The sequence below is a fragment of the Sarcophilus harrisii genome, chromosome 4 (assembly GCF_902635505.1).
Source record: "Sarcophilus harrisii chromosome 4, mSarHar1.11, whole genome shotgun sequence".
Classification (NCBI taxonomy): domain Eukaryota; kingdom Metazoa; phylum Chordata; class Mammalia; order Dasyuromorphia; family Dasyuridae; genus Sarcophilus; species Sarcophilus harrisii.
In genome coordinates, this window is record NC_045429.1 from 331,073,231 (window position 1) to 331,129,090 (window position 55,860).

General features: G+C 42.5%; 3 protein-coding genes and 1 non-coding gene across 14 annotated transcripts; 2 read left to right on the forward strand and 2 right to left on the reverse strand.

Moving 5' to 3' along the window:
* The first annotated feature begins 729 nt into the window (after positions 1–729).
* PHOSPHO1 (phosphoethanolamine/phosphocholine phosphatase 1) lies at positions 730–9,602 on the forward strand. Of its 5 annotated transcripts, XM_031966089.1 has the most exons (4): positions 2,910–3,034; positions 4,707–4,826; positions 5,277–5,410; positions 7,140–9,602. In XM_031966089.1, the coding sequence occupies exon 4, from the start codon at positions 7,152–7,154 to the stop codon at positions 7,899–7,901; it is 750 nt and encodes a 249-aa protein (XP_031821949.1). In that variant the 5' UTR covers positions 2,910–3,034; positions 4,707–4,826; positions 5,277–5,410; positions 7,140–7,151; the 3' UTR covers positions 7,902–9,602. The 5 variants fall into 5 exon arrangements, with proteins under 5 accessions (XP_031821946.1, XP_031821948.1, XP_031821949.1 ...); XM_031966086.1 differs by lacking the exons at positions 2,910–3,034; positions 5,277–5,410 and adding an exon at positions 730–1,056; XM_031966088.1 differs by lacking the exons at positions 2,910–3,034; positions 5,277–5,410 and adding an exon at positions 2,369–2,894.
* A 178-nt stretch (positions 9,603–9,780) lies between these two features.
* Positions 9,781–21,977, reverse strand: ABI3 (ABI family member 3). 4 transcript variants are annotated; one of them, XM_012550280.3, is made up of 8 exons: positions 21,786–21,977; positions 17,320–17,487; positions 15,786–15,962; positions 13,969–14,054; positions 13,506–13,592; positions 13,160–13,293; positions 12,675–12,806; positions 9,781–9,973 (listed from the first exon to the last, which is right to left on the reverse strand). In XM_012550280.3, the coding sequence occupies exons 1-8, from the start codon at positions 21,900–21,902 to the stop codon at positions 9,810–9,812; spliced, it is 1,065 nt and encodes a 354-aa protein (XP_012405734.1). In that variant the 5' UTR covers positions 21,903–21,977; the 3' UTR covers positions 9,781–9,809. The 4 variants fall into 4 exon arrangements, with proteins under 4 accessions (XP_012405734.1, XP_023359863.1, XP_031821945.1 ...); XM_023504095.2 differs by having other exon boundaries at positions 13,160–13,296; XM_031966085.1 differs by lacking the exon at positions 21,786–21,977 and adding an exon at positions 18,221–18,603 and having other exon boundaries at positions 13,160–13,296.
* On the forward strand, positions 19,410–27,649 carry GNGT2 (G protein subunit gamma transducin 2). 4 transcript variants are annotated; one of them, XM_012550281.3, is made up of 5 exons: positions 22,049–22,138; positions 22,510–22,573; positions 25,852–25,982; positions 26,367–26,473; positions 27,240–27,649. In XM_012550281.3, the coding sequence occupies exons 4-5, from the start codon at positions 26,390–26,392 to the stop codon at positions 27,363–27,365; spliced, it is 210 nt and encodes a 69-aa protein (XP_012405735.1). In that variant the 5' UTR covers positions 22,049–22,138; positions 22,510–22,573; positions 25,852–25,982; positions 26,367–26,389; the 3' UTR covers positions 27,366–27,649. The 4 variants fall into 4 exon arrangements, with proteins under 4 accessions (XP_012405736.1, XP_012405735.1, XP_003770680.1 ...); XM_012550282.3 differs by lacking the exons at positions 22,049–22,138; positions 22,510–22,573 and adding an exon at positions 19,410–20,824; XM_003770632.4 differs by lacking the exon at positions 22,510–22,573 and having other exon boundaries at positions 22,054–22,138.
* A 13,666-nt stretch (positions 27,650–41,315) lies between these two features.
* TRNAQ-UUG lies at positions 41,316–41,387 on the reverse strand. Its single transcript has one exon. It is a non-coding gene; the product is annotated as a tRNA-Gln (tRNA).
* Positions 41,388–55,860: the final 14,473 nt, after the last annotated feature.

Sequence of the window (55,860 nt, forward strand, 5' to 3'; positions counted from 1 at the left end):
GTCCAATTCTGGCGTTCGCTTCCAGTTCTGACTCTTCCCCTCCACCCGGAGGAGCCAGGGCTTCTGGAGGCCGAAGCCCCTTTCCTTTGCACAAGGGGCTCGCCTCTATTAAAGGCGGTCATGGGTTTGGACTAGGAGCGGGCCCGGAGGGGCCATGGGCAGTCTCCTCCTACGGAGAAAACCGAGCTCCCGAAGGGGCTCACCCAGTGCGCGCCAAGTGGCGAGTCCGGATTCCAACCTGGGGCTTCCCGAGTCCCGAGGTAAAGGAGCTCCCAGACCCACGGGTCGGGGCTCGGCCTGCGGGGGCGCAGACAACGGGGGCAGCGACTGTCCGAGGGGAGGCTGGGAGGGGGCGCACATTTATGCAAAGTCTGGGCGCTGTGCTGTGGATGCACTCTGACAGTGATCAGCGGGGAGACGGGAACGGGACAGCTCCGAGGAACTGGGGTGGAGGGGGTGGCCCGGGAGCGGCGGCGGGCTAGGACTCCCACCTCCCCAAACTGAGGAGGCTCACTCTGGCACACTCTCGCTGTGCCCGCAGGGTTCTGGCTCCTAGCCCGCCGGTCCTTCTCTTGCTCACCTCCTCCCGCCCCGCCCCTAGGGCCCGGGGGGCGGAGCCACCCCGCGGCCCGCCCCTTTGATGTGCGCCGGCGCGACTGTGATTGGCCGGCCGCTTGTGACGTGCGGGGACTGCGGTGGGCTCTGGTGCAGCGGTAGCTGCAGCGCCGGCCGGGGCTCTGGCTCCGGCTCCGGGGCACTTAAAGGGGACGCGGCGGCGGCCCTGGGACCAAGCTGGGGGGTGGGTTTCGGGGAGGGCCTGGGGGGGCCCGCTGAGCCACACTCGATCCGCGGCCCCTCGGGGTGGGGACTTGTACCTCGGAGCCCGGGCACTGAGGGGAGCACAGGACACCGCGTCCCCTCCTGACCCTGCCCCCCTTATTCCATCCCGCACCCCAATATCTCATCCAAGCCCTCGTCCACCTCGCACGCATACTACAAAGCCCAGCCTGGACACACCGCCGCCGCTGTCGCCGCCGCCGCCGCCGCCGTGCCGCTGTGAGTCTCCCGAGAAGGGGTCTGGGGTCCGGGTCTGGCACGAGAGGGTCAGGAGGTGCCGGGGAGAGACGCTGCTCATCGCAGTGCGTGCCGGAGTTTGCAGCGAGTGCTTGGGGTCTAGGAAGGGGGCGGCGTGTGGGGTCCGATTCAGACCTTAACCCGGCGCAGGGATCTCCTGCACCCCCTACTCCCGGAGCCAAGACCCGCTTGGATTTGGACTCCCCGGCTTGCATGCCCCTTCCGTCCCTGGCACTCGCCTTGCAAACCTTCTGTGCACCCGCAGCTGCTGCTTCCCGACTCGCTCTCCCCGCCCTCGCTCTAACTCCAGCCCTGCCTCGTCCCCTCCTTACTTTGGTCCCCTTGGCCCGCTCAGAGCCTGTTCCACCTCCTGCCCTAACCTACCACTCTAAATCTCGGTTCTCTCCTGCCCCCGCCCTTCCCCCGCTCCTCCTCCCCAGGGAAGAGCCCGGGGCCAGCTGGGGATGTTCCAAAGTGTTCCCTTCGCTGCCATCTCTAAAAATATCCCATCCCACCCTCTGGCACCTTCCTGACCCCCACGAGGCGTCCGTTCTGGTCCAGTGAAGACCCCGATGGAGCTGCCCAAGAGGAGCTACTCTAACCTCCTTCGCCTTGTTCTTTTGCGTTGCCTTAGTCTTGGCTCCTATCGGCCCCTCCTTCTTCAGAGATTGCAGCTTAATAGGGATTTCCACATAGCTCGAAGAGTTCAGCACAGGGGACACTTAGAACGGGAGACAGAGGGGATGTTTACATTGTGTGTGTGTGTGTGTGTGTGTAGCAGCTATTGGTTAGGATTACTGGAACGAAGACCCAAGAGCTCTTTGTATCCTATTCGTGGCTGTGCTGTGTGCTAGAGGAAGGTAGCTCGGCCTCTCTGGACCTTTTACTTGTGCACCTCCAGTAGGTAATGAGCAATCCTTCTGTCTTCCAGAGGTAAGGAGAAAGACCCAATGAAGAGGGAGTCCAGTCCAAGAAAGGAGAATGATCTGGACTAGACTTTAATGTATTCAGTGGAGAACTGAATTGTGGTCTTGGACTGATTTTTTTTTTTCATTATTTCCTACACCTACAACCCCATTCACAAACAGCCCTTGAGCTTTCAAGCCTCCCTCATTATCCCCCTAAGGAGGATGGAGGCCAGATTTCAAATGTGGATGCTGGGGACAATTCATCATTTTCACCTGAAGAACAGACATGTGTGCAACACTTTTGACCCCATGGACCCTAGCATGGATATTGTCCATGGGATTTTCTTGGAAAAGAGCCTGGGGAGAGGTTTGCCATTTACTTTTCTAGGGGATTTAAAGTAAACAGGTTAAGTGACTTGCCCAGGGTCCCACAGACATTACTGAGGCAGAATTCCAACTGAGATCTTCCTGACTCCAAGCTCGCCTTTTTTTCCAATGAGTCATCCAGTTGCCTCCATCCTTTCCGATTTCAAATTCCAAGGGTCCACACACTCCTGAGATGGAAAAAAAAATGTATTTTAGGTGTATAGACAAGGATTTGAGATTTGAGGTTTTTACCCTCTCCTGGGCTGTCTTCCCCTCCTGAGAATGAGGGAGAACAAGAGAAAAGGAGGTGTTATGTGACTGGGGAGGTGACTACCTCCCCAGCAGTAGTCAGGAGAGGCTAGAGTCCTGCTGATTGGCTCCTTGGTAGGATTGGGTGGGGAAGAAGATAGAGCTTATGATTTCCTTTCCTATAAAAACCTACACACTCTCTACTTCTAAAGGATGGGAACGAATGTTTTAAGATTTAAGAGAGAGCTTCTTTTGATAAAGGCAGAAGGGTAGAGCTGGGCACTCATAGCAATTGAGGTGAGTTACTCATCTGAAATCTAGTTAGAGGAAAACAGATTTGAACTCGATTCTGATCCATCCACATACATCTCTACTGATATCAAGGAGAGTAAAAAGGAAGCCTCACCACCCTGTATCTCTGCCTGATCCTCATAGAGGTAGGGAGATGGGATGTGTTTGGGACTTGAGAGAGGGAGAATTGAAAGTGGTGTGGTAGAGAGAGTAAATTGGTTTGTGGAGATTCAAGAACAGGCAGAGATTTGGCAGTGGTGTTACTCTGTTAATAAGGACTCTGTCTTCAAGCTCGCATATTTGTTTCTGGCTCCTGTTAATGTTTGTTTGGATTACTTTTTTTCTCTACCAGAACATCTCCTGTCCTGTCCTTAACATGTGTTATCTGTGTTATGCTCTAGGGATAATATTCTATATTTTTCATTTTCCCCGTCTCTTATGGTTTCTTACCTTCTCTATTTCAATTTCCCAGTAGGCCTAACTTCACCACTTTTTGCAGTTGCCCCCTTATTGACATTGAACTTTGCCACTTTCTCCACTAGAATCTGAAACTCTTTGAGCCAGAACCCAAGTTCTGTTAGATGGAAAACTTTGGCACTGGGATTTCGGGCATGAGAAATTGGACAAGGTCATCTTTAGGGATGTGGGGGTTCTCTAAACTCTATTCTAAGTAGGATGTTTGACAAACGGCCATAAGGAATTTCCAATTTCTCCATTACCCCAGAAAGCAATGGGCAAGTCAACCTTAAGGAAACTGGAGAGGTCCTATGTCTTACTGGAAGTGACAGACAGAGGGCAGCAACCAACAGGGCATTCAAACCCCTCATAATCCTGATTCTGTGGGGGACATAAGATTCATGGAGTGGCCAAATGTTCTTTGTTTTGGATATGGCCTCCATGGGTACCTGTCTCATTCCACCCCAAGGATACTTGGTCACTTAAAAGTCCCATGTATTAACACTCCCTTAACAAGACTGCTGGCTTGTTAAGAAAGCTATTCACTTCCCACATCACTCTTAAGTGGAGGCCATGGAATCCAGGTGTTTGCTAATTTCTTAATGTTGCCTAAAACCAATACCTGGCATTCATATAGTACCGGGTTAGTGTGCAAATTACTTCACATCTTTTTAGGTAGTCATTTAAAGTTTGCTGGGTGCTTTACGTGCTTTACATGTATTCTGGGTGGCCCTACGGTCTAAAAATCCACCTTGTGTTACCAGATTTAATCCTCACAGCAATCCTGTAAAATATTGTGCTATTATTCCCATTTTGCAGGTGGGGAATTCTTGGGAAGGTAAAGGGATTTAGCAACATAACTCTAGTGAGTGTCTAAGGCAGCCTTTGAATTCAGGTCTCTCTGCCTCCATACCCAACATTCTATTGGCTGTGTCTCCATATCTGATTTGATCCCAAAGACCTGCTGAGGGGCAAGTATTTACAGATGAGAGGTTCAGAGAAATGAAATGATTAAAGTAAATTAAATGATACCCACAAGGCTAGAAGTGGCAGAATTGGGTTCTGAGCCCTTATTCTCACCCTAGCTCTTTACACTTCAGCAACAGTGCCTGGCATGTGGTAAATGCTTTAAAAACTTGTGGGCTGCGTGACTCACCTTCCATGGCCCTCCCTCAATGGAGTAGAAAGGATGATGAGCAGTATTTGGAACCTCCTAGCACTGAGCTGGAACCTCCTAGCACTGAGCTGATATGTTTGTTCTACTGGGTCCCTCTAAAAGGAAACAACAGCTCATTCTTCAATGGAGTGCCTAAGAAATCTGGATTCTGTGTTCTCCACTGACTTTTCTCATGTGATTATCAGGGAGATCAGAATACAGCTTGTGGGATCTACTGGTAAAAAGTTTCATCTGGCAGAGCCGTGGGTAATGTCCTGAGGATGAACGGGTGTTTTCCAGTTACAGGCTTGAGGTGCCTGTCTAGGGTAAGTAGCTCCCTCTAATGGCCATCTAAGTATTTGTGGAGGGGTATCGGGAGGGAAATGGCCACAGGGTGTCCAATGGGCTGCTCAAATATAAAAGGCATAAATAATGCTCCTAAGACTCTACCCTTTTTGCTCCTAATCATGAAGTTATATCTATCTCACTGGGAAGAATTGCCAGTACCTTGGAATCTGGTGTAAGGCTCTCCCTTGTGTCCAGCTCTCCAGTTTTGGGAAATAAGCTCTCCCTTGTGTCCAGCTCTCCAGTTTTGGGAAATAAGCTCTCCCTTGTGTCCAGCTCTCCAGTTTTGGGAAATAAGGTCTGGAAGACCATTGGTGAAGTAGGAAAGCCGGCTTCATATCCCAGCTCTGAAAAAGGAGATTAGTTTGTCCTTTTTGTGCCCTGGAGATAAAGACAATCACCTTGGTTCTATCCTTCCTCTTTCCCCTTAGGTGAAGATAGAGGAGATGGAAAAAGGGGAAATGCTATATAAATATGCTGCTTTCTCAGCTATCTACTTACAGACAAGAGTTTTTGTATAGAAAGGGATCTTAGAGATCATTCAATCTACCTCCTCATTTTACAGGTGAGGAAATTGAGGCACAATTAGGTGAATGGCTTGCCAAGACTGCATGACAAATGGAGTGATAGTCATGACCCAGTTCTGAGTCCATTCCCCCATGCATGGTGATTTGGGGTTAGGAAAATGGTGTGGAGGTATTCAGAACATTCTAAAATAGTACATAATATCGAAAAAACTGTTTCCAAGGCAGTGAAGTGAGGTGGATCTGCTGTACTCTACCTGTGTCTTGCCCTTTCCTCTAACTTCTTTCTGGTATTGTTTGGTTCACTTGCCCTCTCCCCTTCATCCTCCCTTCGAATCTTCATCTTGTCTCCCCATGCTGAATTCTTTGTCTCTCTCCATCTCTCTCCTTGGTGGGCCCTTTCCCTCCTGTTCCCCTCTTTGCTCATTCCCCTTCTGTTCAAATGCCACCTTCTATCTCCTGCTCATGGGGCCACCTCCCCTTTGTGATGAGCTTCCCTCCCTTCTTTCCTCTTTCCTATCCTGTCATTGTCCCCTGGTCCCACCTTCCCCAGCCCCAATTCTGCTGTCCAGCTGCTTCAATATCTGGCAGAAACCCCGCCTGCTGACTCCCCCTTCCTGGGGAACTGGCAAGGGATTAGCGATGAGCCAATAGTTGGGAGCCCTTGGCTTAGTTTAGCTACAGGAACCTTTTACCTCCACACTCGGGTCCCCCTAGGCGTCTCAGGAGAGATTTCTGGGGTGATGAACTTGGATGAGAAACATTTTTGTTTCACTACTAACTAAAATTTAGCATTCTGCTCAATTGTGAATATAGGCCACAACATGAAGGGGTGGTCTATAGGGTTCAGGACACAGTAGCTTTAAGAACCTCTGAACTAGAAGGACTAATATCCAGGTCTCTAGGATAGGCCCAGTAGATTCAAAGTCGACCGGGTCTCTCAAGCCTCCATTTTTGGCACTTGGCCTCATCCTAGAAATCTACAGATCTTGGAGAAGCAACCCTTGATGTTAGGCACTCTTCCCTTGGCTACAACCATCCTAGCCATTCCTTCTGCTTCGACAGCCCCGTGATTGCTTCTGGGAAGTAAGAAAGGAATGAGGAAATTCCTTTTGTGTGTGTATGGGTGTGGGGATATGGGTGTGGATGGGTGGGTATCCCTCCCTCCTCTGAGGCACTCCTTTGAGTGCCCCTGGAATTTGTTTGGCGTAGAGGAAGGAGACGTAAAGATGGTGATTGGGAGTTCAATACAAAAAGGGGCTTAAAAAAAGGCAGAAAAGATGGCCCTAGGAACCAACTGGCCAGAATTTGCTGTGCGTATTGAGAATATGGGGGGAGGGCGTCAGCTGCTCTCTTTGCGGGATCTAACGAAGAGCAAGGACACACATAATGAAAAGATGTTGATTTTAAAATACCTTTTTTCCTCTCCCCCCCCCCCCCCCCCATAAGTTACTTTTTATTTGGGGAGTATATCATTTCTCCAGGGAAGGGGCAATACATCCGATCCCCTCCTCGGTTTTTTTAGGGAGATGTAAAAATGACTTTGGGCCTTGAGCATTTCTGGGGTGAAGGAGTCGGGGCAGCCACTAAGTCGGTCTGGGCTGGGGGTTAGGGCGGGGTGTTGTGAGCCACGGATTATGGAGGCTGGCTGAGCCCTTGGGTCCCCCTCAGGTGGTGCATGTGCCAGCGCCGCTGGTCTGGGCGCCTCTCTAACCATCCTCTCCGCGGCGGGCTCCCGCCGCGCCCCTTCTCCTTGCTCCCCCCTCCCAGGACGGCACTACGATGGCGGAGCCGGGAGCGCCCCGCTTCCTGCTAACCTTCGATTTTGATGAGACCATCGTGAACGAGAACAGCGACGACTCGATCGTGCGCGCGGCCCCGGGCCAGAAGCTGCCCGACAGCTTGCGGGCCACGTTCCGCGAGGGCTTCTACAACGAGTACATGCAGCGGGTCTTCCAGTACCTGGGCGAGCAGGGCGTGAAGGCGCAAGACTTCCGCGAAGTCTACGAGGACATCCCGCTGTGTCCCGGCATGACCGACCTCTTCCAGTTCCTGACCAAACAGGGCAGCTGCTTTGAGATCATCCTCATCTCCGACGCCAACACGTTCGGCGTGGAGAGCTCCCTGCGCGCCTCCGGCTACCGCGGCCTCTTCCGAAAAATCTTCAGCAACCCGTCGGGCCCCGACGAGCGGGGCGTGGTGGTGTTGCAGCCCTTCCACAAGCACTCCTGCGCCCGCTGCCCCGCCAACATGTGCAAACACAAGGTGCTCGGCGACTACCTGCGCGAGAGGGCGCAGGAGGGGGTGCACTTCGAGCATCTCTTCTACGTGGGGGACGGCGCCAATGACTTCTGCCCCTTGGGGCTGCTGGCGGTCGGCGACGTGGCTTTTCCGCGCCGCGGCTACCCCATGCACCAGCTCATCCAGCAAGCCCAGAACACCGAGCCCTCCTCGTTCCGGGCCACCGTGGTGCCCTGGGAGTCGGCAGCCGAAGTCCGCCGCTACTTGCAGGAGATGGTGAAGAAATGCTAAGCCCGGAGGGGGACGGGAGCGAGGCCCGCCGGCTGGCTGCGGAAGCCGCAGCTCCCGGGATGCCCGGCCTCGCCCACCCCACCCGCTTCATCTTCGCCTCCGATTGGGGACCCAGGAAAGCGAAGCCGTGTTCGAATTACCAACACAAGAACTTTGTCCCCTCCCCTGCCCCGTCCCCCTTCGAATTCGCTTTGGTTTATCCCTCCCTCGGACCCAGTCCTTTCCAACTGCGCTACAAGAACTCTGGGCTCCATGCACTTGGGAGATGGGAGAGGGAGCAGAAATACACACATGCATGCATATATGCACACGGCACGTGTGTATATATGCATATATGTGTATTTATAGATATGTATGTGTATATTACATATATGAATGAGGAGGCAGTAACCATCTATGCATTTAAGCCCAGTCGGGCTGTCCAGAGTCGGGTCCTGACAGTCCAGCGGTGCACACCTGTTTGAGGGGAGCCACACCTGGCTCCGACCTGACGTCGGGCTTCCTAGATAATGCTGCCTACACCATTCCTATTTTTGTGGTGAAGCTCTTCTAGGGTGGGGGGAGGGGAGAGGTATTTAAAGAGTTACTTTCTGTCCCAATGTGCAACTAAGCCTCTCCCCAGCCGACGGGAAACATTCCCATCTTCAGGTCCCCAGGCCCCACTCACTTGCACCTCCCGGCTGGGGAGGGACCACGCACTCAGTGCCCTATTCACCTGCCTGCTTATAGTCGACTCAGCTTGCACTACGATGACACTTAATAGACCTCACTTCTCTACCCAGTTACAAAGAAAAGGGGGAGGCGGAAAGACCGGGAAGTTGAAGCTCTCTGGTGTCAGAACGAGATAGTGTCCAGTCCCAACTCTCCTGGCTGTCCCCACCCTCCACCCCATCTATGCAGCAAGAGGCCGGGGGAAAGGGGGGGGACCTTTCCAAAGCTTTCGGCAAAAGTTAAACCCCTCTTCCCCTATTTTTACCCCGGTTTCGTATTGTTTGGAACTCAAAGCCATGATGTTTCTAAGCAGAGCCAGCCCAAGCCCATGGTCCCCTTCCTTCCCTTTCTCCCTACTGTATCTCAGAGCTATAAAGGAAGTGAAGGGGGAAAAGGCATCTGAGTGAGGTCTCCTTTGTGTGGGGAGCAAGAGGGAGGACTTCAATTGTTCAGCCTTTCCCCCTGAGCCTTCTCTTGAAGGCTGAGTCCTCAAGTACAGGACACAGTCTCTGTTCTCAGGAACTCGCGGTGTAGTGGAACTAGGACAGACGCCAGCGAAGGAATACATCCAGCAGGAGCATATGGCCTTCCTTATAAGTCCCCCAAATCTAGAGACAGGAGGCACCATCTCATTCAACCACATAGGTGAAATGATTTGTCAAGAGTCACACATCTCTAGAAGAGGGATATTTTTGGGTGGTTCCCCTGAGTTTAGTGGAGTGGGGCCGGTCCCAGGTTGTTAAAATTTGTGATAGGAGAGGAGGATCAGAGCCAAGACGGGCAAGTCCAAGCAGGAAGTCAAGAGCTTTAACAGGGTTTTATTCGGAGGAGTGGGAAGGCAAATTTCCATTCTTGGAGAAATCAAATTTAAGACTACAGTTCTCCCCTATCAACAAAAAACATCTGTCCCCAACATCCTTTGTTATCTCTTTCCATGTACCCCCATTGCACCATCTCCCACAAATGGAAAAAAAAAGTTCAGTCTCAGGATCCTTTGGAGCTGATACCTCATTTCTGTTTTTGTCTCACTGCTGAGTTTCTCTTTCCCTTTATTTGCCCCCCACTTTGTCCCCAGGTACAGGGGAAAAGCTTGTCTGAAAGACTGGAGCTACTGGGAATGTTGGGGAAAGGTTAAAAAGGCATCACTTTGTCCCTTTTTTGGTACCAGAATTGCCAGGGGGCATGAAGGACGGCCTATTAGCAGCTTGGTTCCACGTAGTTTCCAGGGAAGAAGCCAGAACCCTCAGAGGTGACACCCTCGCACCATCCATCCGAGTATCGGCGGGTGACACAGATGGTAGTGCCCACATCAAAGGAGAGCTCATTGTCTTTTTGGCAGGTGTAAGGGTACAGCGTCACCACTGTGGGAGGAGGGGATACCACATTGAGACACCCTCATAGAGGAATTTAGACAGCTTGGGAGGTCACACAGGGGGTCCTGAATTTAAACTTGGCTGAAAATATGCTACAATCCTGGGCTTGATTTTTCTTGGCCTGTGAGGATGGTGCTCTTGCTGACTCCCCACAGCATTGATCTCGATCACACCATGGAAGAATGAGATAAGATGAGAATCCATTTGAGGGGCATGTGGTCAGGGTTCACATAGATCTCCCCTTATGCAGTTAGGTTTTTTTCCTTCCCCAGCTTATTTTGCAGATAAGGAAACTGAGGCAAATGGGGTAAGTGACTTCTCCAGAGTGGCACAGCTGAGGCCAGATTTGAGTCATCCTGCTTCTAGACCTGGCACTATCCACCTAGCTGCCCTCTTCTACCTCTTACCGTGTTGGAGTTGGAAAGGATCTGGGGGCTAAATGTAGTTAATATTAAGAATAGGTATCCCCTTCCACCTCCCCAGCCACTAATATGGTGGTTGACCAACTTCTTTTTCAAGACCTTCAGTTTAAGTCATTTTCTCTGGAAAGCCCCAATCTACCTCTCCAATTTTGCCTCATATAACCAAAGAGAACAAGTATGATCATTTCCCCTCATGATAGGCCTTCCAAGTCTACTATTGGGTCTTTAGTCTATTTGCTTATTCAGAACTGCCTCCCAGTTTGTCGATGTTCATCTTAAAAAAAAATAGTGCCCAGACGATGTGTGATTCAGTTAGACAACATGACCTGATTCAGCTCAGCATCCTCTACCTCTCATTGCAGCATATTAGGTTTTTTTTTTTTTTTTAGCTGTGATGTCATTGTTGATTCAAATTAAGCATAGTCTACCAAAAAAAGTTTTAGTTACCATATGGGTGATGTAGCCATATTTGCCTTGGCTTTTGTTCAGCTAATTGTGAAGGAGTTTGGATTTGCCCTTATGTTTTGCCTTTGAACTGGCCTTTCAAAAACTTTACGGCTCCTGATTGATTGTATTAACTATTTCTCGGTCCTGTGCCAATTGAAAATTTGATAAGCTTGTCAATTGTGCCTTTTAAGTTATTAATTAAAAAAGTTAAACCTTCAGTATAGAGACATCTATGGCACTCTACATATAATGCATGGAGTGTTGGGTTTACCTTAGGAAAAAGTGGGTTCAAATCTTGCCTTACACAGTTACAGTGTAACCCCAGACAACTTGATTAACCTCTTTGTTTCCTCTTGTGAGGATTTCCTCTTGTGCGATTGTGAGTGCTTGCTGAAGGGCAGCTAGGTGAGAAGCCCTAAAGTCAGGAGGACCCAAGTTCAAATGTAACCCCAAACAATTGACATTGTCATTTAACCCCAATCTCCTTGGCCAAAAAAAAAAAATTACTGGCCGCTATAGATCTTTTGATTATTCTTGGACCATGGAATATTCTCTTCTAAATCGGCCTGACCTACTCAGAATGAGGAAGGAGAGCCATCTACAAAAATGAACATGTTGAGACAAATGGTTTGTTATCTGATATGGGTATCTGCTGCTTCTTTATGAGGTGGATTTTGAATTGCTTACATTCAAAGCTTGCTGTGGACACATATGAATGCCTCAGACCCACATAAGCTCGTGTTTAAAGCTGAGCAGGACTTTACAATCCTTCTAAAATAACATCTTTATATCAAAGATGAGGCAACTGACAAGCTTAAATGATAGGGCTAAGATGATTTGAACCCTGGTCCTCATTTTTGCAACACATGTATGGGGGGGCAGGGGGGGGGAAACAATGGATTTGTGTTCTGCAACTTGGGATCATAGATTTGAAACTGGAAAAGCTCTTAGAGGTCATTTCATCGAGCCCTCATTTAATAAAGCAATAGAGCTTGGATGACTGAGCCAAGATCACCTTGGCCCTCGTCCTCCCACCTCCATCACTAACTGGCTATATGGTCTTGTCATTTAAACTTTGTCTCAGTTCTAGAAAAGGCAGACTTCCCCCTGCCAAATTGTTAGTGTTAGTTTCTTTTCTTAAACTGCATGTTAAAATTTCCCATTCTCATCCCAAATCCTAGGATCCCCTACCTGCCAAACTTGAAGGCAAAAACTAAAACTAAAATCATGGAATCAGTGACAACTTAAATATTTCACCAATTCACAGCTTTACTGGAGAACACTACAAGATCTCTGAGGTGACTAGAAACTAATTTCTATTGGATCATTGAAAATATTGTTAGCCAACCTTGCAGAAAGGTGGAAAGAGTGATCCTGAGGGTATCTGATAAGGTCTCTTCATTTGTAGATGAAGTTTCTGGACCCTGAGGGCTCATTTCTTTCAAAAGCCTCATTTCCTGGGAGGAGGATAGGAATCCATGGTTGGAAAACGGGGAACCCCTTGCATCCAAACAGTCAGAAGCCTTGCTAATATAGAATACTTCAAAGCATTCATTTCAGTCACGTCTGACCTTGTGCCCTACCTATCTGGTATTTTCTTGGCCAAAATACTGGAGTAGTTAGCCATTTCCTTCTCCAGCTCATCTCACAGATGAGGAAACTGAGGCAACAAAAGAGTTAAATGACTTGCCTAGGATCAAAAGCTATTAAGTGTTTAAGATCAGATTTAAACTTGATATGATTCTTCCTAACTACAGGGCTGGCACTCTAGCCACTGTTCCACCTAGGTGCCCTTTTTCCAAATAATAGCTATAAAGTACCTTTTTCCAAGTACTGAGCAGGGGCCCAAGTTGGTTCTTCTGGATCAAAGTCAGGGGGTGGAGGAGGTGGCAGCATCAGTTCATCAATCTCCAAGGGTGGGGGCAGGTCTAGGGGTGGGGGCAGGTCTGGTACTGAAAGGAAAGGAGAAGGTGGTGGGAGGGTAGTGTCTTCTACAGAAGATTCATCAAAATGGACCTTGTCTTTTGCCATGTCTTTCACAGGACCTAGAAAGGAGTCTTAAATATATACTACACGTAATTTCATAAATTTTTGTTGAAGTGCCTTCACATTCTTTCCTCCCTTCCCCAGTAGGTCCGCTTGGCAATTTGCCCCCACTGCTACCTTTAGAATGATATATTGCCATCTAAAGCATTAAACTGAAGGCTTTTAGTGAAGGTCAATGGAAGAGGAACCAAGGTGTCCGGAGGGAGTTTGTGGGTGAGGGCTCTAGACAGAGAAATGAGGGAGGTAAGGGACTCTATACCTGACTGGGGTGTGGACAGCTCCTCAGGAAGAGAGTTCTCCAGTGCTTCATTTGGGGACATGGAATCGGGGAGTGATGGGGCTTGGGGCATCATTGGCACCTTGACCACGGGGATCCCACAGATGCCTTCAGTGCTACTGAAGTTCAAAGAACGACATCAGGACAGTTTTCAACCTTGGTTCTTTGGTTTTGGTCCCCAACAACACCCAACCACCCTATGCCCACACTTCACCACCCAGACTCCACATACCCCAAGGACAGGGGAGGAAAGAAGGGGTTGTAGCGGAGATTCTGAAGGGCAGCTGGTCCCTCTAGCCACCAGTCTTTACCAGTGAATAGAGCTTACCTGGAAGAAGTCAGAGAGGAGGCTGCAGAGATTTTGCCATCAGGAATGACTGGGAGATGTACAGGTTCGGGGACTCTGGAGAGTCGACTGGAGGAGAACGAGGGGATTGACAAAATGGGGTGGTGGAAGGAGAAACATGTACAAAATGGCTATTATGGGCCAGAAATGGTGCTAAACACTTTAGAAATTATTTGATGCTCTCAATTCTGGGAGGTAGGTGTTATAATCTCCATTTTATTTCTGTAGTAACTGAGTTAGAGGTACCCATACTTGATCTCAGGACTTATACTCTTTACAATGCTCCATGTACTTGGTCTCCCTTCCCCGCCCAAGCCAAGGAAGCAAATGTCCTGTTACCAACATCCTAGGTAAGGGTAGCCTAGCCAGGGAAGAGAGGAGTGGGTTTGGGAGTAATCTGGATAAAATTTGGAGGGGACAAGCAAGCTAGAAGAACCTCACTCACCCTAGTGTTCCTGAGGGAGGGGCAACTGCCGCCTTGATGCTCTTTCGGGAGAGTGTCCCAGTTCTGGACAGCTGAGTGCTCAGATCCTGGGAAAGGGGAGATAGGCCAGAGTTAAAGGGCTGGCCCCCTCTTCCTGCTGTTCCCCATTCTGTGCTCTCCTTTCCTTGACCTCAAAGGGAACCAAGAGAGGAACTGGGGTACTAACATGGGAACTAGGTGGGGAAAATGACTGCCAGTTCTCTGTTTCGTTTCCCAACTATACCTCCCCTCTGCCTTATCTGACAATTTCCAAGCACTCCAGTTGGACCCAGCGCCCGCCAGAAGCATGAGGTATGCAGACTTCGCTGCCACCAGCCCTAGAGCTGAGAGACACATTGTCTGCCAGTCACTTCCTCTCTTCAGCCGCAACATCCCCTTATTTTTTCTCTCTGGTCTTCTGGAGAAGATGCCCCAATGTCTTTGGTCCCTTTATTCCAACAGCCTCCTTTTTTCCCTGCCTCTATCCAGATTTCTTCCTCACCGAGTTTTGTCAGTTCCTGACAAAGGGAAGACCCTACTTTGGACTACACCTCTGACTCCATTCCAAGGATCCAGAATCTTCACAGAAGGTTTAAGTGATCAAACAATAGTTTTGGAAGATAAGGCTAATTTCTGGAAAGCATCAGGGGAAAAGTAGCCAAGCCTGGGAAAATATTTCTGTTATAGATTCAATAGATCATGCAAAGGACATAATTCATTGTAATATGCAAATGAGTACCTGCTGGTGCATTTTCTTGTTTTGTAAGAGAATTGTTGAAAGTGGAATTGTGGAAGGATTATTGTCTCTTTAGGGTCCTATTTATCAGGAACCATTAATGAAGAAATGAGTAGAAAAGTAAAAGTGTGTGTGTGTGTGTGTGTGTGTGTGTGTGTGTGTGTGTGTGTGATGTCTGTAAGGAAAGAGATTTATATTAAAGGATATTTTTATAAGGGGCAATTAACAATGAGAGCAGAAAAAATAGTCTGATCTGGTTATTGTCATTTCCACTTCCTAGCAGGAAGAAACGGACTTTTAATCTGCCTGCAGCAAGAGGGATTTAGGATAGACCACACTTCGGTGACTGAGAGTGGAATTTCCTTTGGAATGAGATCAAGGGATTATCTGAAATGTCCATATTAATGGCATAAAAAATAAGAGGTTTGAAGAATTCAATCTCCAGAATAAGGAAACGGGGGGCAAGGGGAGGGATTAGGAGGGCTTCTCTGGAGGATTTAGCCATTCCTCTCATCTATGAGTTTAGCTCCCCAGGTACCCTGACAGCTCCTGGAAGCAGCTGCAGCCCAACCCCCCTTTTCTCTGCTCTGATAGCCCTGATTGTGGCTGAGAAAGCATTAAGACCTCAAACCCTCAGACAGAGGAAGTTTCTATTCTCATTCAGCGCTGGGGCTGTTCTCATGCACACCCAGGCCCCAGTACCCACCGCTTTTCCTCAGCACCCCGGAGTGAGAGAGGAAGCTTGAGACTTCACAGTCAGCAAAAAAAAGATAAATTTCAATTTGTTTGGGGTGTGGAATATAAGGGTACTAAGGGATAATTGTGAAAGACCAGACAAGAGGAGGCTTAAGAAGTAGAGTGATTTGCTCAAAAGGAAAATTAAGTAACGGGAATTCAAGGGGGAAAAGAGGCTAATTTTGTATCTCCCCCCAGAAACAGAAACAGTGGCCCGCTTTATGCATTTCATAAATGTTTTATGCGTTTCAAGTATGTGGAAATGAAGGCTCTGGGAGGAGGAGATCCCCGAGAGCTGGGCCAAGATTGGAGGAACCTCTGGTTCTACCTTAATCCCATGGCCAACATTATCCAGGCAGGCGAAGTTGAGAGGTTTCCTATAGTAGGGCTCCAACACGGGCAGGTTCTCAGGGGGGATGATCTTCTGATTTGTCGGCAGCCGCTGGAACACAGCCAATGTTCCAATCTCCCTTCGGGCAATCTTCTCCATGTGCATGTTCACCATCTGCGGGGATTGGGGGGGCGTGTAGAAGAGGTCAGGGATGGAGAGTGGAGAGGGAGAGGGAGGTCCCTACTGCGGGCATCGGGCCAGGATCCTGCCTGAATTAGAACCCTTTCAGGACCCTCCAAACCAGTGGGGTGCGGGGCACAGGGAATAGTAGGGCTACACTCCACAGAAGTGAGGGCCAGAGAGAGTGAAATATGTTTACCAGGTCACACAGTAATTACTGGTTGGGAGTGGTGTGTATGTATGCTTGCAGGGGGGAAGGGGAAGGATGGAGCCACTTCACTAACTTCCTGTGGAGAGGGAATGGCAATTATTATTAGACAGACAGGAACAGGAGGAAGGGAGAAAACATGGAATCCCCCAGGGGGGTGGGTGGGGGAATGTTGGGAGGGAGCTAGATTGGCTCAGAACATATTCCAACCCAAGGGGCGGAGAGAGGAGATTTGGGGCCTGAAAGACTGGATGGGAAGGGTGGATGGATCGGCTCGGTTCCCTCCATGGAATTCTTGTTGGAGACACGCAGCCTGGAGAAGAGGAATTGTTTGCTGGGGCAGGAGGAAAGGACGCAGCCCATCAGCTGTGTGGGGGAGGGGGTGATCCATGTGTCCCAGGCCAGAAGTATATATGCACTCGTGTGTGCAGGAAGGAAAGGGGACGGCGGGGGTGAGGGGGAGCCAAGGACGCCTTCACTCAGAGCACTGCCTCCGGCTGAACAGACCCCCCCCCCCCTGCTAATCTGCCGCTGCTATCTCCCTTCCACAGCCCATCGTTTACAGGAGGTCAGGGCTCTGTCCACCGCCTAGTACAGTGGAAGGAACACTTAATGTGCAGTCAGAGCAGGCGGGTTGGAATCCGGTCTCTGAGTGACCTTGGACACATCACCTGAGTCTCATGAGCCTCTCTGTCAAATGACCTCCAAAGATTCTCATCTCTGAGTCTGATTCTCAAGACCATAAGCATGTCTGCAGATAAAGCCAGGAGCTAGCCCTGGGAAAGATTCTGATTCCCTGAAGGATTAGGGATTTAACGGTTATTAGGGATGGGAATGGTCTCCTGGGAGGAAGGATCCAGGGAGTAGTTCTTGGGCCATTTTTGTATCATGGATCCTTTGGCAGTTCATGAAGCAGACTATGGACTCCTTCTGAAAACTACGTCCTTAAATGTGTAAAATAAAACCATAGGATTAAAGTTCCATCAAAATACAGCTATCAATTTTTTTTTTTTTAACTGAGTTCTCCAACCTTAGGTTAAAGACCCATGGCCAGGTGCAAGGTGGAGGAAGATGGAAAGGGAATAAAAATATCTGTTAGGTTGGGCCAAGGACTGCTGTTCTGGCTCGCCCCCTACTCCTTACCTGGTCCAGTGTGCTCACATTGGCCTCCACCTGCCTCAGCCCAGTGTCCTGGAGATCCAGCATCTTCAGCAGATGGCCAGCCAGATTGCTGATCTGGTAGGCCACACTGGCCAGGGCTTGAGTGGTAAAGGCCATGGTTTCCTCCAGGGCTTTCCTCTTTTCTGTGGCCTGTAAGTAAGACACATAGGTCTACCTCCAGCACATCCCTCTGCCCAGATCAGACATGCATCAATGCTCAGCAGGGCTGAAAAGGCCCTAATACAAACTTCACTTCTTACACACAAACAAACTAAAGCCCTGTGAAGAAGTAATGATTTGCCTAGATTTCACACAAAAAATAAGGATCTCACACCAAGTCTCATAAATTAAAATCAAGAGTCCTTTCCACTATATCACAGCTATCTATCACTCTGAGAGTACAAGGTAAAAAAGGGAGTAAAAGTTCACTCCAGAGGTTTCATACACTAAGAATGATGGACATCATAAGTGATGGACAAAGGCCTGACAAGGATTTCATAAAGGGCTTCCATGGCATCCTCAAAAAACCTAAATGGAACTCCACTTGTGCAGCTTTTACTAGGAGGCTGAAATGTGTAAATGGCATTGCTAGAACTTTGAATTTTGTTTAAGTTGGTAGAGACAATTGACTTTAATAGTTTGTGTGTGTGTGTGTGTGTGTGTGTGTTCCCTGGCCTCCTGGGATAGCCCTTCTCAGAATCATGTTTTTAAATAATTGAAGGAAATGTTATATTTCAGCTAGAGGTCAATGAAAACAAAATGTACTTTTTTTTTCTTCCATCCAAGATCATGAACCCTTTCAGGAGTCTGAGGATCCCAAGTTAAGAACTTGTGGCTGTTATTTATCCATACAAACACTTTCATAGCTACATCTATCCCTTACTCATAGTGGTCGTCCAGTATCCTGGGTTCTCTGTCTATTTCTTCTGTCGCCTAAGCCTGTGTTCCAAAGTCTCTCTCCCTTGCTCCAAATAGCAGAAAATGACTCAAAATGTCTCTATCCATCTGGTGGAATAGTTTTCTGTTCACAGATATCAGGATTGAAACAGGTGATCCACCCAACTTCCTTTCATCTTTAGGAATCCGTGGAGATCACTTGTCCTGCCTGGCTATTGGTAAATGAATGAACTGATAGAGAAAAGGAGAAAGACAAGTGGACAGGAAACAGGACACATGAATTTTCCCATTCATTCATTGATTTCTCAAAAGATTTATTAAGGTTCTACTACATATAAAGTCAACTATAATAGTAAACATTTATTAAATGCCTTCTTTGTGCCAGGCGCTATGCTAGGCCCTGGGGAGACATAAACACAGGTAAGAGACACCATCCCTGCCCTAACGGATCTTGCAGTTTAGCTTTAGAGGTAAGACTTGCACAAACGACTATAATACAGGTTAGAATATGAAATATGCAGAGATCAACCAAATCATTTCCAATGAAGCAGTAATGAACTGAACCAGCTACGCCCAGCGAAAGAACTTTGGGAGATGACTAAGAACCATGACATTGAATTCCCAATCCCTATATTTATGCACACCTGCATTTTTTATTTCCTTCACAAGCTAATTGTACACTATTTCAGAGTCCAATTCTTTTTGTACAGCAAAATAACGGTTTGGTCATGTATACTTATTGTGTATCTAATTTATATTTTAATATACTTAACATCTACTGGTCATCCTTGCCATCTGGGGGGGGGGGGGGGGGGAGGGAGGGGAAAAATTGGAACAAGAGGTTTGGCAATTGTCGATGCTGTAAAGTTACCCATACATATAACCTGTAAATAAAAGGCTATTAAATTAAAAAAAAAAAAAAAAAGAATATGACATATGCATTGGAAAAGTCCAAAGAAAGATTTAAGGAGAGATAATAATTAGCTGCTATGGGACAAACACAGAAGTGGAAGATTAATTAATTATAATAATTGTAGCTAGAATACTGAAATTACATTCAGGAAAACTTGAGTTATCATTGGGTTTCTGAAATTTATTAGCTATGTAATCCTAGGCAAGTCACTTCATTTTTTTTTTTAGCTTTAGTTTCTTCATCTGTAAAATGGAAATAATAATAGAATCTACCTCCCAGTGTTGTTGTGAGGATAAAATAAGATTATATATGTAAAGTATTATGCAAATACTATATCAGTGCTAGCTATTAGTCTTATTCATAATGTTTATTACTAATAATAAACATTTATTCAATGTCTATTATATGCAGAGTACTGTGTTGGACATGGAGGAATATATAGAAATTTTAATTTCAGCTCCGATATTGAATGATTTCTTGGGGAAGTCATTAAACTTTTCTGGGTTTTAGTTTCCTCTTAAAAAGATAGGGTTTGGGGGCAGGTAGGCGGCTCGGGGGTCAGAAGGACCTCAGTTCAAATGTGACCTCAGAGACTTACTGTTTGATGGCAACCCCACATTCAACCACAATTGCCTCCAAGAAAAAAGAAAACACAGGGTTTAGATGAGATGATCTACAAGCAAGAGTGTCCTGGTAAATGTTTAACAAACAGTTCTAGAAAAAAGCACATGTATCAGAGATATAGTTTTAAGTTTAAACGGCATTATTAACATTTTCCCCATAATTTTCTTGTCTAAACAATCAACAAAACAATGAGTTGAACCTGGATTTGTAGCATGATTTCTGAGGTGAATGCTCTTTTAACTTCATCACAAAACAGTTGTTTGGGATCAATCTTGGAAGAGTAAAGACTGGACCCCATTCCTGAGACCTGACCCCAGGTTTGGCTGATAAAGAAGAGACCCCCTGCAGTCAAGAGGGGAAAGAGGATGAGGGGAGGAGAATAAAGATATAAATGGAGTTTAAAATTTCTTCCCACCAAAATTCTCATACACATTACTCCAGATTGGGAAACTCAGTCAAAGCTGAGAAATGAACTACAAAACTGTGGTTACCCCTGGCATCTCCTCCTTGCTACCCTTATGGTAGCACCTGGTCAGACTGGGGAAAAAATCTCCAGAGGGGATATGTAGACCACGGGCTCTTTAAATAACATTGACCAGCCACCCATCTTTTCCCACTTTAAAGAAGCAGCCTGTATACTTCCTAGACAAAGTAAGAAAAGAGCTGAGAAAATCTAGTTAGTTCGTTGAGTTGCAGAGACCAGAGCCCTGGGGTTTCTGAGAACCCCAGCTTTGGTCTTGGACATCCTCGCTGACTGAGTGAGTTGTTTCCTTTCTCTTGACTTCAATTTCTTGATCTGAAACGTGCCCCTTCCTTCCTTCCCTCCCTTCCAGTAAGGGAATAAGAGCCTCTCTGGAAAAATGCTTTGAGATTTTCAGAAGGGCTTAGAAGCAGAAGGGATTGTTCTTCTTACAGGACTCAGATGAGGAAGCTGAAGATTGGACACAGATCACCCAGGCTGCAGAAATAAAATCTGAACCCAAGGTTTCCTGACTCCAAAGCCAAGGCTTTCTCCTCAATTTGTTGATCTGAACTGAGTTGTCTCACATCACAGTAAGTCTAAAGACTTCATCAATGGCCCAAGAACAGGGGCTATTTTTGGTTTGTTTGTTATTGTACTCATAGGTTATGATGCTGATATGAATAGAAATTCCATCATTCTACCCCTCCCATTTGTATGCACTTAACAGAGCCCTGGCTCTTCTCCCCCGCTGTCTTTTCTCCCCAAAATGGCAAGCTCCTTTTGGCTTCCAATTCTGAGAGAAGCTGGGAGAAGAGATCCAGAGAAAGAGATAGCTCCAGCCAAAGCTCCCATCCTAGCACCCAGATGTTTGGATACAGAATCCAGAAAACTGTAAAAATCCCAGAGTCCTTTCCCTTAGTTGTCAGATACCTCCCAGAGATCATTTTGCATAGTCTCACTTCTAAGGCCCACACTAACAGACTAACCCTTCTTCTCTACTTTTTCTTGAGTTTTTCTAAGACTGAATCAACTCACTATTAACTTTCTTCCACTTATTGCCCCAGAGATTTCCCATGGGTACTATCATGGAAGGGCTGTTGCCCCCCACCTTCTTTTTTGGGTGAATGGATGGGTGAGAATCAGGAGGGAAGAAAAAGTATGAGATGTAAGTTTAAGATGGTGTCACTTTTCCCTGGAAGAGCTCAGGACTAATCAAATTTAGTTGGGTCTCATGGTTGTGGGGACCAAATGCTGTAGGGATTGGGGAAGGGGATCTTGCAAGGAAATGGAGAATTTTTTAGATTTAGAAAAGAGAATTTTTGACTCAGCCTCCCCCACCCTATAAAAAGCAGGTTCAAATGGTCCAAGTTCCTGGGGTTGATGGGAAGTGTTAGAGATGGGAGTCAGGATTATGGAAAGGGATAGAGCAGCTGAGCCTGCCATGGGAGGGTCAAAGATAGGGATGGAGATTTGGCTGGGCTTGCCAGTGCTAGGGAGCCAGTGCAATCCATGCAAGGAAGGTTGGAGGGAGCAGAGACCGGCACCACCTACCTGGACATAGTTGCTCTCACAGTAGTCAGCAACTCTGAGGAGGCTGCTGTGGTTGCTTCGGAGGGCCTCCCGGCCAGTGGGGATCTCAAACTCCAAGAGCTGCTGCAGTTCATCCATGGCCCCGGGGTTTGGCTGCCCTCCTCTCACTCTCGGCCACCCGGTTTTGTGCCTTTCCAGGGCTGTGATTGGCTGCCCTGCCTGCCCTTCCTCTGGTTGGTGTGTTCTTGGGGGCCAGAAAAGCAAACCCGGCTAGGGAAGGGCAGGAGGCTCATTGCCAGACAAGAGGAAGCTGATGTTTGCTCCCCTGCCTGGCCTTCTGCTGGTTCCACTCAACCCGTGGCCAGAGGGGAAGGGTGAGGCAGGGGCTTAATTGGGTGTCACTCTTCCCGCTCTCTAAGCTTACCCCCCTCAGAGGAAACCAAAGCTGAATCTGCTCAGAGAGGAAGCCAGGGTGTGGGGGAGGAGGGGAACAGGGAGAAGAGGCCAGGGAGGCTGGGGAGGAAGGAGGCTTGTCCCCTGCTGGGGGAGGGGTGTGTGTGAGGGAGTGTGTGTGAATATGAGTATTTTCCACCTCTAAGGAGGTGGGGAGATGGGAAGAGGGCAGAGGGTGGGGGCTTCCTTGGGAAGTTCAGAGATGAGTCACTGAGGGGCTGGTGAGCTGGAAGGACTGGGACATGGAGATAATAATAAAGAATAGTAGCTGGCATTCTCTACTTTACTTTAGTACTTTAAAGTGTGCAAAGGATTTTACTTGTGGTATCTCATTTGATCTTCACAACAGCTCTGAGGTAAGTGCTATTAATATCCCTATTTTGAAAGTGAGGAAACTGCCTGAGAGTTTAACTGACTTGCCTAATGTCAAATAGCTAGTGAATATCTGGGACACGATTTGAACTCCGATCTCTCCAGCTCCCAAGTCCTGCACTCCAGCCACCATGGAGCTGTCCGTAGGACAACAAGGAACCTGTAGGGGGTGGCGGCCGAATGATGCTGATTTTGGGGCTTGTGTTCAAAGCCCAGGGATAATTTCCCAGCAATTCCTAAGAGTTATTGTGAAATCTCTGAAAGGTGATTGTTATGGAAAGTAGAGATCCATTCTTCTCCATGCTCAAGAAAGGATCATAGAATCATAGATTTTGAGTGTGGAGGAACCTTAGTGGTTCTGTCCAGCTCCCTCTTTTGACAGATAAAGAAACTGAGGTACTGAGAATTTAAGTGACATACCCAAGTTCACACATGCAGGAATCGTCTGGGGTAGGATCTGAAGCCAGATCTGCCTGATTTTGAATACATTGTGCCAAGAGAAAGCATGCTCATGATGAACTTAGGTAACAGATTCTAATTCTACTAGAAACTTGCCATCTCAAGGAATCAGTGTGATAAAGAGGAAGGAGCTTGGGGCTGAGATATTACGAGCTCTAGAATCTAGTTCTGGATCTGCTTAATATTAAACTGTGTAGTCTTTGGCACTGTGGACCTGGAGTCAAGAAGACTCAGTGTTGTGTGTTCAAATCTGGCCTCAGACACTCACTAGCTGTTTGCCTCAGTTTCCTCATCTGTCAATTGAGCTGGAGAAGGAAATAGCAAACCACGTTAGTGTCTTTACCAAGAATATCCCAAATGGAGTTATGAACAGTTAGAGAAGAGAAAAAGATAATTCACTTTTGGGTAAGACTTTTTCTCTCTAAGCTTTATTAGTACATTCTCAGGGTTGGACTGGAAGGTCACTTAGGTCCCTTCCAACTTTTACATTCTATGCATGAGAGTGGACAGTGGACCCTAAAACACTAAGGAAATTGTTCTCCACACAGCTGCCAAGATAATCTTCCTAAGAGATAGACATTACAATGTTACCAGCTCAAAACTTCAGTTGTCCCCTCCTTGCTTCTAGGATAAAAAGAAAACTCCTCCCATTGACATTTAAGGTTTTCTAGAATATTTTTTTTTCAAACCACTCCTTTCATTTTCTCTATGTTTCAGTCAAGATGAATGACTTTAGAAGTTTCCTGAAACTTGATGTTACATCTCCCACCTCCATGAATTTATTTGGACAGGCATTTCTCTGCTCTACCCATCCTCCTCCAGTAGTATGTAAGCTCCTTGAAAGCAGGAACTTTGTTATTATTATCATCCGCCCCATGCTAAATAATGAATTTGGATCAGACATATTCCCAAGAGCAGGACAGAACACATGCGGCTTCACCACCCCCATTCCTCCTTAATCCCAAAGTGAATCCAGATTGGTTTTGTCACCCAGATAAAAGGCAAAGGAATGTACACGATGACCCCTTAAGGGCTCTAGCACATTTCTAAGCTTTCGTCCTCTGCCCTTTGAAGCGAACCCTGGATAAAGTGTGTCTGAAGGCAGAGATCTCTGACAACTCTTAGGACTAGACCCAAAGGAAAACAAAGCTATGGTCATGATACATACACCTGAAATAGGGAAACAGACAAAAAAACAGAACTAGGGAAGCAAAGAAATGAAATGAAAACTGGAAAAAAGGGCTAAGAGGATCCCAAAGAAGAAGTGATTATATACTTAAATGGGATTAATCATGGAATATTTCAAGGAGGAAGAGAATGTATCCAGTGGAGACTGATCAGATGAGATCACCTATATGAATTGTATTGCAGAATTTAAAAGTGCTATATAAATGCTAGTTATTATTTTTTTTTTTTTGAGGCAGTCAGGATAAATGACTTGCCCAGGATATCCCAGCTAATAAGTGTCAAGTATCTGAATTCAAACTTGATTTCAGAGTTGGTGCTATAACCATGGTGTTATCCAGCTGCACCTGTTATAATTTATTATTTAAAGCCAAATTAGAAATGCAAGACAGAAGCGACGGGAAGGGGAATGGTCCTCTCCCTCTCCCTTTCCCTCTCTCTCTCTCCTTCTCCTTTCCTCTCTCTCCTCTCCCCCTCCCCCTCCCCCCCCCCGCCCCCTCTCACTTCAGTGCAGGATAAAGCTTGTTTGAAGATTCAGGGCAGAAAATTCAGAGGTGAACTGAGGAGAAGAGGGAACAGTTCAGAAGAACAAGATGAGAAGAAAAATTGGAGAATGTGGCCTGAAATAGGAGCTAATGCAACCAGAATTCTGGAGCAATAGATCCTAGTGTAGGAGGCAGCCACAGCAGTGAATAGAGCACTGGGCTTATTTGCTGTTTACTTGTTTCAATCACATCCTATTCTTTGTGGTTCCATTTGGGTTTTGTTTTTGTTTTAGCAAAGATATTCCATTTTCTAGATTATTTTGCAGATAAGGAAACTGAGGCAAGCAGGGTTAAGTGACTTGCCCAGAGTGGCTAGTAAGCAACTCAGGTTTTCCTGACTCATGGCTATGTGCTCTATCCACTGCATCCATATCTGCCCTGGAGTCGGAAAGACCCAATTAAGTTCAAATCCAGGCTTAGACATTTCCTAACTGTATGACCCTGGGTAAGTCACTTAATCCTGTCTTGCCTCAGTTTCCTTATCTGTAAAATGAGCTGGAGAAGGAAATGCCAATCACACCAGTATTTGCCAAGAAAACCCCAAACAGGCTCATGAAGAGAGGACTGAACAACAATAAAGTGTTTTGAGAGGCAGGAAGATTACTAGGCTGTTTCCAAAGTCACTTGGATATCTAAAGTCATAGAATCCCATAGAACCCCACTTATAATAGCTTCTAAAGTGAATATCAAACCTTCCTCCTGAAGATCCTGCTGATAGGGAACTCCTTGAGGCACCATATTCCACTTTTGGAAATTTTTTTTTTTTATGGGGGAGCCCAAATCGGCCTTTTTGAAACTTTTATCCTTTGCTCCTTGTTTTCTGATTTGGGGCCAAGTAGATCAATCTGACCCAGCCCTCCAAATACTCAAAGGCACCGATCATATGCAAGCAGCCTTTTCTTCCATAGGCTGAGCATCCTCGGGACCTCATCTTTGAGATGGTCAGTGTGCTACTTTGGGGACAGTTGTCAATTTCTTTCTGTTTCTAGTGGGGGCTCAGGTCTCCTGACAGGCTTATTAATCAGCTTAAGGATCAGAGATTTTGGTGTTAAGACCATCTGCTGCTTCAACAGGAGAAAATCTTCAGTTGGAAAGAAGTAAGAGGACCAGGAAATACGGTGTTCAAGACTGAGAAAGGTGCCTCTTTGAAGACTTCAAGACAGCACCTTACCACCACCACTACCACATACAAGCACATGCACAGGTGAGGCTTGGGGACTAGATTTGAGTAGCAGGAATTAGGCAGTAGGCATAAATTTCCAGAAATAATTTTTTAAGGGTTTATGGATCAAAAAGCAAACCGTTTGGGTTAATTAGCTTATGTTTATCACCCACATTTTTTCAGGATAGGGGGAAAAGTCTCAAACCAAAACTAGTCTTTTCTTTCTCCACCTCTTTTCCATCAGACTGGGATCTCCCCAAGTGGAAGGCTAGAAGCTCCTTGCATACAGAGAGTAGTGTCTATTTTTTGCTTAGATCCAGAATGAAGGATATAGGAATTATAGGAGAGGAAGTGTAATGATTCCATTTGGTGGTGACTGCTTGGGGTGATAGAGGCATTTCTAATATCGAGTGATATATCCTATAGGGTCTCTGTTTCTTTGGAGCAACATGGCTCAGGATCTCACTGAGAAGGAGCTGTTAAAAATGCAGATAGATCAACTTAAGAAGGAAGTGAAGAACGAAAGAGTCTTGGTGAGCCTTTTTCCCTTGTTTTCTCAGTCCTCTCCTCTTGATGGGAGAGAGATGCAGTGGAATAGCTGATAGGACATGCTGTTGGTGGGGGGGGGAAAGGGAAGAAGGTTGTGGAAAGTCCTTTCTAAGGAGTTGAAAATCAGGGGAGTGATGAAGGAAGCTGGGGATGGATAAGATAGACCTGCCAGGGTTTCCTGAACAAGAAAAAGAGATCCTAAGGCTCAATTCAGCCTGGAGATATGAGTATCTATCCTTCTGCTTCCATATAGACAAGACTAGATACATAAAGTTATTTGGGGAATTTGGGAACAATTAGGTGACACAGTAGATAGAGCACTAATCAGAAGGACTTGAATTCAAATTTTACCTCAGACACTTACTAGCTGTATGACTGTAAGTAATCTGTTTGCCTTAGTTTCCTCAGCTGCAAAATGGACTGAGGAAAGAAATGGCAAACAAGTTCAGTATCTTTGCACAAGAATACTTCAAATGGGATCATAAAAAGTGACATGACTAGTTGAAAAAAAGATAAAGTCAACCCATTTAAATAAGACAAAATCTTTGTGATGAAAGCCATTAGGATCTTTTCTCAGTTACTAAATGAATTTTTTCAGGTGCATAACTACCATTCTTTATGCATTAGGGGAAGTCCCTACTTTACAAGGTGTTATTTTAGAACTTTGGACTGAGAGTGGTGATATACTGTTTCCTCCTCCCAGTCAAAGCGGTGAACAAATACTTAAGGAGATTTTTTTTTCCTTCACAGATTTCCAAATCAGGGAAGGCACTTAAGGAGTATGTGGAAGCTAATGCTGGTGATGACCCCCTACTTAAAGGTGTCCCTGAGGACAAAAATCCCTTTAAAGAGAAAGGTGGTTGTATGATAAGTTGACCACCCATTTTCCCCATCCTCAACCCAAGGACCAACTTTTCCCTTGTCATTCTAGATGATCACTTACAGATCCAAACCCCTGACAACTAAATATCATTCTACTGTACCCTGACAATTCTGTCTATCCTTCTCCATGGTTATATCCATTCTTCAACAATTAACTAATTGGTGTTAAAGCCTAATTACTGAACCAGTGTAAACTCAAGCAGGAAAATGCTATAAGCTCAGTCCAAAGGGTTATCTGGGGAAGGGAGGGGTGGCAATAAAATGTTAGAATGAATGAATGAATGAAAAAAATTTTATTAAGTGCTAATTGTGTGTCAAGATATGAAGGGAAAATGAAACATTCCCTACTCTTAGGGAGCTTACACTTTAATGGGAGATGGAAAGACCCAGAAGTTCTAAGGATACATCGGCATATCAGATGGTAACTCCCAAGGCCTAAAGGGAGTACAGGTGAGGCAGATGGCAAAGTCTCCCGCTCCTCTATTTCACTGGAAGATAAAAAAGATCAAATATCTGATCTGAATGGAGGAGAGTTTACGGTAGGGTTCCCACTTCCATTGGAAGTTGGAATAGGATGGGGATAGAACAAAGTTAATGTCTAGATAGGAGGGGGAAAAGGGAAGGGGACATTGGCAAGAAGGGTGGTGGAGAAGGACATCCCAAAGCATTTGTTCCACTGAATTCTCCACTGCCAGGTTGTTCTAGATGACATGGGACAGCTCAAGGGGAAGGAAAGCCTCTCCATCCCTAATGGTGGATAATCCTCTTGCTCCTGACCCAATATGGCATTTTAAAAAAGCCCAGGAATCTGGACAGCTGGATTCAGACCCAGACTCTGACACTTACTGGGTAATCTCAGGCAAGTCCTTTAACCTTTCTGAACTCCTCTTTCCTAAATTGTGGGATGAGAATAATTATAACATTCAATGCAGTGTTTTGAGACAAACCATAAAACACTAGAGAAATGTGAGCTGTTAATAAGTAGTCAATGAGTCTATTAGATTTGAGGCAAGGAGATCATTGGGCTTATTTCCTCCTCAGTGAGAAAAAGGGCCTGATATGGATGTAATAAAGTTGATTCCTTTAACTTATAAGTCCCACAATCTCTGTTTTGTAAACAGTTCCCTTAATTGTAATCACAATCTCTAAACAAGCCCAACACTAGAATCGTGGACTCATAAGTTTTTGGAGTTAGAAGCTAGTCATTTTTTAATAGCCTAGCAAAACCTTTTCAGAAGGTTTTTAAATAACAGGAGGAAATGCTAAACTATGCTTTGAGGTTAGTGAAAATAATGATGACTTTTTTCTTCTTGTTCAAGTTCACTGATTTTGGGGCAGAGGGTTGGAAGGAGGGCAAGGGAAGGAGAATCCATCTTTTTCAGAACTTCTCTTAAAAATACTTAAAATTTAGAATTCTTTTGAGTCCACCTCAGAGTATAACCATTACTGGCTCAGTACTGATATCAGAGGTCAGCAAAGACAGAATAGATCATTAAAACCCATACATAAGCCATTTCCAGAGCAGAGATGCTATTGAATGATAAAATGATCTCAAGGCAGACAAGAAGAGAAGATAAGATTTAAAAAAAAAACAAACAAACCAAAAAGCATATTCAGTCCACCAACACACTGGATCATTTCTTGCTGCTTGTTGAGTAAATTGAATTCCATTCTCAGGCTCTGGATCAACTGGTCTCTTCTGGAGACTCAAAGAATGTTTGGATGACAGCCCAGGATGTCCAGGGTTGGGGAGAGGAGGGAAGACAGAGAAAGAAGACTGAACCAGGGAATACTTTGAAATTCAGTTTCTCAGACCTGTCATACTGAGTAATCCTAAGGAGATCAGCCCTGCTCCCCCCATCCTGACTCCTTCATCTCCAGCTCATGACAGATTGGCAGATTGAGTGGGGGCTGGGTCGGATGGGGGGAAGCTAATTCCTAGGCCTTCTGGTATCTGAGGATAAATTAGTCTCTCCCTGATCCTTTAACATGTGGGGAAACTTAGCCAGAGTATTCTCCCCAGTAGAGAGGATATAGGAGATATCCACCCCACTCCACCTAGTCTCTGCCCTCCAGAATGTCCCAATCTGAACAGGGAAGGCACAAGACAGAGACGGGGGCTAATGGTAAGGAATAAGGTTATTTCTGGACCTTGTCTGTTTTTGAGGGTTTGGGATAGGGGAGGAGAAGTATAGGAAGGGAAGATCACTTTAGAATAGAATTCCTCTCACATCAAGCCCTAATCCAAAACATCAGGAGATTTGCATGTCCAATTTTCTTCTCTTTTCCTTTATGGTATCCTCTTCCTCTGGGGTGGGAAAAATCTTCTCCTTCCCTTCTCAATCGCCTAAAAACTTCTCCCACCCCTTTTATTGGGCTGAAGTCCTACTATAATAACCTCACTACAGCGTGCAGGGGGTGATTAGTGTTAAGTTGGGGAAAGCAAAAAAGACTCATGGGAATGAGGAGTCAATTCCTTTCTTTGCTTAAGCTAGATAAGAAGATTAAGCTAGATAATTTCAAAGGCATTTTCTAATTCTACGATTCTATGGTTCTCAAAATAAGGACATCCCATCTGGAAAGCCAGCCTTGACAGAGAGTTATCTTCCATAGTTGAGAAATCTCCCTGGTCAGTTGTGGGTGAGGGCGCAATGCCCTCTGCTGGTCACTCTCTGTGCCCGGGGGAGGGGGTTGTCCTAGACTCTGGCCCTTTTCTGAAACGAATATTAGCAGGTTAGTGATTCAGTAATATCAGTGTCCCCCTCCTCCCAACATTTCTTCCAGGGCTCCTCCACAGAAATGGACATCCATCCATTCACACATATATAATATTGGAAGGAGGGGTGATTTCAGTGGGGTCAGTATGGATACTTTCTTCTCTGACACAAATCACAACTTTTCTATTGCTTGAACAGATAGACTTCCCCCCAAATTATCATCCTGTAGCCAATGACTGGGCAGGTAGGCTGTGCAATGGACAGAGCTCCAGCCTTGGAGTCAGGAAGGCCTGAGTTCAAATGAGGCTGCAAATCCGACTGTGATCCTGAGAAAGTCACTTAATCCTGTTTGAAAAAACACAGTTTTTTATCTGTAAAATGAGCTGGAAAAGGAAATGGCAAAACACTCCAGTGTCTTTGTCAAGAAAACCCCAAATGGGGTTACAGAAAATTGGTCGGAACTGAAATGGCACAACAACAATGATAGGTGATATACAACTGGGCTGGTCCTTATTTGCCAAGCATATAATTCATCACTGGAATTTCAAACTTGAAAGGGCCTATCAAAACCTGTGTAGCTTTTTGAGAATACAAGGTTTCATAGGCATTATAGTGCCTAGTAGGACTTTGGTAGAGAGCCCAATTAAATGGATGGGAGAAGTTTTTAGATGGGTGAGAAGATAAAGAAAAGATTTTTCCTACCTTAGAGGAAGAGGATCCAATAGAGGAAGAAAGAGGAGTGATAAATGGAGAACCTGCCCCCTTACCTTGGACTAGGCTAAAGTTTTAAGTTTTTAAAATATAAAGGTTCTAAGGTTTTAAGAATATAAAAGAATCTCCTCATATTACATTTCATAATATTTTCCTCCAAAATTTCAATCCCACCTGGAATTTTATTCCAGAAAATCTCCAACTTACTGATTCTAGGACACTAGATTTACAAAAAGACTGGGTCTGGGAATGAAAGGATTTTGTACTTGAGGGGAAAAGATCATAGAATTTAGAGCTAAGAGGAACCAGCTGTAATCGTAGAATTTTCTAGGCTTAAAAAAAAAAGGCCATCTAACCCCTGACCTCAGCTTGAAAAATGATGAAGAAGGCCAAGATGAAAAAAGCATTAGTCTACAAAATTGATTTTATGGAATTTTAGAGTTGGAAGGAATTTCAGAGCTTATCTCTCTTTGATCCCAACCTCTCTTCCAATACAGGAGTGCCCTCTGCAATGCCCTTGAAAAATGGTCATCCAATCTCTACTTTTTGAATTGCATTGCTTGAATACTTTCAGGGATGGGCAACTCACTACTTTGCAAGGTATCCCATTCCATTTTATAATCACAAAAGTTTTCCTTAGGTAGAAATGACTTGACATCCCATATGTAGAGATAAAGATAAGAGACTATGTATGAGATGAAGGCTTTATTTCAATTTGCAAAGGGAGGTAAATAAAGTTGAATTTTCCCCAACTAATAGCATAATTAGAAAGATGATCTAACTATATAGCAAAAATAAAGCAGCTATGTGGTGCAATGGATAGAACATTCCTAGAATCATGAAGATCTGAGTCCAAATCTGGCCTTACATATTTACTAGCTGTGTAACCTTGGACAAGTCTGCCTCTGTTTCCTTATCTGCAAAATGAGCTAGAGGAGGAAATGGCAAATCACTCTGATGTCTGTGCTAAGAAAATATCAAATGGGTTTATCAAGGATTGAACACGACTGAATAACAACAATCTGGGAAGAATAAATTCTTCCTTCACCAGACTGTCAAAGCTGTTTGTGACTCAAAAGGTGTCAAGGGTTCTAAAAACATAAAAGAATCATCTTCATATAATAGTTCATGAATTTATCACAAAATCTTGTTCCCATCTGGAATTTTATTTCAGGAAAATCTCCAAATATAGTTTAAATATAGAACTTCTATCTCCTTTTCCATCAAAATGTTTATCTTCCCAAATTCATATAATGCAAAAGGGTAATACACTGACATTGTAACTTAGTTACATTTACTTTAAAAAACAAAAAAGCATTAAAGACTAGTATTGAGAATTGCCAAACAGCTGCTTGATGTTCAACTGAGTTGTCTCAACAGTTCTTACCTTATGATCCTGAAGGGAACAAATAAGTAGTGAGGTCTGGACTTCTCTTAGTCCTGAATGACTTTCATTAGCCAGTGCCTTATTCTGATCTCTGTGACTCATCTCACAGTTAGAGATACTGCTGATTTTTGACTTCCTATCTGTGGAACTAAAGGATCAAATCACCTTTACTACTGTTATTATAATTATCATTGTCATTATTAGAGGCAGCCAGATAAAGCATAGGATATGGATAAGGACAGACCTGAGTTCAAAACCTACTCAGATATTTACTGTGTGATCTCAGATAGTTATTTAACTTCAACTTATGTCCATTCCATTGACTGTAAAATGGGAATAATAATAGTACCTGTCTGCCAGGTGAGGATCTAATGAAATAATATTTGCAAAGTGCTTTACAAACCTATAAAATGCTTGTTGCTGTTGTTCAGTGATTTAGTCCTCTCTGACTCTTTGTCACCCTGTGGACCACACAGCACACCAATACTATCCAAGGGGTTTTCTTAGCAAAGACCCTGAGGTGGTTTGCTATTATCTTTTCTAGTAAAATACTAGTTACTGTTACTATTGCTTGTTGCTTATTGAAATTGCCAATGCAGTCTACCATTTTGAAAGACATTTCTATGCCCAAAGGATCATAAAACTGTGTATACCCTTTGATCTAGCAGTGTCTCCATTGGACCTGTATCCCAAAGAGATCATAAAGGAGGGAAAAGGACCTATATGTGCAAAAAATGTTTATAGCAGCTCTTTTTGTAGTGGCAAGGAACTGGAACCTGAGTGGATGCCCATCAATTGGAGAATGATTGAATACGTTATAGGATTCTATAAGAAATGATGAGCAGGAGGATTTCAGAAAAGCCTTTCAGGAAAGACTTTTCTAAGTGAAGTGAATAGAACCAGGAGAACATTGTACACAGTAATAGTAGCACTGTATAATTACCAATTGTGATGGACTCAGTTTTTCTCAGCAGTACAGTAATCCAAGACAATTCCACTAGATGTGGGATGGAAAATGCCATCCACATTTGGAGAAAGAACTAGAGAGACTAAATGCAGATTGAAGCATACTATTTTTAAATTTTTTTCTTTCTCGTGATTTTTTTGTTCTGATTTTTCTTTTTATAACATAACTAATATGGAAATATGTTTAACATGATTGTACATATATACTCTATATCAAATTGCTTGCTATCTTGAGGAGGGGAGAAGGAAGAGAGGGAGAAAAATTTGGAGCACAGAATCTTAAAAAGATGAATGCTGAGAAATGATTCAGGCCAGTTCCAATGGTCTTGTGATAAAGAGAGCCATCTGTACCAAGAGAGAGGACTGTGGTAATTGAGTATGGATCACAACATAGCATTTTCACTTTTTTTTATTGTTTTTCTTTGCTTGCATTTTGTTTTCTTTCTCATTTTTTTTCCCTGTGTAAGCTCATTTTTTCTTGTGCAGAATTATCATTCTGGAAACATGTATAGAAGAATTGCACATGTTGAACATATATTGGATTACTTGCTATCTAAGGGACGGGGGTGGGGGAAAGGGAAGGAGAAAAAAATTTAGAGATTTTACAAGAGTAAATATTGAAAATGATCTTTTCATATATTTTGAAAATAAAAAGCTTTAAAAAAAGAAACTGGGAAAAGAAGGAAAAATATGTACTATAATATACATTATCTGTTATTACTTATAGGTAACATAAATATGATCCTTTAAGACTTGCCAAGTGTTTTATGCATATCATTCATTTTATCCTCACAACAGCCCTGTGAGATAGGTGTTATTATTATTGATCCATATATGAGAACACAGAGGCAAATAGTAGTTAAGAAACTTGCTCAAGATCATGCAACTATCAAGATCTAAGTCAAATTTGAATTCAGGTCTTCTGGATTTCAGATTCTAAACGCTTTTCTACTACACCACCTTATTGTGTAAGTAGCAACAATAATAAAAATTCAGCAATCATTTTTGTAACTTATATGTACAATGTATTGGGGTGGGAAGGATGCCAAAATATATTTTTTAAAAAATGAGCAGACCTACCTTTGATATTTTAATTCTGCAAGTTCCATACTTTAAGCTATAGTCATTTAATTTTATTGACTTGTTTCATAAGTTATAGGCTAAAATTAAGAATCAAACATTTGGAATAAAGATTTTAACTAATAATTTTTAAAAAGATGAATGCTGAAAACTATCTTAACATATAATTGGAAAAAATAAAATGTTACTTTGGGAAAAAAGGAAAGACTCATTTTCTAAGTACAAATATATATCTGTGCTATGAGGGTTTATTACAATAAATCCCTTTTGTTTGCAAGTTAAAAGTTAATAGCTCTTTTTGAAATATGACTGTTTGTAACCTCATAAGTTAGCATGCCAAAAGTTTGACAGGTTGTGCTTTTTTCCTCCTGTAATTTTGCAAAAGTCCTTGCCCTCATGTTAAGATAATAGTGGTTTTTCTCAAGGTTATTCTTAGCATAAGCTGAGCAGACTGCCAACTCTGAGATAACCTCCACCTCTGTTTATCATTCTTGAGTTACTTACAAAAAAGAAGCAGTCCATTACATAATTCTCCCACAGACAACAAGCACCAACCACAGACTGCTTAGAGCCTTGACTAGATCTCAAAGTCTAATTGTTCTAAAGACCACTCATTCCTACAGAAACAACTGATCAGAAGCTTACTTACATGCATCCTGGCCAATTAGCACTTATCCAGCTTCAAGAATCTTGAAATTCAGAGTCTTTCTATCAAGGAGTGAAGCTTTTCTCCTATGTAAACAAGAGAATTCAGCCCCAAATGGCATTTGAGCTAAAGACTTATGAGTAACACATGAATAACGGCAACTCCATCATGAAGAAAGCTACAATTCCTGGGAAAATTTTAGGGTGGCCCTGGAGTTAGGAAAACACTTTGTGAGTTTAAATCCAGTCTCAGAGGCTTAGTAGCTGGGTGACTCTGGGCAAGTCATTTCTGTTTACCTCAGTTTTCTCATCTGTAAAATGAGTTGGAGAAGGAAATGGCAAACCATTCCAGTGTCTTTGCCAAGAAAACCCCAAATGGGGCCACAAAGAGTTGGACAGGACTGAACAACAATTGAACAACCATAAGAACATTTAGAAAGTAAGGAGGTGATGGCAAATATTCATCATAGTTTCACAAAGAATAGGCCATTGCCAGACTAACCTCATTTCATTTTTTGACAAGCCTTTGACAAGATTGCCCTAAGAGGTTGTGGATTCTCCCTCCTTGGAAGCTTTCCATCAGAAACTAGATGATCACCTATCAGGTATGATATAATGAAGATTTGCTTAGTTTAAGGTATGGGTTGTAATGGACCACCTCTGATGTTCCTTTTACCTCAAATTCTGTGATTCTATTAACATCTTTAGTGAAGGGAAAGCTATTGATACAGTTAATCTAGATTTGAAAAAGTATATGACACAGTAGTAACATGTATAAGAGATGTGGAATAGGTGGTAATATCAGAGCTGGTTGAATGATCATTAATGGTTCAATATCAGTATTGCAGGAGGTGTCTAATGGAATGCCTCAGGGACCTGTGCTTAACTCTGTGCTGTTTGACAAATTTATCAATGACTTGTACATAAAGACCATAAATGACTTGCTTATCCAATTTTCAGATGACACAAAACTGTTGGTCGAGCTAACATAAAGAGTAACAGAATCAGGAGCCAAAAAGATCTTTGCAGGCTGAATTTAAATAATTAAAATTTAGAAGGATTAAATGTAAACCCTTCCATTTAGATTCAAGAAATCGATTTTACAAGTATAGGATAAACACCAGTTTATCTTTTTAAAAAAAGTTATCTGAGGCTATTAATTGACTGAAAGTACAATATGAGTCAGCAATGTGAAGAGGTAGCCAGAAATAAGATCTTAGACTGTATTATGAGATATATAGCTTCCAGGAATAAATAAGGTAGAGTACTGATGTATTCTGCCCTAATCAAAGCACTTTCAGCTGTAAGCTGAACACTTGAGAACAGAGATTATTTTGAGTTTTGCTGGATGCAAACATCTCTATAGCAGTTGGCAAAAAATAGTCACTTAACAAATGCTTATTGATGACCACATCAAGATTATTGTGTTCACTTGTGGACACTACAGTTTAAGAACAATGCTGAAAACCTGATAAACCCGAGGCTCAACCATCAATAATCTCATCAGCAATCATGGATTTAATTAATTTGAGAATTTGACAATTCTCAAATATACCTATCTAACCTCAATCCCTCCACTGACCTTCAATCTCACATCTCTACCTGTCTTTACAAATCTTAAATGGATGTCCAGTACACATCTTAAATTCATAATGTCCAAAACCAAATTCATCTTTTTCTTAAACCTTCCCTACCTCCTACCTTCCCTGTTATTAAAGAAAGTGTTATCATCCTACCAGTCCCTCAGGAGTCATCTGTCCCTCATATCCAATCTGTTTGATAAAGATTATCAATTTCACCTTTGCAACATCTCTTGTTCCCTTCTTTCCTCTGCTATTATCAATCTTATTACCTCACACCTGGACTATTCCAATAGGCCGCTGGCAGATCTGCCTGACTCAAGTCTCTCCCTACTTCAATCCATTCAGGCAACAAAGTGATTTTACTAAAGCACAGATCTGATCATGTCAACCCTTTCTCCCAACTACATTGGTTCCTTATTGCTTCTAGGATCAAATATAAAATCTTTTGCTTGTCTTTGAAAGCCCCTCATAACCTGACCCCCTTTTCCAGTCTTATGCTTCAATCTGATGATACTGAACCTCCTGGTTGTTTCATGAACACGACACTATTTCTTTGCTCTAGATGTTTTCTCTGATAGTCCCCTATTCCTGGAATACTCTTCCTCTTCACCTCTGCCTATAGGATACCTTGACTTAAGTTCCATCTAAAAACCTATCTTTAACAGGAAGTCTTTTTAAAATCCCTTTTACTTCTGGTTACTTCCCTCTTTAATCTGTATTTCCTATATAGTTTGTAAATAGCTGGTTTATAAATGTTTGCTTATTGTCTCTCTGGTTGGATTGTAGGCTCCTTGAATCTTTTGGTTCTGTCTTTCTATATTCATTCTACACTTACCACAGAGTAAGCATTTAGCATTTAATAGGCACTTAATATTTATTGACTGATTGAACTAGAATAATGAAAGGCCTTGTCATATGAATCATATGAGGATTGAGTGAAGGAATTGGGAATTTTTAGTCTAAAGAAGAGAAGTCATAATACCAAACAGGGATTAGACTTGTTTTCTTTGATCCTAAAGGGTAGAATCAGGAGCAATAGAGGGGAGTTGAAAAGATGGAAATTTAATGATAGTTTCTAATACTTAGAGGTATTCAGAAGTGGAATTATTGAGCTTAACCTTCTTGGAAGTCTTCCAGCAGAGGCTGGATCATCACTTATCAGGTATGATATAGTGAGGATTTGTTTAATGTAGGGTATGAATTGGACTGCTCAGCTTCTGATGTTCCTTTTAACTCAAATTCTGTGATTCTGTTAACATTGTTGAATCTGTCCACTTCCTTTCACTCACAAAGACCTGACCCTAATTCAGGCCTTCCTCAGCACTCATCTGGATTATTCAAATAGTCTCCTCTATTTGCTAGCCTCCAGTGGCTCCATATTGCTTCTAGAATAAAATACAAAGTCTTAGTTCTCAACCTACCTTACCAGCCCTTCAAGCACATGCAGTCAAACTGGTCTACTTGTTTCCTGACTGCCCACTGCTACAGTGAACAGATATAGAGTGCTGGAAGAAGAATCAGAGATTTCTGAGTTTAAACCCCATCTTTGACATTAATTAGTTGTGTAACCATGGCCAAGTCACTCCCCTTTTCCGACATTCAGTTTCCTCATCTGTAAAATGAGGAGGCTGGACTCAGCTCTCTTTGTATCTTCATGACCCCATGGACCAGAGCACACCAGATTCTTCTGTCCTTCACTGTCTCTCAAAGTATGTCCAAATTAACATTTGTTGTTCCTGTGACACTATCTATCCATCTCATCCTCTTTGTTTTCTTTTCCTTTTGCCTTCATTCTTTCCCAACATTAAGGACTTTTCCAGTGAGTACTGTCTTCTCATTATGTGGCCGAAGCATTTAAACTTCAGCTTCCATATTTGACCTTGCAGTGAATAGCCTGAATTAATTTCTTTAATATTGACTGATTTGACCTCTTTGCTGTCCAAGGGACTCTCAAAAGTTTTTTTTCTAGCACCACAATTTGAAAGGGTTGATTCTGTAGCACTCGTCTGTCCTTAAAGTCCAATTGTCACAGCCATTCATGGATACTGGAAAAACCATAGCTTTGACTAAAGACACCTTGCAAGCAAGGTGATAGCTCTGCTTTTAAGTATGCTGTCCAAACTTACCATAGCTTTCCTTTCAAGAAGCAAGGTTTTTTTGGTTTGTTTTTAATTTCATGGCTGCTCTCTCTATCTGCAGTAATATTTAAGCCCAAGACTATAAGATTGGACACTCTTTCCATTTCTTTTCCTATTTGCCAAGAAGTGATGGAACCAGTGGCTAAGATCTTGGTGGGATTTTTTAAATGTTAAATTTCAAGCCAATTTTTACCCTCATCTTGAAGCTTCTTAATTCTTCTTCACTTTCTGCCATTGGAATAGTATCATCTACTATGTCTACTACAACATCTGAGATTATTGGTATTTCTCCTGGCAACTTTAATTCCAGGTTTTGATTCACCCACATTGACATTTTGCATGAAGTGCTCTGTATTTAAGTTAAATGAATAAGATGACAATATATAGCCCTGTCCTTTTCGAATCTTAAAACCAATCAGTCGTTCCACGTTTGGTTCTAACTGTTGCTTTTTTGTCCCACATATAGATTCCCCGGGAGGCAAATAACATGATCTGATTCTCCTTTCTCTGAGTATTTACCACATTTTGTGGTGATCCACATAGCCAAAAACTTTAGTGTAGTCAATGCAGCAGAAATCAATGTTTCTTTTTTTACTGGAACTCTGTTGTTTTTTCTCCCCATAACCCACTGAATGTTGGTAATTTGGTCTCCTCTCTAGTCTCTGCCTCTTTGAAAATCAGCCTGCTTTTTTTGGTAATTCTCAGGTTACATATTGTTAAAGCCTAGCTTGTTGAATCTGAAGCATCTTGCTGTTATGTGAAATGAGCTCCATTATGCAGTAATTTGAATATTCCTTGGCATTGCCTTTCTTTAGACTTGAGACATATAAACTGATCTTTTCCAATCCAGTGACTATTGTTGAGTTTTCTAAATTTACTGTCATTTAGCACTTTAATAGCATCATTTTTTTTTTTTTTTTTTTTCTGAAGCAATTGGGGTTAAGTGATTTGCCCAGAGTCACACAGCTAGGAAGTGTTAAGTGTCTGAGATCAAATTTGAACTCAGGTCCTCCTGACTTCAGGCTGGTGCTCTATCCATTGTGCCACCCTTGATGCCCCAGCATCATCTTTAACATACATAGTAAAAGATTAATAAATGCTATTTGTAGCCATTCATTCGTTCAATCAAGGAGGAGACTTTCAGTTTTTCTGGTCACAACTAAACAATTGCAATTTACATTCATTTTGAACCAATCAGTTTCCAAACAATGATCAAGTGGGGCTTGACCTAGCACCTATTGTTGGTCAATCAATGAAAGCCAGAATGTTTTGGATTTAAGGCATGGTCCTAACCCATGGAAGGTCTCAGAAATCAAAATTTATAAAATAAAATAATATAATATTATATTTATTATGTTTTATATTATGTTTAAAATATAACATATAATACAATATGTCTCATGTGGACAGTGGGAAGGGAAGAGAAGACAGAATGAAAGAAAAGGGTTTTGTTGCCAACTGGCCAACTCTACTCGGGTTCCCAGTGGGGCAACTTTTACTCCCACTCACAGAGGCTGGGACAAATGTCCTCAGTTCTGGACCGTGACTAGGTAAAGAGGCCATTCTCTGCCTCATTTCTTACCTAGTCTGGATCACGGAGTGGGCACTGCCTCAAAGTGAGACCCGTTAAAGACCTTAGCTCAAAAAGGCCCAGGTCTCCCACTGTATCCAGGGCCATCTCCAGTCGTCCTGATCTGCATCTGGCTGCTGGACCCAGGGGGTTCTGGAGGGGAAAAGGAGGCAGGGGGCTCTGGAGGGGAAAAGGAGGCAGGGGGCTCTGGAGGGGAAAAGGAGGCAGGGGGCTCTGGAGGGGAAAAGGAGGCAGGGGGCTCTGGAGGGGAAAAGGAGGCAGGGGGCTCTGGAGGGGAAAAGGAGGCAGGGGGCTCTGGAGGGGACTTTGTGGGGCTGCCATAGCGTCACCTCCCCGAGGTCACCGTCCTGTTCTAGAACGGAGGGCAAACAGTAACATCACTACTATTTATCCAAGTAATCCCAGTGTTCAGTGCTTGGGCTGGAGACACCCGGACTCCCGTTACAAACTGACGAAGGGGCGTCTGGCCGGCGCGACCCCGGCACACCGAGGGGACGGCCTCCTCCTCCTCCAGACAGTCCCCCAGGAGTCTGAGTTTAAGTAGGGGAAAATTGAGGGAGTGAGGAGGGTGGGGAAGGCACCATTTCAGAACCAATGGTAGGAAGCGAATGGGGAGGACACCGCCCCCTCGATTTTGTTTGGCCAATGGAAGCCGCTTGACTGTCATTTCCCCGCCCCTCTACTCTATCTATTCCCTCCCCCGCTCAGACAATTTCTAAAGGAGTATCAGCGGTGCACAATAGCCAATAGACGCAGCGCGTAGGGAGGGGCGGGTCTTCCCTTTAAAGCCAATGGGCGCTGCTCTTCCCCTCTGGAAAAAGCCTCGGGATCTTTCGTGTTCCTTCGGGTGCTCCCTGGGGGTTAGGAAAGGGAGGGGGAGGGGAGAAAGGAGGGAGGGGTCAAGTTGCAGCCTCGCGGCTGCATCACGCGTACTTTGACTCCTTGTCCTTAGCGCGTGCGCAGTAGGGCTCTTTCCTGGAAGACGAAAGGAAAGCGTCTTAAGGGAAGGAGGGGACTCCCCAAACTGTTGTCCGGTGGGTCACCGGGGCAGTTGCCTCGATCGCCATGGCCGCAGCCACAGCCCGTCTCCAAAACTTTAATTATGGGACTCAAAAAAAGGTTGGTGAGGTCCCACCGAGATTTGAACTCGGATCGCTGGATTCAAAGTCCAGAGTGCTAACCATTACACCATGGGACCTGCTGGCTGCTGGAAGCGGCCGGCAGCCTTCTCAAGCAGCTAAGCCAGTTGCGCTGTTCTCCCCCCCCCCCCCCCCAGCTGGTGGTATTTCCCCGGGTCGGAAGTGGAATTCTAGGGAGCTGGGATGCACACGAAGCGGGGCAGCTATCGGGGTTTGCAGGGTGAAAGCCTCCCTGAGCTCCTGCGGCTCCTGGAGAAAGGAACTCTTCTCTCCGCTCCCTTGCCCGGCACGCACTCGTGCAGTTGGGCTCCCGCCCGTCCTTGCGGGCCGGCTTTAGAGCTGAGTCGGCGGGAGGAGGGGGGCGCAGCCCCGCACCTTCTCCCTCGCTCTCCCGCGCCCAGACGGTGCCAGCTCCTTGTCCTTGAGCTTTGCGGGGGGGGGGGCGGGGGAGCGGAAGAAAAGGCTGCTTCGTTTCCACGCTGTTTGTTTGGACGTTTATTTATTTATTTAAGAGCGCGCGGCTCTGGGCGAGGAAGAGATGGCCAAGCGGGGAGGGAGTCGGCCCCGGGAGAGCGGGTCCGTAGGTTCGAGACTCCTGTGTGCCGGGCAAATTAAATAACAGGAGGTGAGGTTTAAATAAGGGGCAATAATGGCAATAGGTAACTGCCGCCCCCGACCTCCTCCTTAGCACTTCTTTGAAACCTCCCCAAGGGATCAAGGTCATCCAAGGTGGCGATGGAGGATCATCTTTCTCATCCTTAAAATGGGTGAACGGCTTTCCCCTCCCCCTGTGTCACAATCCGTTACAGATTCTCTTTAGTCCCCAACACCTCTTACCTCCAGAGATCAGGGGCAGTGGGGGGGACTAGAAGGAGTGCTGGGTTTGGAGTCCGAGTTAAAATCCCTTCTTGTTAATCTTTATGGACCTCAGTTTCCTCCTCTGGAAAATAAAGAGATTGAACTACAAGGCTTCTAAGGTCTCCTGTACTCGGCCCTTCCCTCTCCATCCCCCACTCATACTTTCTCTGTTATCCTCTCCTTGCCCTTGATTTTTCGATTGAGATGACCTTTACCCCTCTCGAAAATTTCTTCCACGACCCTATTGAACTAATTTTCCTTTTGCCATAAAATTAACCAAGCCTACTGGTCTGCTCTGCAAGAATCGGTGGCGCTCCGCTGCCCACCAAACAGATTTCAGACTAGTATTCAGTGCCACAACCTGGTCTCCTTCTATTCCACAGCTATCAGCCCCTTTCCACCCCCTCTACCCACCAGCTGGATGCCCTTTGTCCCCACAATTCTGTCTTCATTTTTAGCCCTCCCGGCTCATGCTGTGCCTTTGTCATCACCTGTTGAAATCCTGCTTATTCTTTGGTGAAACCTTTTTCCTACACACCTCAATCAAGGCTCACTCTCATGCATTTATGATTTAGTATTGCATGTGATAGTTTGTTTTGGGGTCTTACCCTTGTATTGGATTGTAATACTCCTGGAAGACAAGTACTCTGCCTAAATCTAAATTTTGTATTTTTTCCGTTCTTTAGCACAGGACACTCTATACACACACACATACATATATACACATATAAAATAAATGTTTAATAAATATTTATTGGATGAGCGAATGCCTCTCCCTTTGCCCTTTACTTCCATACAGGGAGGACAAATGTGGAAATACTTCAATATTGATTTCAGAAGATATAGACATTTAAATGCTTCCAATTTGAAATTATGCCAAGAAAGTGGTTAAAATATCCATGCCCTTCAGATATTTCAGTGCTTGGGCATATACCCTAAGGACATTAAAGATAGAAAAGCCCTATACCCGGCAAAATATTTATAGCAGCAGCATTTGCAATAGCAAAGAGCTGGAAATAAAGTAGATAGCCATTAGTTGGGAAGTGGCGAAGGAAATTATGATATAGCCCATTTAGGTTCCCTCCTGAGCTTGGCATTCTCAGACTGGCGGTAAGGATAAACTAATTTTTTAAACTGGTTCTAGGGTACCCTTTGAGTCTAAAATTATAGCTCACAAGCCCCCATTGGTGCACTTTCCTTAATAGTTAGCTAGCAGACATAATTAGCTCAAAGCAAAGGCATTTACCAGGGACGCACTCTCCTGCAAATGCCCACTGCATCAGAATGAAGAGCAGGCATATATTTTTGAGCAATAGACTTTGATATGTACATGTATGAAATACAAGGTGCCAATGGAAGTTCATCACTTATAGTGCAGGGTTCTGATGTTCTTTCACTTCTTTTCATGTCCATACCTTGCCTCTACTTTTCTCACTTATTTGGGCTCTCTAGGTCCAATCTCATATTCAACTTGGTACCCAACTGTCAGAGCCAATTCTTCCTTGAATATACAGTTGCCTTTCTTCTCTTCTCCTAGAGATACTGCTTTTTGAAACTTCTTTCAGCTCCCAGCCCTGTGTGTTCTTCTCTCTATTACTGACTAGATTTGCTGTCTCCTAAATAAGTAGCCTTTCCTGTGAGGTATCAAAGCTATTAGGAAAGGACAAAAGAAGAGAAAAATTGTCAGCTTTCATTGCTCTTGGTAGAGGGGTAGGGATCATGCCCACTGACACTGTTTCCTGCCTCAATTGTATTTCAAACACTGAACTGTTTCTAGGGATCTCAAACTTAGCTTTTTTAAAGGCTACCTGAGGAATAGCAACTCTTTACCGCCATCAATGAACTGAGCAAATAACAAAGCTCTATGCCCTTCAGCTGGGGTCACTGTCCATTAGTTGCACAGAATCTAAAAGTGAACTTGATGGGCCTGATACTATATAGTAACCAATTTAAGTTTGTCCAATTTCCTCAGGAACTCAGGCAGTAGAAGGGGAAAAGGTGCCTCAATGTTGACAGAAATGCTTTATACTCCTGTTATACCTAATTTCTTTAGAATATATATATATGTATTTTTTTTTTTTTTTTTTTTTGCAAAAGCTAATTCGTGAGATTGAGAGTGGGATGCAAATCATCCAACATGATGGGTTGAATTAATAGTACCAAAATAATTTTCCTAATTCCTTGGGGTTATCTCTAGAAATGTTTGCCTTGTAGGGATTTGACTTGATATTGAGAGCGGGTATAAGAATTCCCAGAGTCAATAAAACTTTGAGTCCATCCCTTTCCTTCACAATTCTCAGTTTTCTTTCTGCTCCTATGCCCAAAGCTTCTGAAAAAACACATCCTGCCTTCCCAGAGATTCCCTTAAAGTGATCAAGAGCCAATGACTAGAAAAAAATTTGAGAAAAAAATGCCCCAAATTTCCTAAGTTATGAATATGCTTTGACCTAGTGATATCACTACTATGCCTTATATCCCAAAGAGATCAAAGAAAGCTCATTTCATAGTGACAAAGGATTGAAAACTAGGAGGATGTGCCCATTGATTGGAAATTGATGGTTAAACAAATTATGTTATATAAATGTAATAGAACATTATTATGCCATAAGAAACAACAAAAGGGATTGAATTAGAGAAACTCAGGGAAATTAATATGAAATGATGAAGGATGAAGTGAGCAGAACCAGAAACAACCACATTGTGAAGACAACTATTTTTTTTAGGTATCAGGATTGTTTATAAAATTAGGAAATCAGTTTAGTACTCCTGGCAGGATAAGATCCCAAAAACAGAGACTCCTGGCTACTTGCTCCTTTAAAAAAAAGTTTCATTTTTATTATTATTATTATTTTGGTTACATTTTGAGTTATGAGTTGTGTTCCTCCATCCCTTCCAACCCAACTCTCAGGCAAAAGAATCTGAAATTTATTTGGTAGGCATCAGTGAGAAAAAGCCAACATTTGATATAAATGTAAATTTCTATATATAAAATATATAAATATAACTATGTAACCACATAATAACCATTTTCTCTGGAGATGGATAGCATTTTCTTTCATAACTCCTTCCTAGTTGATTTGAATGATCATATTATTCAGATTAGCTTAGTCATTCCCAGGGTTATTCTTTGAATAATAGTGCTGATAATGTATGTAATATTCCCTTCTTTTTGCTCATTTACTCTGCTTTATTTCATAATATAAATTTATTATAAATTATAAATAATATTTACTCTGAATTATTTCGTAAATATCTTACCTTTTTTTTTTTTTTTTTTTTTAAATTGGAGGCAATCAGAATCACATAGCTAGTGTTTGAGGACAAATTTGAACTCAGATCTTTCTGCTTCAGGGCCAGTATTGTGGCACCCAGCTGCTCTTTTCCATGTTTTTCTAAAACCAATCTACTTTTCATTCTTATAGCACAATATTATTCCATCACAATCATATATTGTTTAGCCCTTCTTCAACTGATGGGCATCCTCTCAAGTTCCAATTCTTTGCTACCACTATAAAACTGTTATGGATAGTTTAAAACATATAGATTATTTTCCTGTTTTCCTGATCACTCTCAGAAACAGCCTTAACAGTGGTAAACTGAGTCAAAGGGTACAAACAATTTTATAACTCTTTGATCATAATACCAGATTATTCTTCAGATGGTTGGATTAGTTCACAATTTCACCGATATATTAATATTCTAATTTTTCCACAGTCCCTCCAGTATTAAAACAAACAATTTTGAAAGACTTAAGAAATTCTCAATATAGCTATTAATCATGTTTCTAGAAGACCAGAGATGAAGCATATCACTTTCCACCTGGCTGAAGAGTAATGAACTCAAGACATAAAATGAGACAAACATTTTTGATCATGGTTAATGTGAGGATTTTTTTTTTTTGATTATGTACTTTTTTGTTTGTTTGTTTTTTCTTTTTTCCCCCAATGGGGAAGAACAAAAGAAATATTTGTTAATTGAAAAAAATAAAATCACTGGCAATTGATAGGAGGCTAATTCTTTTCTTCCTACACTTAGCTTGGTATGAAATCTTCTAGACATCATTTCAAGCTTGAGGTGTTGCCTATGTAATGCAGAAGTCAAAACAGAAAGTTAGTCAATGTGTCTGGAATGAACAGAAGAAAGAAAGAAACGATGGATAATGTTTCAAAAGATAGGCTGGAGTCAGTAATAAGGGGTTTGAAATGCAAGCTGAGAAGTCTCTGCCTTACTGATAGCATAAACCTAATAAGTGTTTATTGAATTAGCCCAGTAGCAAGAGAACTTGAGCAGGATAGAAAAATGGCCAGAATCATTTCTGTGGCTGTGGGGAACATGATGCTGTTGTGTATTATTAATTATTAGACTCCTTTAAGCCACTCATGGGACCTTGGGCAGAATTTTATGAATGACCATCCTTTTAAAATATTTTCCATTTTGACACATTCTCAATCTACCACAAGAGAAAAGTTACAGTGAAAGATCATTTATTTTGAAGCAATAATTTACCTGTCTTATTCTTCTCCAATTCACAGACTTCAATACCATATGCCTGGCTAAGCGTGCCAAATGTGGGTACATTGTGCTCGTTAGAGTAACATTTGGGATTTGGGACTTTGAAGTGGAGAGGGGGGAGGGGGCTCTGGTAGGGTCAAGAGACTCAAGTTTTGCTATCTCTTACTGTTTGGTTCTGGACAAATTGCTTCACTCTTCTAGATATGTGTCCTCCCCTTTGAAATGAAAGGGGGAGGGCCAAATGGCAGCTGAGATTCCTGGTGATTCTAATGTTCTTTTGTTTTATTTTTGGCTGTTGCAAGTGTCTGATCCACAGTGTTTTTGGCAAAGCTTATCCTGGCAGCATGTGTTAGTGTTGGACACATTTTCAGAGTAATGCTAAGAAAAGTGATTTAGTTGCCAACTACCCAATAGATTTGGTCAATGTATACATGAATTGTCTCCCACCTGCCTTTTTAAAAGAAAATTTGATGTTAAAAACATATGTTAGGTTTGGTCATGTATACTTATTGTGTATCTAATTTATTCTTTAATATATTTAACATCTACTGGTCATCCTGCCATCTGGGGGAGGGGGTGGAGGGAAGGAGGGGGAAAATTGGAACAAGAGGTTTGGTAATTGTCAATGCTGTAAAATTACCCATACATATAACTTGTTAAATAAAAAGCTATTAAAAATTAAAAAAAACAAACATATGTTAGGAAGAAGAGTGGAGATTGCTGGATTTAAAATTAGAAGGAGAGGTTCAAATCCAGTTTCTGACATTCAATAGCTTTATGAGTGTAGCCTGGGGCAACTAGGTGGCACAGTGAATAGAGCTCCAGACCTGGCTCCAGACATACTAACTGTTTGATCCTGGGCAAGTCACTTAATCCTATGTGCCTCAGTTTCCTCATGTGTAAAATGAGCTGGGAAAGGAAATTGCAAACCACCTCAATTTCTTTACCAAGAAAACCCCAAATGAAGAATGGGTTACAGCTGAAATCACTGAACAACAACAAAGTCTCTAGGCCCTCTGAGATTCCGTTTCCTCACTTATAAAAATCCAGGATGCGAATCCTGATACAACTATCCCCCAGGGCTATTGTGAAACTTATATAAGATAAAGTAAATAATGTGCTTTGCAAACTTTAAAGTACAATATAAGTGTAATCTATTATGTTTCAAGTGGGCGACTTAAGTCAATGGTGGTAAGTCCTTAGTACTATTATATATGAGTGCCTGAAATGTGACTACAAGAAGTGATTTTAAGTACTGAAATTTTGAAATGTTTATATTAAATAGAACATAAGATGTCATGTGTAATATATGTATATGTAATGTATATGTATATAATATATGTATAAAATATAAACTGTATTAATATCTTATATCTATTTAAATATCTATATTTAGAGTCATGATTTCATTGATATAAGGAAGTCCTGATGAAGGGATATCTTCTACCCATGTAGATTAGCAACCTCTATAAATTAAATAGAACATAATATGTCCCATGTATTATTTTTATAATAAACACACACATATATATGTAATATAAATAATTTGTCTATTATATATTTAAAAGATGTGGTTCCAAAAATGTCCAATTTGCAATAAAAGCAACTGAAGAAGAATTCTGAATCAATAGGAATTTATTAAAGGGACCCAACCCCCTTTAATGAATTGGACCTCAGATCTTACATTGTGAGATGCCTGCTTTTTTCAGGATCTGTAGTGTTTGTCAAGACAATACAGAGATGATAGAGGTGACGCAGAAGAAAATACAGGATTTCATTGGTTGACAGATCTATACCTTGACCCTCCAAGAGAACCTACAGTCTAGTCCAAGGCCAATAAGGGCTGGGCCAAAAATGGGCAGGACTGGTAGTTACAGGATGGGCAAGGCAAGAGTCACCCCTTGGCCAAGTGCTCATGGCTATTTCCCCATATTGGGTAATAGAGAGGAATATCATTTTTTTTTAAATTTAATAGCCTTTTATTTACAGGATATATGTATGGGTAACTTTACAGCATTAACAATTGCCAAACCTCTTGTTCCAATTTTTCACCTCTTACCCCCCCACTCCCTCCCTCAGATGGCAGGATGACCAGTAGATGTTAAATACATTAAAATATAAATTAGATACACAATAAGTATACATGACCAAAACGTTATTTTGCTGTACAAAAAGAATCAGACTCTGAAATATTGTACAATTAGCTTGTGAAGGAAATCAAAAATGCAGGTGTGCATAAATATAGGGATTGGGAATTCAATGTAACGGTTTTTAGTCATCTCCCAGAGTTCTTTTTCTGGGCATAGCTGGTTCAGTTCATTACTGCTCCATTGGAAATGATTTGGTTGATCTTGTTGCTGAGGATGGCCTGGTCCATCAGAACTGGTCATCATATAGTATTGTTGTTGAAGTATATAATGATCTCCTGGTCCTGCTCATTTCACTCAGCATCAGTTCGTGTAAGTCTCTCCAAGCCTTTCTGAAATTATCCTGTTGGTCATTTCTTACAGAACAGTAATATTCCATAATATTCATATACCACAATTTATTCAGCCATTCTCCAACTGATGGACATCCATTCAGTTTCCAGTTTTTAGCCACTACAAAAAGGGCTGCCACAAACATTCGTGCACATACAGGTCCCTTTCCCTTCTTTATAATCAATAGAGAGGAATATCAAAGACTGTAGGGACAAAATGAAGCTAGGGGATTTTCTATATCATTAGAACTTCTTAGTCACACTGGGCTTGATCAATGATTCAATAAGCAAAATGGGTGGACATCTTTTAGTTAGCTTCCTGTGGTTAAGCAAGTGAACTTATAACCACTAGTTTAAAGTTCTGGACCTTATATATGAGAAAGAATCTGTCTAATCTTATCTAATTATTCCTAAATATAAGATACATAAAATATGTACTAATAATAGTTGACTGAATATATACCAATACGTAAGTATAACAGAAATAATCACATACTCTATAGCAGTGGTTCTCAAACTCTTTTTCTCAGTATCTTTATGGTATTAACAACTATTGAGAATATGTCCAAAGATTTTGTTTATATGGGTTACATAATAAATATTTATCATAAATAGAAAAAAAACCTAATTTTGAATTTGTAGACCCTCTGAAAGGATTTCAGAGACCCTGCAGGATTCACTGCACCACACTTTGAGAACCACTGCTCTATAGGATCTCTCTAAATTGAAAAATACTGATTGGAATAAAATAGAGGTTAAAGTAATCAATAGACACAAATATTAACTGCACTAATACTTTTGGGACACCCATATCTGTCAGATTCTGTCCTCTATCAATGAAATCATGAACTAAATATTTAGTCGGGTGATTTCATTGACATAGGACAATCCTGATGAGAAGATGCCTTCTACCAATATAGATGATAACTTCTACAAATTAAGTCTCAGAGAACTAACCCAGAGAGATGAGATGACTTGCCCAGAGTCACTCAAACACTATTTGTTGGGAGCAGGATTTGAAACCAAATCTTCGTGATCTAGAAATTGTCTCTCTTTTGCTTTTTCACCCTCATATATATATGTATGTATGTATGTGTGTATAGTCTTAGAGTAGCATTAAGCTTTGGGAGCTTCACTACATTAAGATTTTTGGAATATCCCTATGTGTATATACTTATATATATGTATATTTCACATGTATATGTGTGTATGTGCATATATATGGTAGTATATAGAATATATAATATACAATCACACAGCATATATAGATATGCTTATATATAGTATGTATATGGAGGCATATATGTGTGTATAGATAATAAATACATAGATTAGTTATAGATATAAATTTTTCTCTATGGATTTTTATATACTTTTTTGCATTATATAGGCAATGTATACCTCATTAAATATATATGTGATTTATGTCTATACATGTGCATGTTTGTGCGTATATGTGTGTATGTATATATACTAAGCAGTTAGATAGTACAGTGAATAAGGTGCAAATGAGTTCAAACCTATCTTCAACAGTCACTTAGCCTTTGTCTATTTCGGTTTCCCCCTCTGTAAAATGGGGATAATAATAGCACCTGTTCTCCAAGGTTGTTATGAGAATAGAATAATATTTGTAAAGCACTTTGCAAGCTTTAAAGTGCTATATAAATGTTAGCTATTATAGATGCATATTTATTGAGTCTCATTATACATCCCTGTTGTCCCCCCTACACTGAATCCCTATGGTGCTATGTGTTTCTATGAGATAATGGGCCTCTCTAAGACCATGTAAGAGAAGGCCCTTGATGTGTCTGTGTCCTGTCACTAAACCCCTAGCCCCTTTTTCTGTCCTCCATCCAGTTGTGTACTTGGAAATCCCGAGACTTAGATCTTGAAGCAGAGGAATGAAGCTCCTTATTTCAGAAGGAGGGGGGCCCTTGGGCATATAGGTGACAAAGAGAGTCTTTGTCCTGTTCTTCCCACTTCATCTTTGTGCTTTGTGTTGCCTTTGAATAAAAGTAGGCTCAGCAGAGGGGACCTCTGGGGAAGCTAGGAAACCACAAATCCAGGCAATAGGCAGTGTCTTGTTAGGGAGCACATAGCTAGTATCTGAGGCCAGAATTGAAGTCAGATTTTCCTGACTCTACACCCAGCACTCTAGACACTGGACCACCCGCTGCCTAAATGTATAAATTATTTGGGTGTTGAGGGGAGCAGAGTTTTCACTCCTTTTTCATTTTCATATGTAGAAAGGCCTGATCAGTCCAATCACCTTGGCAAATGCTGAGTTATAAACTTGCTGTCTCCTTTATATAATAATAATGACTAGCTTTAATATAGTGCTTTTTAGTCTGTGAAGTACCTCATATACATTATCCTCACAATAGCTCTATGAAATTGGTGCTTTTAGTTTCCCCATTTTAAAAAAGAAAAAATTAAGGTTTAGAGATTGACTTGCCTGCCCATGGTTTAAGGGGCTTAATCTCCCAGCCTCTCTTTGCCACCATAAAACACTGGCTTCTAGATCTCCTCCCTTACTTAAACCCCAAGGGGGAAAAACAGAAAACAAAAACACTTTGTTAATTGTTATTTCCATCTTTCAACTAGCATTTTGGGAGGGTAACTCAGAATATAGATAATTAAAAAGAAAATATCAGATAACTCTAAATATCTTTCTGCTAGGCTTTGACACAGATTATAAACTCGCACACATGATTTAGGGAGTCATGAGGAGTTGGGGGACAGGACAGGTGACCAGGAAGGACATCCTGTCTACTTTCCCTGAATGTTTCCTGTATAGGTGATTTTTGTGACAAGTCAGTGACTGCCCCAGAGAAATGAGAGTTCATAGACTTTACACATCCTGGTGAGATTATGGAAGGATATGTTTACAGTGGATTGAAGCTTTTGATAAAAGATTAAAGGTCAGAGACAGAGGCAATGCACATTTTCTTGCAGGTATTATTAGTATGAACACATCTTGCTTCAAGTCTACAAATGTTTCATGCTGACTGTCAATGGTCACTTTGTGAGATAGGGACTCACCAAAATGACTTCTCAGTTTTCCTCTTCTAATCAGGGAACATCTAATCTCTAAGAAGTCATTGATATTTCACCAGTTTTTCTTGATTCCCAGAGATTCTAGGGCAATGATTAGTAGCCACATTCCTTTACATAAGAGCTATTTCTTCAATTTTTTAGAAGCAGCCAGTCGGCACAGGGGATAGTAGTACGAGAATACTATAGCTGTGATGTAATATGATTTTGTGTCCCCTCATTTTAGGGTGGGGGGAGGCTTCTGTTCTGGCAATAAGTCAGTGATTCTAGATTTTCTGGCTTTGGAGTCTGCCTCAGGAAACTCCCACATCCAATCTGTCTGATTCTGACCACTCCTTAGATAGCTTCTGACCTCAGCATAGTCCCACAGATCAAACTCCTCAGACAATAGTGAATAAGACCATTCCTCAATTCATTGCTGACTGGTAATCTTGCCAGTAATAATCTGGTCAATGAGAACCAAATTCCTTCTTACCTATGAGCCACAGAATTAATATATTAATGATAGAAGCTGGATAAATGTCTCTCCTTGCTTCTGTTTCTCTGCTAATTTCTTTTTAGAAATTCAAGTCCGCTTTGTAATGGCGTTACCAAGGGACCAAATTTTGTCCCTTGGCTAGGAGATGGATTCAAGCCTGCAAATTCTTCTGAAACACCTCGCAACACTGGTCTGTGACCCGAAACTTTTGGGGTCTCCTTTCCCAACCTCAACTTCAAATCCAATCTCAGATACTAGCCAAATCACTCAACCTCTGTTTGCCTCAGTTTCCTCAACTGTAAAATGGGGATAATAATTACATCCAGCTCCCAGGGTTATTATAAGATCAAGTCACTTAACTTCTGATTGTCTCAGTTTCTTCAGCTGTAAAATGGGGATAATAATTGCACTGAGCTCCCAGAGTTGTTGTTTAGCACAGAGCCTGGCATACATCCTTATCCCCTTTCCCTAAAACATCACAACTGGGTTGATGGTATGAAAAGAAGGACTAGCTAGTGTGCAGAATATACATGAGGATCCATTTATAAGGCCTTGAAGGTGGCTGCTGCTTTAACTCATTAGGAGGAGAGACTAGGTCAGTGAAGCCTCCAACACAATTCAGGATTAAGTCCCCCACAGGATTAAGTCACATATGTGAAGGCAGATGCAAATATTTGTATTTGTTATGACAGTTGCCTTGTGTGGTTCTTTTACAGAAAATCTTTTTCTTGCCTGAATTAGGATTTGGGGCAGGTGATTGGAAAATATATGGAACAATTGCCCCTCTGTGTTTTGCACTAGGCATTTTGTCCAGGTATATCTGTCAGTTGTGACCCATCCCACATTGTCTTAGCTTCCACCTACCCCTCACTTCTAATCTTTTTACATGTAATACATTGTTTCAATCACATAAATCTCAAGGTCAAGGTTAAACAGTTTAATTAAATTAGTAAAAAAAGTTTAAAAAAATTCACAAATGCTTTAGTCACTTATTAAAAAAAAAAAAAAGCAGCAGTCCAAACACTTTCCAGTCCTAGTTCCCAAGATGATTTCTATCTCCCAGTTTGGAGTTTTTTGTCTGCCCTCTGCACTCTCCCAAGCTCTGCCAAAGGACTAGGGAGTGTCTTTATTTAATAATATTCCCATCACTACATACTGCAGAACTGAGGGATCATAATTTGTAAGTCCTACTAGTTAATGCAGAGCTCGTTTTGGGTGATGAAAAGGTCTTGAGGAGTCACTGTGAACCACTTTCTTTTCTGCTGACCCTGTTGGTCCCAGGATATTTGGCTATTGTGACTGTGGCAAGTATCAGCCAGGTTCACATTCATATTTGTGTGTTTCTACAGGCTAATAGGGCAGAGAGCTGTTCAGTCATGGGTTAAAGGCTAATGAATAAATTTTGTTGCAGTTCAGCCTTTTCTGATTCTTCCTGACCCCATTTGGGGTTTTCTTGACAAATATCCTACTATTTCCTTCTCCAGCTCATTTTACAGAAGAAGAAAACAAGGCAGCCAGATTCACACAGTATCTGAGGTCAGATTTGAAGTCAGAAAGATGAGTCTTCCTAACTTTCAGTCTGGCTTTCTATCCCTTTTGCCATCTAGTAGTCCTCACAAATGAATAGGAATTCTTCATTTCAGCTATATCTCTGGGTCTGTCTGTCTGTCTGTCTTTGTCTTTTGAAAGTCTCTGTATCAGTGATATGTGTATCAAAGATATCAAACATCTAAAGAGCCACTTTTAGGACCCACATCCTCTGCTTCAAAAGTGTTCTGGGGGATTTCAGTTCCTATAATGATGTTTTGTTAAATAATGAAACAGCCAAAATTTTTTCTTTTTCTTTTTAATTTCAATATTATTTTTCCAAATACATGTAAAAATAATTTTCAACATTCATTTTTGTAAAACTTTGTGTTTCTTTTTTTTCTCCCTTCCTCCTTTACCTCCATCCTCCCCACTCAGCAAGTAATCTGATAAAGGTTAAATATGTGCAATTTTTAAATGCATATTTCCGTGTTTGTCATGTTTTGCAAGAAAGGGAAAAAACCACGAGAAAGGAAAAAAACCTAAATAAACAAAGGTGAAAATGCTATGATTTGCATTGTTGGGAAGCTCCAATCCTTTACAGTTGATCATCACATAATCTTGTTGTTACTGTGTACAATTTTCTCTTGGTACTGCTTACTTCATTCAGCATCAGTTCATGTAAGTCTTTCCAAGCTTTTCTGAAATAAGCCTGTTCATCATTTCTTATAGAATAATAATATTCCATTATGTCATATATTTTAACTAATTTAGCCATTCCCCAAATGATGGGCATCCACTCAATTTCTATTCCTTGCCACTACAAAAAGGAATAGCAAACTTTCTAAATCACACATCTTTAATTTTTACTAATTCATACTAAAGAGATAGAATTATTTCAGATTATTGTACATGTATGTATATATAGACATATATATATATAAATTATATAGTAAATATATACCTATACATATAGATACATACATAATGTGTGTATACATACTTTTATATACTTAGAATGTTCTGTATATGTATAATGTGTGGATATAAATATACATGTACATGCATATATACACACATAATATATCTTTTATAAACTATAGAGGTTCTCATCCCAATTCCTGCTTCCACTAACAAATTGAGTCTCCCTGAGCAAAACTACATGTCACTCTTAGGATTCTAGGATTATCCCTGAAGGGCTAGAGTATCTTTTTCTAATATTGGCATTGGCTGAAGTCCTTATTTTGGTGTGATCTCTGTAATATCGATTACCAGGTACAGTTAGTATCTCTCTCATAGGATTGCTCCTCTACTGTAATTAGAAACTAATACTAGTTAACCCATTAACATTGATTAGCTTTTACAAAGGCTATTTACTGAGAAGGTATGACTGAATTTGAAATTACAATGAGGTTTCCCTAATACCCTCTCTACTATACTTCCTTTCATCTCTAGGGAGATTGATCTCTACCTCAAAATAATTACTACAAAACATTTGCCTCATTAAGTTCTGAACTCAGAAATTCAGTATAGCTGATGGATGAGTGAGTATCATTCTGTCCTGGCTTCCTTCTATCCAATAGATAGATAGAGGGTCCCAACAGGGACCTTCCTCACTGGTCTT

Coding starts and splice junctions, on each gene's coding strand:
- PHOSPHO1 (XM_031966086.1), top strand. CDS start 4,782: ATGAACGGGTGTTTTCCAGTTACAGGCTTGAGGTGCCTGTCTAGG. Junction 4,827..7,139: donor GCTTGAGGTGCCTGTCTAGG/GTAAGTAGCTCC, acceptor CCCCCCTCCCAG/GACGGCACTACGATGGCGGA.
- ABI3 (XM_023504095.2), bottom strand. CDS start 21,902: ATGGATGAACTGCAGCAGCTCTTGGAGTTTGAGATCCCCACTGGCCGG. Junction 15,963..17,319: donor ATGTGAGCACACTGGACCAG/GTAAGGAGTAGG, acceptor CAATCCCCGCAG/ATGGTGAACATGCACATGGA. Junction 13,297..13,505: donor TCCTCTCTGACTTCTTCCAG/GTAAGCTCTATT, acceptor TTTGAACTTCAG/TAGCACTGAAGGCATCTGTG.
- GNGT2 (XM_012550282.3), top strand. CDS start 26,390: ATGGCTCAGGATCTCACTGAGAAGGAGCTGTTAAAAATGCAGATAGAT. Junction 26,474..27,239: donor TGAAGAACGAAAGAGTCTTG/GTGAGCCTTTTT, acceptor TTTCCTTCACAG/ATTTCCAAATCAGGGAAGGC.